Source organism: Bos grunniens, chromosome 23, assembly GCF_055505025.1.
Source record: "Bos grunniens cultivar Pamir isolate PY7600 chromosome 23, Bosgru_T2T1.0, whole genome shotgun sequence".
NCBI lineage: Eukaryota > Metazoa > Chordata > Mammalia > Artiodactyla > Bovidae > Bos > Bos grunniens.
The window spans coordinates 2,620,321-2,692,409 of record NC_141187.1 but is presented as its reverse complement, the minus strand read 5'-3'; the positions used below and the strand labels follow the sequence as shown (position 1 = coordinate 2,692,409).

Sequence of the window (72,089 nt, the reverse complement as noted above, 5' to 3'; positions counted from 1 at the left end):
TCCTTGGGAACTTTCCCCAACTGGGACTCCAGATGTGCTGCGACACGGGACTTCTGAGGACTGTTTAAGTCTGGATGTCGGTCAAAACCCAATTTGGTTATGTATCCCCTGCTCTTTCTATTTCTCTTTTCTTTTAATATTAGCATATTGAAAGCAAGCTAAATAATTCTCTAATAAATATTTGTATTATTTATTTGTATAGAATGAGTGACTTATTTTGTTATTAAATCCTTTGAACCTGAGATGAAAATAAAAACTTTTGGCAAAACACAAGTTAGCTAGAGGTCAAAAGAATTTCAATAGAATTTGTTTTAAATTAGGAAGTTTTGTCAATAAATGCCAAAATAATTTAAGACACTCAGTCAGATACTATCACAGGTCACCATGAAACTATAGTTATTCACTTAGGCAAAATAACAATAAGAGATTTCAAAGACACAGAACAGACCATTTAAGAAGTGAAGAAACTTAAAAGTCTATTATCAAAGGCAGTTCAACATCTGAAGAAAGACTGTCCTCTTAGAAAAGCCAAATTCAAGATTTTCACCAGTTTATTTTAAATTAATTTACTCAATTAAGTTTATTTTAAACTTAGTCAATCCTGACCATGTGCAAAACTCTTTTCACAGGGTCCACTTTTCACAAACATTAAAAAAAAAAAAATCACTTTCTGTATTCATAATTTTATTTTCCAATTCAGAAATAAACCCCTATAAGTCAGGTCTATCTTCTTTTCCTTTCAATCAGTCAGTCAGTTCAGTCGCTCAGTCGTGTCCAACTGTTTGTGACCCCATGAATTGCAGCATGCCAGGCCTCCCTGTCCATCAAAAACTCCCAGAGTTCACTCAAACTCATGTCCATTGAGTCAGTGATGCCATCCAGCCATCTCATCCTCTGTCGCCCCCTTCTCCTCCTGCCCCCAATCCCTCCCAGCATCAGAGTCTTTTCCAATGAGTCAACTCTTCGCATGAGGTGGCCAAAGTACTGGAGTTTCAGCTCTAGCATCATTCCTTCCAAAGAACACTCAGGGTTGATCTCCTTTAGAATGGACTGGTTGGATCTCCTTGAAGTCCAAGGGACTCTCAAGTCTTCTTCAACACCACAGTTCAAAGGCATCAATTTTTTGGCACTCAGCTTTCTTCACAGTCCAACTCTCACATCCATACATGACCACTGGAACAACCATAGCCTTGACTAGATGGACCTTTGTTGGCAAAGTAATGTCTCTGCTTTTGAATATGCTATCTAGGCTGGTCATAACCCTCCTTCCAAGGAGTAAGTGTCTTTTAATTTCATGGCCGCAATCACCATCTGCTGTGATTTTGGAGCCCACTCCCCCCACCACCAAAAAAAACCAAAAAAACAAAAAACAGTCTGACACTGTTTATACTGTTTCCCCATCTATTTCTCATGAAGTGATGGGACCAGATGCCATGATCTTCGTTTTCTGAATGTTGAGCTTTAAGTCAACTTTTGCACTTTTCCCTGTCCTCTTTCACCTTCATCAAGAGGCTTTTTAGTTCCTCTTCACTTTCTGCCATAAGGATGGTGTCATCTGCATATCTGAGCTTATTGATATTTCTCCTGGCAATCTTGATTCCAGCTTGTGCTTCTTCCAGCCCAGAGTTTCTCATGATGTACTCTGCATATAAGTTAAATAAGCAGGGTGACAATATATACCCTTGATGTACTTTTTCTACTAAAAACACACATCCTACTTTCCTTAAGCTGTCCTTTACACCAATTCTGTAGATTGGTCAACATAAATACCAGTGATAATTTCTAAAAACATTTGCTTTTTTATAGAGAACATCTCAGGATGGCACCAAATGTTATTCATTAATAGTCCAAAATCTCTTTAGTTTCTCTGTAAGAGGAAGTTAGTGTTAAGTAATTAATGTTTCAGAATCTTATTTTATTTGGAAATGACCTAGCTATTCAATAAACCTTCATTACTTAGTTTAGCACAACCCTAGATATTCTAAGTCACCCATATCTGGAAAGATTATTTTAGAAAGACATTCCTAAAGTTTAATTATTCTTAAAAGTTTATGTAAAAGCTGCTATTTCATTACATTTTATTTTCTTAAAAGTTTCTTCACTCGAGTTATTTTCCTGCTGACAAACCTGTAGCAGACATAGTAAAATTTTATTTAACTTATATTAAATTAGGCACAATGAAAATGCTATGCTTAATGTTAGTGACCTTTAGATATGTTTATATTATTAATAATTAGATTAACAAAAAAACATTAATATCAGGAATTTTATACTGAATGTTTCCCTGCTGCTGCTGCTAAGTCGCTTCAGTCATGTCCGACTCTGTGCGACCCCATAGATGGCAGCCCACCAGGCTCCTCTATCCCTGGGATTCTCCAGGCAAGAATACTGGAGTGGAATGTTTCCCAGTTCACATAAACCTGAAATTTATTTAGTTTAATTTCTCTTGTATTTAGAATTGTTTGATTTGTAAGTGCTTACTTTTCTTTAGGCCAATTAGATAAGGACTCATTTGCAAATGAACCCCAGCAATATTAATCCAAAGGCATACTGACACATACACATATCCAGACAGACACAGTGTATAGATCTAGCTTCATTTTCTAAACTTATTCATGAATTAGATATCACCAACTATAGCCAACAGTTGGAATAATAACATTTTAGAAAGTTTCATTCCTTTTTTTCTCAGCTTCAGGAATTAAAGAGATAGTCTAAATGAGTGATCCAGAGAACTCTGGTCTCAAGGCATAGGGAGTGAAAATCAGGTTCTCCTAGTAGGAGTATTCCCTCAGGGCAAGAATTCTAAAGATATATATATTTTTTTCTTTTTTTCCTTCTAACTTTCTCTACTGTTTGGGAATTAAACCGGTTGGGGGCAATTAACCTTCTACTGGTATTGTGTACTTAATTGGCACAATTGAAGTTTCATAACTTTCATAGATACCCCATTTACTTTCTTTTTAATGGTTTTGAAAAGTTGGTCAGACAGTATAACAAGGGTATTTTGTGTGTAACTCAGACAAACCTAGGTTATCTTTTTGACTAGAGTAATAAAATCCTCATCTAAGCCTCCTTTAAAAGTGAAGTTAAGCAAAGGATCATTTTAGTGGTTAGGGAAAAATTCAGGTGTCAAACAAGAATATTACTTAAAAGTTTTTTTTTTTTTCCCAGTCTCCCATAATAGTCCAGATTGACTCATCTGATCTTTGCTTGCATTGCTGAATCTTTGTCCAATTTACAGCTTTTAGAGAAAGTTTTGGAATAGGTTTGAGTAATTTCCAAGCTAATTGCTTGCATTCAGTGAAAGCCTCTGGACTATGTGATTCAAAGTCCATTAAGGGATATTTCCATCCTGTTTTCTCTATTCATTACCTTGCTTTACTTTCAGAAGCTAACAGCTGTATTAGTTGATATAGATCTGAAAACCCAGGTTCACAGGTTCAGATGGTTAATTCAGATTCCTTAGCAAATCCCAATGGATCCTCACTTGGATGGGAAAATTCCTTAGCTAGGGCTCTAAATTCTGCTTGGGTCCTGGGTGTATAGGTAAGCATTGAAGATGATTCAATTCTCCCTGTAGCAGGTTTCTCCTTAAGGGAGTTATGGTCCTTTCTGATTTTTTTTTTTTTTTAATCCTCCTTTGCTGAGGAAAGGAGAGCAGGAGGAGGAAGAAATTTTGGAAGAGAAAAAGCATCTGGGCCAGGTAGTTCAGATAGAAGAGGATACATGGGAGGAGCAGAGGGAGAGGCAGAGTCAGTACCGGGGTCTTTCTCAGTTCTGATACAGTATCAAGCAATTTCTTGTTGGTTCCCTGCGAAGAATTTACTTGATAATATCCTCTTTTAGAACCTTCTAGATACCAAAGTAAGCATTCCATTTAGTCTTCTTGATAATATAGCCACATTTTTCTAACTGTGCATGAAAAAATATCAATTTAAGAATATCAAAAGAACCCCAATTTGGTCATTTTATATTGAAATCTCCTATAGTATAATTTCCCCAATTAAGTAGGTACTTGCAAGTAAAAGTATTGTACATACAAACCTGGTTGGAGTGTTAGAGGCTGCTTTCTGATGCACCTTGTTTCTATGTTTGAGAGGCTATATTTCCCATTTTAAGTTGAAATTTTCATGGATAAAATTCAATAGTGAAATTGTGTGGTGGGCCAGTGTGCTGCCTGTGAGCCTAACTCCTCCAGGAGACACCCCAGAGTCTTTTGAGCTTATCTTACGTGTCTTAGTTTCTCCTTCTGGCCGCAAAAGACCACCGTGGGTGCTTGGATGGCTGAATGGCTAATTCTTATTGTGACCTTCAGGTGAGCTAGTGTTTTAAGTAATGAGTGTGTTTTCCCTGTGGGACCACTGCACAGTTCAGAACGCAACCTCTACCACTCCCGTAAGTATCCCAGTTTGTAGGGATCCGCGTTAGGCATTACTGACAAAATGGAGACATGGCCTCAACCCCCTCTCCTCATCTCGCAGGCATGGTCCTGGGATGAAGGGGTTAGCTCTTGTGATTCTGACTTATTCTTTCCTTTCTTCCGTTGAGTTGGATGGAAAGAATGTTAAGGTGCTTGAGAGAAGCATGAGAAAGCACAAAGCCTTCTACAGTTGTGCCCAGAAAATAGTCTATAAAATAACCACTGACATTTGTTCAAGGATCTTTACAAAGAATGTTCTAGGATAAGCACGTAGGCCATAGCTTGAGGCCATGGGAAGTATTGTTTTCTGAGACCTGTTTGTGAAGGAAATATTTATGGCAAAAGAAGTTTGCTGAGTTTAGGGTTTAGGAATAATAAAAAATAGCTAGAAGACTTTTTAGGAGATAGTGATCTTAAGATGCTAGGGGCAAACAGGATTTAGAAAGATAAATAAACTGAGGAATGTAGTATGAGTTACAATGTAATCACAAGTTAAGTATAGGACACATAAGAGAAAGTAGATAATAAATAGTAAAGCAGATTCTGAGAGAATCGCTGAAGCAGGAGCTCTGTTTGTAGGGAAACAATGATTTCAGGAGACAGTAAATCTGGGTGGGGGGAACTAAAAACGTCAAACTTCTGACCTAATGCTTTTGTCAAAATGTAAAAGAAAACCTGAAGTGAGAAATTCCGTACTATGAGTCAGAGGCTACATCATCATCCGCCGACACCGCTCATCCCTTCAGGCTGATTCCCTGGCTGTTGGAGCTGGACTCCAGCACCAGTTGCCTGAGAAAACCATAACAAACCAGGAAGAGTCTTATTACTTTTCCTTGGAACAAAGCTCTCACGTAATATCTTCAATTTTATCCTGACAAATTCCATTCTATTCTATTCCATTAAGAATTGAGGAAAAGCATCAGATCACCCTCTTAACTAACTACACAGCACAAACCACTCAGTCTACTAAAACTGAGAAACCTTGGTAGCTTTCAACTGAGCCCTGGATATTCCTCAGTATATTTTAACTGAGAGCCCCCCATACCTTTCCACTGGGTGGGTATTCCCTTGATATCTTTCAGCCAGATCCCTCCAGTATATTTCAGCTGGGTTGCCATTCCTTGGTATCTTTCAACCAAGCCCCATTCAGCATCTAGACACTGAATTGATATGCCCTGGTATATTCCAACTGTGCTCCCCAGTATCTTTCAACTGGGATGAGACAGGTAATCTCCTCTAGTGCCAAATAAAACTCAGGATCATCAACCAACACAGAAGATACAAGAACAAGGAGAGACTTATCTAAATTCATCTGGACTCTCTGAGGAGGTGGATGGACACAAGTGGCCACTGCAGGTAACAAAGCTCCAATTCCTCACAGAGTTCAGTGAAAAGAAGGAAGTCTACACAGGGTTGCTTCATTGGTTGCCATAATGGTTAAATAAATAAAGATGCACAAGGTGAAGTATGAGTTTTTTTTTTTTTTTTAACTTTCTACACATTTAATAATTTCCTCTTTGTCTCAGCTGGGTTGCAACAATTATTAGCTTCTTATTATTTGTTCTAACACGTTGGGTTTTTTGTTTGTTTATTTGTTCACTATTTTTAAAATAAGGAATAGAGTAATGCACAGATTACTTGAAAAGATAGGTATAACAATTATCCTGATGTAGAACTCTCAGCTATCTATCAAGAGAACGATAAAGACATTCAAAGCACTTGTCATCTCATACCTGAGAGCCCCAGGTAACATTGGGTTGAAGGTATCAGAATGTAGAATACAGTGTTCAACTATGAAAGGTATGAAGGCTGAGGAAATCCAATATGGAATTCTGGATAAGATCAAAATGTCATCTAATATCTGTCTTATTCAGTGAGTGATGTTTGAATAATGGATTGGCAATTAAGAAAAAAATAAAAGAAGTTATTAGGTTGATGAAAAAGCAATTGCAGTTTCAGACCATGAATTTTAAATCATTCTAACTAGGCTCAAACACATTTTTATTAATCAAAATAGGAACCATTACAATCAATGCACTTTTGCCAATGAGAAATAAGTTTGTTTGTTTCTGTAGTGTAAAAATCCATCCTTCGGGATTTGATGAGCACTTGGAAAGCATTTTCTACCTCCTGCTGATTGTAGATGTGCTTTCTCTGCAAAAAGTTGTCAATATGCTTTAAGAAGTGGTAGTCAGTTGGTAAGAGGCAGTTGAATATGGAGGATGAGGTAAAATTTTGCAGCCCAATTTGTTCAACTTTTGAAGCATTGGTTGTGAAACATGGTCAGGCATCATCATGGAGAATTGGGCCCATTCTGTTGACCAATGCTGGATGCAGCCATTGCAGTTTTCAGTGCGTTTTATTGATTACTTAGCATACTTCTCAGATGTAATGATTTGCTGGGACTCAGAAAACTGTAGTGGATTAAACAGGCAGAAGACCACCAAACAGTAACCACAATCTTTTTTTGGTGCAAGTTTCACTTTGGAAAGTGCTTTGGAGCTTCTTGGTACAACCACTGAACTGGTCATTGCCAGTTGTTATATAAAATCCACTTTTCATCACATATCTCAATCTATTTGAGAAATGGTTCATTGACGTTGCATAGAATAAGAGAAGACGACACTTCAAAAGGATGTTTTTTAAAATTTTTATTTTCATTCAGCTTATGAGGCACCCACTCATCAAGCTCTTTCACCTTTCTAAATTGCTTCAAAAGCCAAATGACTGTACAATGGTTAATGTTGAATTCTTCAGCAACATTTTTGTATAGTTATAAGGAGATAAGCTTTTTCTAATTTATTAACTTTTTTATTGAAGGATAATCACTTTACAGAATTTTGTTGTTTTCTGTCAAAACTCAACATGAATCAGGCATAGATATACATATATTCCCTTCTTTTTGAAACTTCCTCCCATCTCCCTTCCCATCCTACCTCTCTAGATTAATATAGAGTCCTTGTTTGAGTTTCCTGAGCCATACAGTAAATTCCTTTTGGCTATCTATTTTACATATGGTAATGTAAATTTCCATGTTACATTTTCGATACATCTCACCCTTTCCTCCCCTCTTCCCATGTCCATAAGTCTATCCTCTGTGTTTGTTTCTATGTTGCTGCCCTGTAAATTCTTCAGTATCATTTTTCTAGATTCCACACACATATATATATTAGAATATGATATTTAACTCTCTATTTCTGACTTACTTCACTCTGTATAATAGGTTCCAGGTTCATCCATCTCATTAGGACTGACTCAAAGATGTTCCTTTTTATGGCTGAGTAATAGTCCATTGTGTATATGTACCACTGCTTCTTTATCCTTTCATCTGTTGATGGACATCTAGGTTGCTTTCATGTTCTAGCTATTGTAAATAGTGTTGCAATGAACAATGGATACATGTGTCTTATTCAGTTTTGGTTTCCTCCGGGTATGTGCCTAGGAGTGGGATTGCAGCATCATATGGTGGTTTTATTCCTAGTTTTTTAAGGAGTCTCCATACCATCTTCCATAAGGGTTGTATCAATTTACATTCCCACCAACAGTGCAAGAGTGTTCCCTCTTCTCCACACCCTTTCTAGCATTTATTGTTTGTAGACATTTTGATAGTGGCCATTCTGACTGGTATGAGGTGATAACTCATTGTACTTTTGACTTGCATTTCTCTACTAACGAGCAACATTGAGCATTTTTTCATGTGTTTGTTAGTCATCTGTATGTCTTCTTTGGGGAAATGTCTGTTTAGGTCTTTTCCCCACTTTTTGATTGGATTGTTTGTTTTTCTGGTATTGAGTTGTATGAGCTTCTTATATGTTTTGGAAATTAATCCTTTGTCAGTTTCATTAATTGTTATTTTCTCCCATTCTGAGGGTTGTCTTTTCACCTTGCTTATTGTTTCCTTTGCTGTGTAAAAAATTTAAATTTAATCAGGTCCCACTTTTTTTACTTCTGTTTTTATTTCCGTTACTCTAGAAGCTGGATCATAGAGGATCTTGCTTTGATTTATGTCATCGAATGTTCTGCCTATGTTTTCCTCTAAGAATTTTGTACTTTCTGGTCTTACATTTAGGTTTTTAATCCATTTTGAGTTTATCTTTGTGTATGGTGTTAGGAAGTGTTTTAATTTCATTCTTTTACATGTAGCTGTCCAGTTTTCTTACCACCACTTATTGAAGAGGCTGTCTTTGCCTCATTGTATATTCTTGCCTCCTTTGTCAAAAATAAGGTACCCATGGGTGCACGGGTTTATTTCTGGGCTTTCTATCTCATTCCATTGGTCTATATTTCTGCTTTTGTACCAGTACCATACTGTCTTGATAACTGTAGTTTTGTAGTATAATCTGAAGCCAGGAAGGTTGATTCCTCCAGCTCCATTCTTCTTTCTCAAGACTGCTTTGGCTATTCAGGATCGTTGTGTTTCCATATGAATTGTGAAATTTTTTGTTCTAGTTCTGTAAAACAACAACAACAACAACAACAACAACAAAAAAACAAACAAACGCCATTGATAATTTGATAGGGATCACATTTAATCTGCAGATTCTGTTTGGTAGTATATTCATTTTCACAATATCAATTCTTCCTACCCAGGAACATCCCATGACATCTTTTTATGTCATCTTTGATTTCTGTCATTACTGTCTTATAATTTTGTGTGTACAAATCTTTTGTCTCATAAGGTAAGTTTATTCCTACATATTTAATTCTTTTTGTTTCAATGCTAAATGGGATTGATTCCTTAATTTCTCTTTCTGAATTTTCATTGTTAGAATAGAGAAATACAAGTGATTTCTGTGTATGGATTTTGTATCCTGCAACTTTGCTAAATTCACTGATTAGCTCTAGTAGTTTTCTGATAATGTCTTTAGGGTTTTCTATGTACAGTATCTTGTTATCTGCAAACAGTGAGAGGTTTACTTCTTCTTTTACAATTTGGATTCATTTTATTTCTTTTTCTTCTCTGATAGCTATAGCTAGGAATTCTGGAACTATTTTGAATAATACTGGTGAAAGTGGACACCCTTGTCTTGTTCCTGATTTTAGGGGGGGTGCTTTCAGTTTTTCACCATTGAGAATAATGTTTCCTATAGGCTTACTATATAAGGCCTTTACTATGTTGAGTTAAGTTTCTTCTATGCCCATTTTTGAAGAGTTTTAATCATAAATGGGCACTGAATTTTGTCAAAGGCTTTTTCTACACCTATTGCAATTATCATATGGATTTTATCTTTCAGTTTGTTAACATTGTGTATCATATTGAATAACTTGTGTATATTGAAGACTCCTTGCATTCCTGGGGTAAACCCAACTTCACATTTTGATGTGTTGCTGAATTCTGTTTGTTAAAATTTTGTCGAGGGTTTTCACATCTATTTTTATCAATGATATTGGCCTGTAGTTTTGTGTGTGTGTGTGTGTGTGTGTGTGTGTGTGTGTGTGTGTGTTGTCTTTGCCTGGTTTTGGTATCAGGGTGATGGTGGCCTCGTGGAATGAGTTTGGAAGTGTCCCTTCATCTGAAATTTTTTGAAAGAGTTTTAGAAGGATAGGCATTAGATCTTCTCTAAATGTTTGATGGAATTCTCCTGTGAAGCCATCTGGTCCTGGGCTTTTGTTTTTTGGGAGATTTTTGATCACAGCTTGTAATTTGGTTGTTCTTAATTTCTATTTCTTCCTGGTTCAGTCTTGGAAGACTGAACTTATCTAAGAATGAATCCATTTCTTTTAGGTTATCCTTTTCATTGTCATATTGTTGTTCATAATAGCCTCTTACAATCCTTCATATTTCTGCATTGTCTCTTGTAACCTCTCCTTTTTCATTTCTAATTTTGTTAATTTGATTCTTCTCTCTTTTTTTCATGATGAGTCTGGCTAAAGGCTTGTCAATTTTGTTTATCTTCTCAAAGAACCACCTTTTAGTTTTATTAATCTTTACTATTGTTTCTTTCATTTCTTTTTAAGTTATTTATGCTCTGATTTTTATTATTTTCTTCTATTAATTTTTTGTCGTTTTTCTTCTTTTTTCCAGTTGTTTTAGGTGTCAGGTTAGATTGTCTATTCTATGTTTTTCTTGTTTCTTGAGGTAGGATTGTATTGCTATACGATTTCCTCTTAGAACCGCTTTAGCTGCATTCCATAGGTTTTGTGTTGTTGTGTTCTCATTGTCATTTCTTTCTTGAATTTTTAAAATTTCTCTTTTGATTTCTTCAGTAACCTGTTGATTATTTAGAAATGTATTGTTTAATCTCCATGTGTTTATGTTTCTACCCCTCCCCCCCTTAGAATTAATATCTAATCTCATAGTACGTGGTCAGAGAAAATGCTTGATATGATTTAAATTTTCTTAAATTTACTGTGGTTTGATTTGAGACCCAAGATGTGGTCTATCATGGAGAATGTTCAATGTGCACTTGAGAAAGTGTATTCTTCTGCATTTGGGTGGAATGTCCTGAAGATGTCAATGAGATCCATTTCATCTAATGTGTTATTTAAGAGACTTGTGTTTCGTTATTAATTTTCTGTTTTGATGATCTGTCCATTGGTGTGAGTGGGGCGTTAAAATCTCTTACTACTATTGTGTCACTGTCAATTTCTCCTTTTATGTCTGTTAGTGTTTACCTTTTACTATGAGGTGCTCCTATGTTGGGTGCCTAGATATTTACAATTGTTATGTCTTTCTCTTGCATTGTTCCCTTGATCATTATTCAGTGTCCTTCCTTATCTCTGGTAATCTTTATTTTAAGGTCTATTTTGTCTGATATGTGGATTGCTACTCCTGCTTTCTTTTCCTTCCCATTTGTATGGAATATATTTTTCCATCCTCTCACTTTCACTCTATATGTATCTTTAGGTCTGAGGTGGGTTTCTTGTAGATAGCATGTATATGGGTCTTGTTTTGTAGGCATTCACCCAGTCTGTGTCTTTTGGTTGGAGCATTTAATCCATTTACATTTAAAGTAGTTATTGACATATATGTTCCTATTGCCATTTTCTTAATTGTTTGGGGTTTATTTTGTAGATCTTTTTTCTTCTCTTTATTTCTTGACCATATAAGTCCCTAACATTTGTTGTAAAGCTGGTTTGATGGTAGTGAATTCTTTGAACTTTTGCTTATCTGAAAACTTTTTTTATTTCTACATAAATTTTAAGTGAGGTCCTTGCCAGGTAGACTAATCTTGGTTGTATATTTTCTCCTTTCAATACTTTAAATATATCCTGGCATTCCCTTCTGGCCTGCAGAGTTTCTGCTGAAAGAGTAACTGTTAAATGAATGGGGTTTCCCTGGTATGTTACTTGTTCCTTTTCCCTTGTTGCTTTTAACATTCTTTCTTTGTGTTTAGCCTTTGTTAGTTTGATTAGTATGTGTCTTGGCATGTTTCTCCTTGGGTTTATCCTGTATGGGACTCTTTGCTCCAAATGGACATGATTAGGCTATTTCCTTTTCTATGATGGGGAAATTTTAAACTATAATTTCTTCAAAAATTTTCTCATACCCTTTCTTTTTTCTCTTCTTCTTCTTAGACCCTTATAACTCGAATGTTGTGTTTATATTGTCCCAAAGGTCTCTGAGACTATCCTCCCTTCTTTTCATTCTTTTTACTTTATTCTGCTCTTCAGAAGTTATTGCCATCATTTTATCCTCCAGCTCACTGATTCGTTCTTCTGCTTCAGATATTTTGGTACTGATTCTTTCCAGAGTATTTTTAATTTCAGTAATTGGGTTGTTTGTCTCTGTGTGTTTATTCTTTAATTCTTCTAGATCTTTGTTAATTGATTCTTGCTTTTTCTCCATTTTGTTTTCAAGGGTTTTGATCATCTTCATTATCATTATTCTGAATTCTTTTTCAGGTAGTTTGCCTATTTCCTCTTCATTTATTTGGACTTCTGTGTTTCTAATTTGTTCCTTAATTTGTGTAGTATTTCTCTGCCTTTTCGTTATTTTTTTTTTTAACTTATTGCATTTGCGGTCTCCTTTCCTCAGGGTTCACAATTGAATTCTTTTTTCCTTTTGGTTTTTGCCCTCCTAAGATTGGTCCAATGGTTTGTGTAAGTTTCATATAGGGTGAGATTTGTTACTAGTTTTTTGTTTGTTTTTCCTCTGATCAGCAAGGCTGAGTGAGGTGGTAATCATGTCTGCTGATGACTGGGTTTGTATTTTTGTTTTGTTTGTTGCTTAGATGAGGCATCCTGCACAGGGTGCTACTGGTGGTTGGGTGATGCCAGGTCTTGTATTCAAGTGGTTTTCCATGTGTGAGGTCTCATTATTTGATACTCCATGGAGTTAGTTCTCTGGTAGTCTAGGGTCTTGGGATCAATGCTCCCAGTCTAAAGGCTCAGGGTTTGATCTCTGGTTAGGAACAAAGATTCCACAAGTGGTTTGTTATGGTATTAAGTAAGATTAAAAATAATACCCCAAAATGAGAAAACAAAGATTAACCCCAGGAAAATGGCAGTTACAAAATCAGGCAAACAATACTTAAAATAATGGAATGTACACATATACGTACACAACCATAAACAAAGTCAAAAGAGTCCAACTAAAATAAAGTACAGTAGATTGACTTGGCAAACAAAGGAAATCAAAAATTAAATTTACCAGTTAAGAACAAAACTTACTAAAGCACAAACTGGAAAATAAAACTAAAGAAAGGTGCCAAGTGGGCTATAAAGCAATGAAAATAAAACTAGCAAATATGTTGAGAGGGAAGGAAAGAAAGACAGAATAGATATGCAAAGCTAAAAAGAGGTAGACAATAAGATTTATATACATAAAAGATTAGCTATACGGGGAAAAGAACAGTAGGAAAAGCAATGGAATAAATGTAGAAAAAATAATATTCGGTTTTAAAAGTTAAAATGAAAAAAGAAAAGGAAAACTCCACAGAACTGCAAAAGCCCAATGTAAAGGCATGCTGCTGCTGTTGCTGCTAAGTTGTTTCAGTCGTGTCTGACTCTGTGTGACCCCATAGATGGCAGCCCACCAGGCTCCGCCGTCCCTGGGATTCTCCAGGCAAGAACACTGGAGTGGGTTGCCATTTCCTTCTCCAATGCATGAAAGTGAAAGTGAAGTCGCTCAGTGGTGTCCGACTCTTAACCACCCCATGGACTGTAGCCCACAAGGCTCCTCCATCCATGGGATTTTCCAGCCAAGAGTACTGGAGTGGGGTGCCATAGGTTTATAACAACAATAGAAAAATGTGACTGAGAAAAAATAAAAAGCTCAAAAGCTTAATTAGATTTCATAGTGCCAATAAAATTGCCAACTACAACTGAGGGAGGAAAAAGGGGGTGGGGGGGAATCCAAAAGAACCTACAGAACTAGTCAAAACATAAGAATAATAAATATTTTTCTTGAGTCACTGATGTCAGAGTCCTTTCCCTCGTTGGGAGTCACAGTCCACCTCACCTTCCTAGGATGCCCTCTAACAATGTGCTGATCTCTAGACCTGCTGTGAGGGTTGCTCAGATTCTAATCTGGTCCTACACCTCTGTGTTCTTGCCTCCAATGTCCACACCTCTCAGAACTAGTGTGCTTTCTTTTGTGGGAGCTCTCAATGTCCTTTTATATATTCCATAGACACAGAGTCTGCCTAGTTGATCATGTGGATTTAATCTGCAGCTTGTATAGCTGTTAGGAAGGTTTTGGGTCTTCTTCCTTAGCCACACTGCCCCTGGCTTTCAATTGTGGTTTATTTCCACCTCTTCAAGTGGATTTTCCACTAGGGTTTGCTCCTGAGGCTGCCCTGGAGAACTTGGGCTTGCCTCTGTGAGGGCCAGGTGTGGAGGTGGTGCAGCTGCTTGGGTCTCAGGGTTTCTGGCAGTGCCAGGTACTCAGGGGGGTTGGCAGCGAGGGCAGCAGGAAATATAGTGCTCTAGAAGGGTATGGTAACCTGTATTAGCTAATATGCTCCATTATTCTTGCCTGAAGAACCCCCTTGAAAGAGAAGCCTGGCACACCACAGTCTACATGGCCACAAAGAGTTGGACACGACCGAAGCGACCCTGTACATATAGATGCAAGACGTTTTGTTGCTTGTGGCCACTCTGCCCCAGTGAGAGTTGAGAGTGAAGGTGGCGCAGCTGCTTGGCTCGTGGAGACCCTGGAGGTGCCAAGTGTGCAGGGACACGGACTGCCTCAGCCACAGGAGTTATGGCCCTATCAGAATCTTTTTCTGGGCCTCTTTTTGGTTATCAGAAGGCCTCTTAGGCCAGTCTTTCTCTGTAGCTCCATCCATTCAGATACTTAGAGGGCTCCCTTTCCTGGGGTTCTTCTCTGTTGTTTGGTGTGTCAGGCACATGGAGGGGCCCCTTTGGCTGGGGTCCTACTCTGTAGTTAGTACACATCAGTCACTTAAAGAAGCACCCTGTGTGTGGGCCTACTCTGTATTTCGGTGCATCAGACATTTGGTTGGCCAGCCTCTCTATTATTCAGCTACCAATGCTGGCATGTGGGGAAAGAGAGGCTCTGGTGGTGGCTCCACTTCCTACGTGTGACTCAGCAGTATCACCTTGCTTCCTTGGCTGCCTGGCTTTCCACCAAAGGCATTTTCCACCACAGTCTCCTCCCTCACATCTTCTCCATTGGTCTCTCCACAGTCAACAGCAGCCCTCACCTGGGGATTGCCCCACAATCCCTAAACTCCAGCTCCCAGCCACTGCACCTTCTAGGGGACCTGTGTCCCTGTCTGGGACACGTATGGCTGTGGCAAGGACGATCTGATTCTCATTCCATTTAGGCTGCCACAGATCAGCTGTTTCACTCTCAGCCTAAAACAATTGCCCTGATGTGGGGATCGGATCCTTAGTTCAGTTCCTCCAAGCTCCAAGGGCAGATCCAGTCCTACTAACACTCCTGTTTTCCCCCTAGTTCCTTCATCCTACCGAGTTTTGCATGGTTCTATATATTCTTTTCCACTGGGCAGGTACTCTTGTCTGCTCTCAGCTGGTGTTCTGCATGCACTTCTGTGTCTGAAGGTGTATTCCTGATGTATCTGTGGAGACAGATGTACTCCATTTCCACCTATCCCTCTGCCATCTTGTTCTCTGAGGGTCAGCTTTAATGATCCTCTTAGTTGGCCATTGTCAACTTCCAAAGGCCAGTCATTGCATTCGTCATCGTCAAGGCTCTTGTCTCCTTTGCAAAACTTCTTAAATCACCACTACTCTGTACATTCATTAGCAATTCCTGGACCAAATGAATTGTTGATGTTCTGAGTTGTCTCAGCTGCTTTACAACCCATTCTGAACTCAAATAAGCAAATAGCTCAAATTTGCCTTTTGTCTAAAATTATTTCTATCATCTAAAATAAATATAAGATAAACAGCAAGTAATAAGTCATTGGTGACTCAGGTGGTAAAATATCTGCCTGGAATGTAGGAGGCCCCGGTTTGATCTCTGGGTTGGGAAGACATCCTGGAGAATGAAATGGCTACCAACTCCAGTATTCTTTCTTTGAGAATTCCATGGAATTCTGGCTAGCTACAGGTCATGGGGTCGTGAAGCATTGTACAGGACTGAGGGACTGACACACTTTCAGTAAGTCATTAGCAAAAATACATAAAGTGAGAAATTGTGAGCTGTTTAATTTGGGGCAAAATGAGAATTGTAGCCTGGGAAACTGTAGTAGAAAGCACAGCATTGGAAAGAGACAAGCAGCACTTGAGGATGCAGAACAGCAGGGTTTATTCAGCACTGGTGAGGGCTCAGTGGAGTCTTCTCCAAAAGCTGAGCACCCAGGCTTTGGTCTGGGTATCTTTTATACACCATGAACTTCCTGCTCAAACAGCTCAGATCCCTCCCTTCCCCCAGGTAGCCCAAGTTCCTTCGGATGTAGATCACAGACGTAGAAGCAGTGATTGATGGGCAGTAGCTGTTAACACAAGATAAAGGAAGAGTAAGCAAAAGGTTGTTACTTTAACTGGGAGTTTTTATCTCACTCCTATCTTATTCCCCACTCTTGATGTTTAGGGTGCATCTGCAGCCTTCAGAGAACATTATCTTCTGGCAATTTCTGGTATCCCTTTAAAAGCAACACCTGGGTAGCCATTCTCCATTTGACATCTGTCTCTATGAACCCTGTTACAACTCTGATCAGGAGGGGTATGAGGCAGGAAATAAGCAGACATCCAGGGAGTATGACTATGACCATCCCAATCATTGTTTTAAACCCTCTAGCCAAGAGAACCGTCCTCCAAAGAGGTCATCTGTATCCCATCCCTTCCAGGTCTGAAACAGAACATGGACAATCTTCCTGATATTGTTAGCTATGTCTTCACAGCTTTTCAATTATCATCTATTTGGATATAACAGCCAGTTTGGTTGAATTTCCCACAAACTCCTCCTTCCTCTGCTAGGAGGTAGTCTAGTGCTAACCGATTTTGATAGATGGCAGTCCTCATCTGGGATTGTTGCCATGCCAATAGTTCCAGTTTCATTAGTTATATTCTCAAGTACTGCCTGCAGTTGGATTTTTCAGTTGAGCATGTTAATGGCGATCCTGTATACTCAACTCCCATCTTGTGCCCATGTGGCCAGACCATAATATTGGATTATCTGTTGGAGGGGGCACTCATCTTTGCCCCAGTTTTGTTTTCCCCTTAGTTTGAGAGATCATTTTTCTCTATGTCTGAGGTTGTTGTAGATTGGGATGCCCAGTGTGTCTCCTTGTGAGTGAGATAAGAGAAAAAAACCTGGCTGAATTACTGCTATGGTACAGGTCCTTTCCCATCTGGATGGGAGCCAAGAGTAGGTCTTTCTCCCACAAATCCAAAAAAGCCCCTCTTGGGCCTGCTGTATGTCTGGATTTGTGGAGTTAAGATGGTTCCAATATGGGCTAATGCCTGGGATTGCAAGAAAGGGGTTAATATCAGGTTGATTTCCTGTACAGTTCTGCACTAGAATCCTGGAGGTGGAGTTGAAGGGAATGCAAGTGTGATTTCCATTCCCTCCTTTTGGGGGAGCCCAATGCCAGATTGGGGCCCCTGTCCACCACAAAAGGCTCTTACTGGTATCATTATAGATCAGGGCTCTTCTGCATTTTATCTGTCCGGCCCAGGTATAACTTATCCATTCTCAGCTCAGACATTCTTTGCCTACTGTCTCCATGGACAGGGTCCAACTCTGAATAGGACCCTCTGCTTGCCTGCTAATTTTTAGATTCCACTGGAATAGCAGAAAGGTATCCCATCCAGTACCATTCTGGGGCCATGATTCCTTCATCAGGGTCTCTCCACAAACCCAGCAGCTAGTGACATTTAATTACTAGGCCATCTCCTCAGCTAGATGGATAAGAAGTTTATTTCCAATAGTGGGCATTTATAACTTTTTAAAAAAATAATTTATTTTTAATTGAATGATAATTGCTTTATGATATTAGCCATATATATACATATATGTACTCTCTGTCTTGAACCTTTTTCCCACGTCCCATCCTTTGTCACCCTGCTAGATTGTTACAAAACCCCAGTTTTTATTCCCTGAGGCATACAGAAAATTTCCATTGGCTATCTATTTTACACATGGTAGTGTATATGCTTCCATGCTCCTTTCTCCATTCATCTCATCTTCTCCTTCCTCCTCCTGCCCCTACTCATGTCCATAAGTCTGTTCTCTATGTCTGTGACTAGATTTATTTAGCTTGAAATCTTTATTTCTTCAGATGATTTGGGTCTTAATTGCAGCATGTAGGATCTTTGTAATATTCTACAGGATCTTTCATTACAGCATACCAAGACTGTAGTTGTGGAATGTGAGGTCAGCAGCTGCAACATCTGGGCTCCAGAGCAAAAGGCTTCAGTAGTTGTGGCACAAGGGCTCTTTGGTTGTGCTGTGTAGGCTTAGTTGCTCTGCGGCATGTGGGATCTTAGTTTCCTTTCAAGGGATTGAACTTGCATCCCCTGGATTGCATTTGGATTCCTAACCACTTGACCACCAAGGAAGAACCCTTGCAACTTTAAATTTTAAAGTTGTGCTAAATAAGTGAAATGATGAAAGTATACCTAGGTCATTGAATACCTAAGTCATTCCCTAATAAAATAAGATACTGAAACATTAATGATTATTGGCTTTCTTTAACAGAGGAACAAAACCAAATATTTGGTACCACATAAAGATATTTTCTATAAAAAGAACACAGTTCTTTATAAATTATTGCTGGTATTTATGTTTGTCAATTTACAGAATGAAAATGTAAATGACAGTTCATAATTGCCTAGTTCTTAGTCCTCACTAGGAAGTAAGGTTTTAACAGTTGTGGATTCTAACTTAAGTATGTAATCAAAGCTACTAGAAATAATAAATGAAACATTTCAGTATATATAGTAACAAAATAAGAAGTGTGTTTTCAGTAAAAGAAAGTATGAGGAATGGAGTTGCATTTTGTTAAGGGAAAAGAAACCTGAATATTCACTAGAAGGTCCAATGCTGAAGCTGAAGCCCCAATACCCCACCCACCCAATGTGAAGAGCCAGTTCACTGGAAAAGACCCTGATTCTGGGAAAGACCGAGGGCAGGAGAAGGGGGTGACAGAGGATGAGATGGCTGGATGGCACCACCAACCCAATGGACACAAGCCTGAGCAAACTCTTGGAGACAGTGAAAGACAAGAAGGTCTGGTGTGCTGCAGTTCATGGTGTTGCAGAGAAGGACACGACCTGGTGACCCAACAACAAAGGGAAAATAAAGTAATTTTTGTCTTGGAGCTGGTTGTTTCTGGGTAGGGAAAAAAATAAGGGGCAGGGCTTCAGTGGTGGTTGAGTGGTCAAGAATCTGCCCTGCAATGCCAGGGACTTGGGTTTGATCCCTCGTCTGGGAAGATCCCACATGCTACAGAGCAACCGAGCCTGTGTACCACTAACTTATCTTTGAGGGAGGCTCAAAGCTGATTGTATAGTCCAGTGGATCACAGCTTTGGAACTGATGCCAATGAGTCTGGCTTGGTTACTTGGGCCTTTGCCATTTGACCCCCTCTTGGACCACTTCTTTCCTGGTCCTGACCACCCCCTACCCCCACCCCTCTTTGCATCTGACATCTCAAAATGAGTCTGTCAAGTCCAGCAGGTCATCTATCTTGGGGTGCCATAGCACGTTAGACCATTCATACCATGGGCTCTAATTTTTCCCTTCCAGTAATGTTTCCCTTCCCTAGTGCATGGGGAAGCTGAACTATAACATGCAGCCAATTGATATGTATTGTAAGTGAATCCTCAGATCCATTTTCCCACATGGTAGAAATATTTCATACATTCAGAACAATCATCCTAACTCTTGGATGAGGAGGGGATTTTATAACTTAACAGAATTATAAGGCAAAAATACACTGTTTTTACATTTAAGCTGATCACAGTAGGAAGAGACTCCAAAAAACAAGAACTATGAAAAAGTAGACAAAGTAGAGGGAGAGTTTTGGGTACAAGTCAACTCCAGGGGAAACAGAGAGTAAAGCCCTATTCCTAATAAGATGAATAGGGGAGTCCCAGTACACTTACTAACCAGTACATTTGCCTTTTGTCTGTCTTGTTGGTTCCTCAAGCTTCAGCCGTGCATTGACTGACCAGCTTCCAGTGTGGCCAGAGCAGAGCTTTGGGGTGGTTGCTTCCTTCTTTGCAAAGTTAGGCACAGGGGTTCCTCTGGACTGAGGGCCATTTCCCATTTTCCTTAGCTATTGGTTGGACTTGCAGGTTTGACTCTGGAGTAATGGATCCAAGCGTCTATTTCTGTCAAGGGTTTTAAAGGCTCTTTTTTCCAACCTTTTACCCAAACCTGGTCCCCTGGTTAGTGGGGATGTACTGTTATGCCTACAGATATGGGTATTCTATCAATTGCCCATTTAAGTATCTGAGAGATTGTGTGTCCTAACCCTTGTAGCTGCCTATGTAAGTGCAAGTTTCCCAGTTCTCTGGTGTCTCCCTTCAAGTTGACTAGCAGGGGTGGTCGTCCATACAGGATTTCAAAGGGTGAAAACCCTATCCCTGCCCACAGTGAACACCTTACCTTTAAGTGGGCCAGAGGTAACATGTCTACCCAAGATAAGCTGATCTTCTGGTATAGTTTTGCTATGGTTTGTTTGAGGGTTCAATTCAAGAGTTTCACTTTGCCTGAGCTCTGGGGACAGTAGGCAGTATGCAATTTCTACCAGATCTTCAAAGCCCTTGCCACCTGTTGTACTGTCTTGGCTACAAATGCCAGTCCATTGTCCGACCTTGTGGTCAGAGGCATTCCGTATCTGGGAACAATGACTTTCAGGAGTGCCCTTTTCTTAGATACCTGGTACCCAGCTTCCATTAACAAGGAGAGAAGGGACTTTGTTCCTTCTAGGCATTGAGCCTGTGTTGTGCTGGCCAGCAGAAGTTCATTGATGTATTACAACAGGACACAGTCTAACTTATGTCCAGGAAATTTAGCCAAGTTGGCCAGTGCTCCATTGAAGAGAGTAGAGGAGTTCTTGAACCCCTGAGGAAGCCTTGTCCAAGTGAGCTGTTCCTTGTTTCCCATGTGTGGATTTTCCCATTCAAAGGCAAATAGTGGTTGACTGACTGGTGCAACCAAGAGTCAGAAGAAGACATCTTTCAAGTCCAAGCAAGTAAACCATTTGGCTGTGGAAGGCATCAGTCCTAGTAAGCTGTACAGATTAGGCACTGCTAGGTGCAGAGTAACTGTTGCCTCGTTTACAGCTCTTAAGTCCTGAACTGGACAGTAGTCATGTGTCCCTGGCTTCTTCACGGGTAGTGATGAGGTGTTCCAGGGTGACTGGCATTTCCTCAGAAGTTTATTTTGGAGTAGTCTGTCTAAATGAGCCTGGATTCCTATTTGGGCCTCCCAGGGAATCAGATACTGTTGTAATTTTACAAGCTGAGCTCCCAGATCAATCAGGATGGGAGCATGGTGTTTTGCCAGACCAGGAGGATTTTCCTTGGCCCAAACTAGTGGGTTCTCAGTCTCTAATTTAGGAGGAATGGTCCCTTATCTTGGAGGGGAGGAATACAGTCATTATTCTTCTTCTCTCCTTACAATGAGAGTCATAATCAAGCAGAATGGCGGTCCTGCTAGCTTTAGCTGATCCATCAGCAGAAAAGAAATTTGAGTCCCCATCTTAGCAAGCAGGTCACTTCCTATTAAAGGGACAGGACAGTCGGGCAGGTAGAGGAATCCATGCACTACCTCGTGCCCCCACCCCCGACACCAAGTCAGCATTGTTAAGGACCGCAAAATGGTCTGCGGCTCTCAGTGCCTGTGGCCCTGATGATGGTAGTTTCTTTTCCCAAGAGGGGGGCTATTTGTTGGGTGACCACTGAATGCTCAGGGCCTGTGATCACAATAAAGTCCATTGGATGGCCCCGTACTTGAATTCTGACCATGGGCTCTCAGGGGCCCAGTTTGAGACAGCCTTGTCCTCTCTAGTTGGATTCTGTTACAGTTAGCCTGATCAGATTAGCACTGGGTGGCTTGGGATGATATCAGCTCAGTGGGCCTGCCGCTTTGGTTTTCTTCTCAGGGAGACTGGGACACTAATTTTTCCAGTGTCCCCCTTCCTTTCAAAAGGCATACTAATCATGGCTGAGGGGAATTCTTTTCAGATCTGGGCCTCTTGCCTTACTAGGAGTGCAGGTTTTGAGAAGGCAGCTGCCAAGAGTGTGGCTTTTTGCTTCATCTCCTTTCCCGCTTCTTGGCATGCTGTTTGATCTTGATTGACAGACTTTATTGGTTATTTCTAGCAGTTCTATGGCATTTTTACCAGCAAACCCTTCTAACTTCTATAATTTCTTTGGATGTCTGATTGGGCCTGTCCTACAAAGGCTGCATTTATCATACATTGATTTTTCAGGAGCTCCAGGATCAAAAGAGGTGAAGACCTGGAAGGCCTCACATAGCTTTTCGTAGAAATTGGCTGGGCTTTTATCTGGTTTTTGTAGCACCTCAGTGGTCTTAGCCATGTTAGTAAGCTTCTTAGCCTTGACTTTTACCCCTTGTAAGAGGGCCTGTTGATACCTATCCAACTGGTTTCTTCCCCCCTAGGTATTGGGGTCCAGTGAGGCTCTTTCTTCAGGAAGTTCTCCTGAGCCCAGTTCTCTGCATCTAATTGACCCCCTGAGGCATTGGTCTGGAGCCATTTTTAAGCCTCTGTTGTGACTCATTTGAACTCCTCTGTATTGAATAGGGTGAGAAGAAGCTGCCTACCCAGTGGCAGTCTACTCAGGTGGAGCAGTGGGTCTGGAAGATGGATTCTAAGAGATCAACTTGCGTTTGGGGCTTTTCAGAGTATGAGGGGGTGTGATGTTTCCAGTTAAGGAGATAAGTCATGGAGAAAGGCTGGTAGTAAAAAATGGGTTCCCCATCTTGTAGGAGCCCATTGGTAGCAACACTGTGGCCCTTGAGTCTTTCATAAGCACATTTGTAGTGCTCAGGCAACTGCTGCTTAAGCCAACTGGAAGCATCTACCCGTCAGTTCTGGGATGGCTGGCCATGGGGGCACAATAGCTTCGGGAGCATCAAGAGGAGGAAGTGAAATGGAAGGCAGTGGACTGTATGATAAATGTGGATCTGCTGCTATCAGTAGAGGAGTCATGGGGATATAAGGTAGGGGCTTTGGAGGCATTTCTTCAGCCTCACCCTGGAAGATAGGTGGTTCCTTCTCTTGGCACAAGGTCCTTTCCTTCACTTGAGCTACTAAGACCTTACACTGTCCCTGATTTGTGGCAAAGAATCAAAGCCAAAGGGGTCTTAACTGGGCAATTTCCAAACATTGATTGATACATGAGACTTGGTGTGGGTGGCTGGGGTCTCCCATTATAACTCTGCACTGTTCATACAGTGGGCACATCTAAGGTTCCTTCTGGGGGCCATCTGTCCCCAAAGGAGGGCCACTCCAGGGTACAAAGAATGTGCAGTTTTTCAGGACTCAATTTTACACCATAATCCCCAGAAAATCCTTTATTAAAATTCTTAACCATACACTCTAAGACAGTGGACTTAGAAGTCCAATTGCCCATTATGTGAAAGTTCCCACCCTGAGGGAGTGTCACACAATGAAACAAAGGGAGGCACTCACTGCCTGGCCACTCCCCTTATGGAGATTTAGACACCTCTTAGCATTGGCTGGTCAGTACAAACCACAGACCAGGACCAGACTTGCAGGGAGGGATTAAATCCCCTAGAGGCTGGTGCTGCCCTGAGCCATATGAGGTTGTCATGGAACTTTAGGTTAGGACCTACTCAAGCTTCAAAGTCTGAAGATGGTGGAGCATGGGCTCTCCCTGCTCAGTCACTCTTTCACATACACACCAGAATTGACAGACCACCTGAGAGAACAAACCCTATTTTGAGTGACTCTCCAGTCACTGGGAGGTGATCAGGCTCCCCTTCCATCATATGGCAGGTCCTGACTTGAGCAAATGTCCCTTGGGCACTCACCTGTCTGACGTCCTGTGTCTTGCTTCTGCTGTCCTGAGTCCATTCAGAGAGCCATATGGGCTGAGGCCAGTGCAGCTCGAGTGAGAGTTGGGATCCAGCAAATGTCCAGGTGCCACCTCTCTGTCACCATGTCAGTGGCCATGGCTTTCTCTGGTACTCCGACAATTGTAGCACAAGGGGCCAGCTTGGTTGTTGACTTGACTTTCTGGCCAATACACCAGAAACCGTGGTGTGGGAAAGAGATAAGTGGCACTCAAAGATTTAGAACAACAGGGTTTATTCAGCACCAGCGCGGGCTCAGAGGAATTGCCTCCAGAGGTTGAGTGCCCTGGCTTTGTTCTGGATATCTTTTATATGCCATAAACTTCCCACTCAAACAGCTCAGATCCCTCCCCTTCCCAGGTAGCCCAAGTTCCTTAGTTGTAAGAGTAACCAAGATCACAGACACAGAAGCAGTAATTGATGAGCAGAAGCTGTTAACACAAGATAAAGGAAGGGAAAGCAAAAGTTGTTAATGTTAATTGGGGGCTTTGATCTCACTCTTACCTCAAAACAACACCTCAGATAGTTCTGAGAAACGGCTCCAAAAAGATAGTGGCAGAAGGTCAATATATGTGATTTTGGTAAAGGGAGAATTTACACAATCAAGCACTTATCTTACAAAAGGTTTTCTGCTAGTCATGAGTTGATGTCACTATGAGGGGATTTAGTGCTTTTCTAGATATGAGGGGAGATACAAAGATTGGGATCATGAAGTCAGTTCCTGAAAATATCTAACTATCTAAAGACCCATTCCACCAATTTTCCTGGAGCACAAAGTGCCTTATTCTCAACCCTGAAGTCCCTTCAGGGCATATCACAGGTCAACAGCTGCAGAGGTAGATGACAAATGCCCTTGGCAAGTACCAATTTGTAGTTGACACCCATTAAGCCCCTCAACATCTTAATCATAATTGTCCTAAATCCCTAGCCTGATAATTTCAATATTCCTGCCATATGTGAATTTTGTCCTGATGTTTGTTCTGTCTTTTGAAACTGTGTGTGTGTGTGCTTCTTAAGTATGTCTTGAAGTTTTTTTTTTTTTTTTGATAACTGGATGTAATGTACTGGGTGAAAGAAACTGATATAATTGGCCTTTATTAGTAATGTGGTGATAAGGTGTAGGGGGAGGGGTATTGTTCTATATTTTGTGAGTAGCTCTCAGTCTTTAGTGAGCTGTGAACTGTGAACTTTTCACACATACTCCTCATTCTTGTTCTTGGTTCTCTCCCCCTCACATCCCTCTTTGATGGAACAAGAGAGTTAGAGGGACTGGAGTTGGGTTTTCTTCTTTCCCTTAGTTCTGTGAGGCTCTGCTAAACCTTCAGCAAGCTAGGCTCTGGTTTAATAGTGTCACGTGAGTGTATGTTCCTCGGTTCTTTGTTTCGTCACAACAAAGATTTGGAGCAATGGACATTAAAGCCCTCAGCGTGTCACAGCTCTCAGGTCTTGGACAAACCGTGCTATAGCTCTTAGGCAAATCAGTGTTACAGCTCTATTTTATTTAGAAAATAGCAGGAGAGTGAGAGAGAGAGAGAGAGAGAGAGAGAGAAGAGCGCATGCACGCGGGAGAGAGAGTCCGAGAGAAAGCGCTTTGGCTCCTCCTTTTATATGTTTTTTCCTCCACCTGGGCCTGCCCTATGCAAATTGGGCTTAGCCAGGAGTGCTGTTTGTTCTGTTTGTTCTGCCTGAAGTCTTCACTCTGGTCCTCGGACCTTCCTTGTCTTTTAGCCACCGCCAGTTTGGACTCCTTTTCCCTATTCTACCTACCTAACATTCCCCCTTCAAGAGATGGGAGGCCCAATTCTTTGGGAATAGGGGCGTCGAGGTCTTTCTGGCTACTTCCTGCTGAACTGGGGTGGCGAGAGGTATTGGGCCTCCCCCTCTTGCTAGTCTCAATCCTCAGAGTCCTTATAGTGGTGTCCAAGGGTGTGTGATATTTTCTGTGGTCAGCTGTAGTTTTATATCTTTGTTGAACTGGCACTGCATGTTGTAGCTGGTTGACCTGGGCAGAGACAAAACAGGTTAGACAATTGACAGTACATGGAATAATCATAGGCATCATCAATATAGCATAACGAGGACTAGTAGGGACATTGGTCAATTTTAAATTCACATCGCCAAGATAGCTCAAGTCCCTCTTTGTTCAGGAATCAGAAGAGCTATCTCCTGTCTGTTTTGGAGTACAGTCTCTGTCAAGCTGTGTTGGCTCCTTAGAGTTATCCTGAGAAATCTTATCCCCAGAAACCAGATTTTGGGGGTCTTCATTAGAATGGCACTCATTGGTAGTTCTGAATAGGTATTTGAGATCTCCCAGGGGCTCAGGTGTATCGAGTGACCTCTTCTGTTTTCTTCTACAGATTGACTCGTGAGTAGTGAATCCAGGAGTCATGTCCTGGTACCTTGACTGCTATGGGGGTAGAAAGTATTACAGGGTAGGGGCCCTTCCATGTGGGCTGGAGTTGAGCCTTTGGGGACCCATGTTTCCAGACTTTAATTAGGACTTGAGGTCCTGGAGCATATAGTGGTGACTCTTTAGAATCTTTTGAGTCCTGGTTCATACCCCACAAGCGTATATCCTGTTGGAATTGCTCAATGGCCATGGTATAAGACTGGAGGGTCTGAACCTCTGGATCTAGAAAGAGGTCATTGACATAAAAAAAAGGTCTCCCATATAGCATCTCATAAGGACTAAGACCAACCTGTTCTTTAGGGGAAATGTGGGTGCGGAGGAGAGCTATTGGTAAAGCCTCCTTCCATCACAGGGAGGTCTCCTGGGTTATCTCTTTTTATTTTTTTATTTTTATTTTATTTTTGAACTTTACATAATTGTATTAGTTTTGCCAAATATCAAAATGAATCCACCACAGGTATACATGTGTTCCCCATCCTGAAACCTCCTCCCTCCTCCCTCCCCATACCATCCCTCTGGGTAGTCCCAGTGCACTAGCCCCAAGCATCCAGTACCGTGCATCGAACCTGGACTGGCAACTCGTTTCATACATGATATTTTACATGTTTCAATGCCATTCTCCCAAATCTTCCCACCCTCTCCCTCTCCCGCTCCCACAGAGTCCATAAGACTGTTCTATACATCAGTGTCTCTTTTGCTGTCTCGTACACAGGGTTATTGTTACCATCTTTCTAAATTCCATATATATGCGTTAGTATACTGTATTGGTGTTTTTCCTTCTGGCTTACTTCACTCTGTATAATAGGCTCCAGTTTCATCCACCTCATTAGAACTGATTCAAATGTATTCTTTTTAATGGCTGAGTAATACTCCATTGTGTATATGTACTACAGCTTTCTTATCCATTCATCTGCTGATGGACATCTAGGTTGCTTCCATGTCCTGGCTATTATAAACAGTGCTGCGATGAACACTGGGGTACACGTGCCTCTTTCCCTTCTGGTTTCCTCAGTGTGTATGCCCAGCAGTGGGATTGCTGGATCATAAGGCAGTTCTATTTCCAGTTTTTTAAGGAATCTCCACACTCTTCTCCATAGTGGCTGTACTAGTTTGCATTCCCACCAACAGTGTAAGAGGGTTCCCTTTTCTCCACACGCTCTCTAGCATTTATTATTTGTAGACTTTTGGATTGCAGACATTCTGACTGGTGTGAAATGGTACCTCATGGTGGTTTTGATTTGCATTTCTCTGATAATGAGTGATGTTGAGCATCTTTTCATGTGTTTGTTAGCCATCTGTATGTCTTCGTTGGAGAAATGTCTATTTAGTTCTTTGGCCCATTTTTTGATTGGGTCATTTATTTTTCTGGAGTTGAGCTGTAGGAGTTGCTTGTATATTTTTGAGATTAGTTGTTTGTCAGTTGCTCATTTGCTATTATTTTCTCCCATTCTGAAGGCTGTCTTTTCACATTGCTAATAGTTTCCTTTGATGTGCAGAAGCTTTTAGGGTTAATTAGGTCCCATTTGTTTATTTTTGCTTTTATTTCCAATATTCTGGGAGGTGGGTCATAGAGGATCCTGCTGTGATGTATGTCAGAGAGTGTTTTGCCTATGTTCTCCTCTAGGAGTTTTATAGTTTCTGGTCTTATGTTTAGATCTTTAATCCATTTTGAGTTTATTTTTGTGTATGGTGTTAGAAAGTGTTCTAGTTTCATTCTTTTACAAGTGGTTGACCAGATTTCCCAGCACCACTTGTTAAAGAGATTGTCTTTAATCCATTGTATATTCTTGCCTCCTTTGTCAAAGATAAAGTGTCCATATGTGCGTGGATTTATCTCTGGGCTTTCTATTTTTTTCCATTGATCTATATTTCTGTCTTTGTGCCAGTACCATATTGTCTTGATAACTGTGGCTTTGTAGTAGAGCCTGAAGTCAGGTAGGTTGATTCCTCCAGTTCCATTCTTCTTTCTCAAGATCGCTTTGGCTATTCGAGGTTTTTTGTTTTTCCATATAAATTGTGAAATTATTTGTTCTAGCTCTGTGAAGAATACTGTTGGTAGCTTGATAGGGATTGCATTGAATCTATAGATTGCTTTGAGTAGTATACTCATTTTCACTATATTGATTCTTCCGATCCATGAACACGGTATATTTCTCCATCTATTAGTTTCCTCTTTGATTTCTTTCACCAGTGTTTTATAGTTTTCTATATATAGGTCTTTCATTTCCTTAAGTAGATATATTCCTAAGTATTTTATTCTTTCCATTGCAATGGTGAATGGAATTGTTTCCTTAATTTCTCTTTCTGTTTTCTCATTATTAGTGTATAAGAATGCAAGGGATTTCTGTGTGTTGATTTTATATCCTGCAACTTTACTATAGTCATTGATTAGTTCTAGTAATTTTCTGGTGGAGTCTTTAGGGTTTTCTATGTAGAGGATCATGTGATCTGCAAATAGTGAGAGTTTTACTTCTTCTTTTCCAATTTGGATTCCTTTTATTTCTTTTTCTGCTCTGATTGCTGTGGCCAAAACTTCCAAAACTATGTTGAATAGTAATGGTGAAAGTGGGCACCCTTGTCTTGTTCCTGACTTTAGAGGAAATGCTTTCAATTTTTCACCATTGAGGATAATGTTTGCTGTGGGTTTGTCATATATAGCTTTTATTATGTTGAGGTATGTTCCTTCTATTCCTGCTTTCTGGAGAGTTCTTATCATAAATGGATGTTGAATTTTGACAAAGGCTCTCTCTGCATCTATTGAGATAATCATATGGTTTTTGTTTTTCAATTTGTTAATGTGGTGTATTACATTGATTTGCAGATATTGAAGAATCCTTGCATCCCTGGGATAAAGCCCACTTGGTCATGGTGTATGATCTTTTTAATGTGTTTTTGGATTCTGATTACTAGAATTTTGTTAAGGATTTTTGCATCTATGTTCATCAGTGATATTGGCCTGTAGTTTTCTGTTTTTGTGGCGTCTTTGTCAGGTTTTGGTGTTAGGGTGATGGCAGCCTCATAGAATGAGTTTGGAGGTTTTCCTTCCTCTGCAATTTTCTGGAAGAGTTTGAGCAGGATAGGTTTTAACTCTTCTCTAAATTTTTGGTAGAATTCAGCTGTGAAGCCGTCTGGACCTGGGCTTTTGTTTGCTGGAAGATTTCTGATTACAGTTTCAATTTCTGTGCTTGTGATGGGTCTGTTAAGATTTTCTATTTCTTCCTGGTCCAGTTTTGGAAAGTTGTACTTTTCTAAGAATTTGTCCATTTCTTCCACGTTGTCCATTTTATTGGCATATAATTGTTGATAGTAGTCTCTTATGATCCTTTGTATTTCTGTGTTGTCTGTTGTGATCTCTCCATTTTCATTTCTAATTTTATTGATTTGATTTTTCTCCCTTTGTTTCTTGATGAGTCTGGCTAATGGTTTGTCAGTTTTATTTATCCTTTCAAAGAACCAGCTTTTGGTTTTGTTGATTTTTGCTATGGTCTCCTTTGTTTCTTTTGCATTTATTTCTGCCCTAATTTTTAAGATTTCTTTCCTTCTACTAACCCTGGGGTTCTTCATTTCTTCCTTTTCTAGTTGCTTTAGGTGTATAGTTAGGTTATTTATTTGACTTTTTTCTTGTTTCTTGAGGTGTGCCTGTATTGCTATGAACTTTCCCCTTAGGACTGCTTTTACCGTGTCCCACAGGTTTTGGGTTGTGTTTTCATTTTCATTCGTTGCTATGCAAATTTTGATATCTTTTTTTTATTTCTTCTGTGATTTGTTGGTTATTCAGCAGCGTGTTGTTCAGCCTCCATATGTTGGAATTTTTAATAGTTTTTCTCCTCTAATTGAGATCTAATCTTACTGCATTGTGGTCAGAAAAGATGGTTGGAATGATTTCTATTTTTTTGAATTTACCAAGGCTAGCTTTATGGCCCAGGATGTGATTTATCCTGGAGAAGGTTCCATGTGCACTTGAGAAAAAGGTGAAATTCATTGTTTTGGGATGAAATGTCCTATAGATATCAATTAGGTCTAACTGGTCTATTATATCATTTAAAGTTTGTGTTTTCTTGTTAATTTTCTGTTTAGTTGGTCTATCCATAGGTTTAAGTGGGGTATTAAAGTCTCCCACTATTTTTGTGTTATTGTTAATTTCCCCTTTCATACTTGTTAGCATTTGTGTTACATACTGTGGTGCTCCCATGTTGGGTGCATATATATTTATAATTGTTATATCTTCTTCTTGGATTGATCCTTTGATCATTATGTAGTGACCTTCTTTGTCTCTTTTCACAGCCTTTGTTTTAAAGTCTATTTTATCTGATATGAGTATTGCTACTCCTGCTTTCTTTTGGTCCCTATTTGCATGGAAAATCTTTTTCCAGCCCTTCACTTTCAGTCTGTATGTGTCCCCTGATTTGAGGTGGGTCTCTTGTAGATAACATATGTAGGGGTCTTTTTTTTGTATCCATTCAGCCAGTCTTTGTCTTTTGGTTGGGGCATTCAACCCATTTATGTTTAAGGTAATTACTCATAAGTATGATCCCATTTCCATTTACTTTATTGTTTTGGGTTCGAATTTATACACCGTTTTTGTGTTTCCTGTCTAGAGAATATCTTTTAGTATTTGTTGGAGAGCTGGTTTGGTGGTGCAGAATTCTCTCATCTTTTGCTTGTCTGAAAAGCTTTTGATTTCTCCTTCATACTTGAATGAGATCCTTGCTGGGTACAATAATCTGGGCTGTAGGTTATTTTCTTTCATCATTTTAAGTATGTCTTGCCATTCCCTCCTGGCTTGAAGAGTTTCTATTGAAAGATCAGCTGTTATCCTTATGGGAATTCCCTTGTGTGTTATTTGTTGTTTTCCCTTGCTGCTTTTAATATTTGTTCTTTGTGTTTGATCTTTGTTAATTTGATTAATATGTGTTTTGGGGTGTTTCGCCTTGGGTTTATCCTGTTTGGGACTCTCTGGGTTTCTTGGACTTGGGTGATTATTTCCTTCCTCATTTTAGGGAAGTTTTCAAGTATTATGTCCTCAAGTATTTTCTCATGGTCTTTCTTTTTGTCTTCTTCTTCTGGGACCCCTATGATTCGAATGTTGTAGCATTTAATATTGTCCTGGAGGTCTCTGAGATTGTCCTCATTTCTTTTAATTCGTTTTTCTTTTATCCTCTCTGATTCATTTATTTCTACCATTCTATCTTCTAATTCACTAATCCTATCTTCTGCCTCTGTTATTCTACTACTTGTTGCCTCCAGAGTGTTTTTAATTTCATTTATTACATTATTCATTATATATTGACTCTTTTTTATTTCTTCAAGGTCCTTGTTAAACCTTTCTTGCATCTTCTCAATCCTTGTCTCCAGGCTATTTATCTGTGATTCCATTTTAATTTCAAGATTTTGGATCAATTTCACTATCATTATTTGGAATTCTTTATCAGGTAGATTCCCTATCTCTTCCTCTTTTGTTTGGTTTGGTGGGCATTTATCCTGTTCCTTTATCTGCTGGGTATTCCTCTGTCTCTTCATCTTGTTTAAATTGCTGAGTTTGGGGTGTCCTTTCTGTATTCTGTCAGTTTGTGGAGTTCTCTTTATTGTGGTGTTTCCTCACTGTGTGTGGGTTTGTGCAGGTGGCTTGTCAAGGTTTCCTGGTTAGGGAAGCTTGTGTCGGTGTTCTGGTGGGTGGAGCTGTATTTCTTCTCTCTGGAGTGCAATGAAATGTCCAGTAATGAGTTATGAGATGTCTATGGTTTTGGGGTGACTTTGGGCAGCCTGTATCTTGAAGCTCAGGGCTGTGTTCCTTTGTTGCTGGAGAACTTGCTTGGTATGTCTTGCCCTGGAACTTGTTGGCCCTTGTGTGGTGCTTGGTTTCAGTGTCAATATGGAGGTGTTTGATGATCTCCTGTCAATTAATGTTCCTTGGAGTCAGGAGTTCCCTGGCGTCAGGGTTTGGACTTAAGCCTCCTGCTTCCAGTTATCGGTCTTATTTTTACAGTAGTTTCAAAACTTCTCCTTCTATACAGCACCACTGATAAAACATCTACATTAAAGATGAAAAGTTTCTCTACTGTGAGGGTCACTCAGAGAGGTTCACAGCATTACATGGAGAAGAGAAGAGGGAGAAGGGAGTTAGAGGTGACCCAAATGAGATGAGGTGGAATCAATAGTGGAGAGAGTGGGCTTGCCAGTAGTCACTTCCTTATGTGCACTCCACAACTGGACCACTCAGAGATGTTCACGGAGTTATACAGGGAAGAGAAGAAGGAGGAAGGTGACAGAGGTGGCCAGAAGGATAAAAGGGGGGAATGAAAAGGAGGGAGACAGATCCAGCCAGTAATAAGTTCCCTAAGTGTTCTCTACCGTCTGGAACACACAGAAATTCACAGAGTTGGGTAGAGTAGAGAGGGGTTAGGAAGGAGACACAGGCGACCTGGTGGAGAAAAAGGAGAGTTCAAAGGGAGAGAGAGCAGTCAAGCCAGTAATCTCACTCCCTAGTGAAAAATGGGTCCTGAAGATTGGGTTCTTAAAGGTGCAAAATTGGTAACAAATACATAAAAGCAAAAATTAAAAATCTAGAGTAGAGATTGGAATTTCAAAAATACGATGTTAAAGAAAAGAATAAGGAAGAGAAGGAGAGAAAAAACAACAAACAAAAACAAACAAGGTCGTGAAAATTATAAAGAAAATACAGGTACAAAATTGATAACTAATACCAAAAAGCAACAATTAAAAATCTAGAGTAGAGTTTGGAATTTCAAAAATACAATGTTAAAATAAAGAAGAAGAAAAATAAAGAGAAAAGAAACAAACAAACAAAAACAAACAGTGTCACAAAAATTATAAAGAAAATACAGGTACAAAATTGATATCAAATACCAAAAAGCATAAATTAAAAATCTAGAGTAGAGTTTGGAATTTCAGATATACAATGTTATATAAAAGAAGAAGAGACAAAAACAGAGAAAAAAAAAAGTCACAGAAATTATAAAAAAAAACTATAGGTACAAAATTGATAACATATACCAAAAAGCTAAAATTAAAAATCTAGAGTAGATTTTGGAATATCAAAAATACAATGTTAAAGAAAAGAAAAGAAAAGAAAAGAAAAAAACAAGGTCAAAAAATTATAAAATATATATATATGAAGTTTACTGAAGAAGAAAAAAATAGGGTCTTTTTTCTTTTTTTGCAAAGTATTAGGTTATAAAAGTGAACATTAAAGGAACAATAGAGGACTTAAAATTTAAAAAAAATAAAAATTAAAAAAAAAAAGACCGAATTATCGTAAAAATAGTAAAAATATATCTAGGACTTTCTTTGGTTTTGTTGTGAGTATTGTGGGTTCAGTTCATTTTTGGCTAGTTCCTTGGTCTGACTTATATTTCTCAAGATCTATAGGCCCCTTCCTATGTAGTCTGTAGTAACCACAGGGTTTAATCTATTGCCTGTAGCTTCCAAGGCGTTTCCCCCTGTTACAACTTCTTCTGTTTGCTGGTCTTGAAAGGTTGTTGTTGAATCACGCGAATACACCAGGATTCTTGGCCCCCGGAGGAGAAGAATTCAATCCAGGGCCAGAGACGAGGCTTGATCGCTCAGAGCTTTTGTGTAATAAAGTTTTATTAAAGTATAAAGGAGATAGAGAAAGCTTCTGACATAGGCATCAGAAGGGGGCAGAAAGAGTACCCCCCTGCTAGTCTTTAGCTGGATGTTATATAGTCACTGGCAGTCTGTTAATGAAAGAAAGGAGTGTCTTAAAATTCAGAATGGCACAGGCCCCTCACCCATAAGATGCATTTTGGGATAATCTTGGCACCAAATGGTTTATCCTGGGCCATAAAATGATTAACTTGAATCTTGAAGAAGGGCAGACCACCATACAAATAGTTTCATTTACATAGATTAAGGTATCCATACTGGTTTGTCAAGTAGGTTCTGGGCCAAGAGGCAGAACCGACTTGGAGACAGTTTGGGGTAAAGGCATAGTACATTAGCATAGCTTAAGACAAACATTTCCATAAGAAAAAGGCATTGGTTATCTCTAGGCTTGAGAATAGCTAACTTCAGGTGAAACCGGGTGTCATTATGGCAACACAGTATTTTAAGAGAAACCTCCCTTTAAATTTGTATAGAGAAGGAAAAAATATTGCTAGTTTGTTTCCTCCTGCCGCTTAAGAGAGATAAAAATGTCTGACACTTGCAGGCTATTTCCTCTATTTGGAGACCCCTGGCCTTTCTGCCTGTTACCCCCTCAGTCTCTTCAGTGTCTGGTTTCCACCCTGACACAAAGGGGACGGTGGAGGACACTTTTTTTTTTTTTTTTAGGCTCACTTGTTCAGTCACGCTGTGGGGAGGAAGGGAGGGATGCTGCAAACAAATAACACTGGCGTGCGCTCGCAGTGCCTCGGCCACACCGGGTCTGCCCCCGCTCATGGAGCATGTAGCCTCCCTGCCCACACTGCTCGGGCTCTAGGTTGTGCCGCCGGGAACAATCCGAGGCCGGCCCTGGGCTGCATGTACCTCCCAGGTCCAAGCCGCTCAGGTTCAGGCACTCGGGTAGCCCTCAGAGGCTCAGACTCAGTTGGGCCTGCGTTTTGTGCTCTTCCCAGGTCCGAGCAGCTCAGGTGATGAGGTGTTTGGTGAGCACCAATGCTGCGACTTATCGCCTCCCCCCCACTCGGTTATCTGGGCGTAAAACCGGCGCACCTTCTCAGGCAGATGTTGACCGTCCAGACCCCCAATAAGTTTTAGTTAGCAAAGAAGCCTGCTTACAGTTTTATAGATAATGTCTCTCTGGGGTTGCAACTGCCCCCTTCCGGCTCTGGTTGCCTGTCACCAGAGGGGGACGGTCTGTAGCCGGCTATCTCTGTTCAGTCCTTTGTTCCATGCGTGGGCCTGGCGGTGTCTTAGGTTAGGGCTGGCTTTTCGCGTGGTAGATATCCCACAGTCTGGTTTGCTGGCCCAAATTATTTCGCTCAGATAGCGCTCAGAGTATTCAGGCCAGATTCTTACTCTCAGCGATGCAGCCCGTGCAGAGCCTCCCTGCCCAGCCCCCGCTTGCTAATGGCGTGTGCAGGCGTCTGTGCTACTTCTCCACTGGGGGAGTTACCGTAGGGCTCACAATCTGCGAGTTTTAATTGTTTATTTATTTTTTCTCCCTGTTATGTTGCTCTCTGTGCTTCCAAAGCTCGGCACAGATTCAGCAGTGAGAAGGTTTCCTGGGGTTTGGAAACTTCTCTCTTTTTAAGACTCCCTTCCTGGGATGGAACTCCGTCCCTCCCTCTTTTGTCTCTCTTTTTGTCTTTTATATTTTTTCCTACCTCCTTTAGAAGAGTTGGGTTGCTTTTCTGGGTGCCTGATGTCCTCTGCCGGCATTCAGAAGTTGTTCTGTGGAATTTACTCGACGTTTAAATGCTCTTTTGATGAATTTGTGGGGGAGAAAGTGTTCTCCCCATCCTACTCCTCCGCCATCTTCTGGGTTATCTTTTTTTATCGCTGATTTTAAGAATTGATTGGCTCTTTCTACTTTTCCTGAAGATTGAGGCCTCCAGGCACAATGGAGATAATAAGTAATGCCCAATGCTTTCGAGACCCCCTGGGTAACCTTAGAAGTAAATGATGTCCCATTGTCACTTTGTAATGACCTGGGCAGACCAAATCTTGGAATGATTTCATGGAGCAGTGTTTTTACCACCTCCTTAGCCTCTCAGTCCAGTTGGGAAAGCCTTCAATCCATCCTGTGAATGTATCTATCATGACTAATAGGTATTTATACCCTTGAGAAACTGGCATCTGGGTGAAGTCCATCTGCCAGTCCTCTCCTGGGTAGGCCCCATGTCGTTGGATGGGCTGGGCCAGCTGGGGTCTTCGAGCTCCTTGGGGGTTGTTTATTTGGCAAATGGGACAAGAGGAGACCACCTGTCTTATAGTTGTTTGGAGGCCTGTTCCTCTGAAGGACCTTTCTAGTAATATTTGGAGGGCCTTTTCTCCTAAATGAGTAGTGGCATGTAAGGAGGTAACCAACTTCCATTGGAGGTTTCCAGGCAGAAAAAGGAGTCCCTCCTTTTGGAACCACCCCATATGATCTTGAAAGCCCTTGCTCTTAGCTTTAAGTCTCACCTTCAGTATATGAAGGAGTTTCTGGTAAATTAGTCTGTGGAACTAAGGTGGCAATCCCTATTAGGTCATGGTTGTGTAATGTTGCTCTCCTAGCTGCCTGATCAACTGCTTGGTTCCCTCATGCCACTTTCGTGTTCCCTTTTTGGTGTCCTTTACAGTGGGAGACTGAAACCTCAGTGGGCAGATGGACTGCCTCCAAGAGTCGAAGAATCTGATCACCATATTTGACTGGGGGACCCTCGGGTGGTCAAGTGGCCCCTTTCTTTCCAAACAGCCGCAGGTGCATGTAGCACCAGAAAGGCATACTTGGAGTCAGTGTAAATGGCTATTCTTTTTCCTTTTTCCAGCTCTAAAGCTCGAGTCAGGGCTATGAGCTCAGCTAATTGGGTTGAAGTACCTGGTGGCAGAGGCTTAGCCTCTATGGTCTCAAAATTGGAGACTACTGCATACCCGGCTCTTCTCTTTCCATCCAAGACAAAGCTGCTTCCATCAGTGTACCAGATTTCCTCAGGATTGGTCAGAGGATCTGACAATCCCTCTCGGGGTTTTGTCCAGTGGTCCAAGGTTTCTAGACAAGAGTGAAAGGGGAGAGAGCCCTCGGGGGTGGGTAGGAGGGTGGCTGGGTTAAGAACCTCACAAAGGGAAATAGTGAGGCTTGGATTTCCCATCAGCATTACTTGATATCTGAGGATTCTTTGATCAGACATCCATAAATGGCCTCTCCCATTTAGGAGTTGTTTTACTTGGTGGCTGGTAAAAATAGTTAGTTTGCCCTGAAAGGAGAGTTTTAAAGCATCTTCTATCATGATTGCAATAGCTGCAAGATTTCGAAGGCAGGGGGGCCAGCCTCGGGAAGTTGGATCGAGCCTCTTGGATAAGTAAGCTACAGGCTGGGGCTCAGATCCCAACCTTTGAGTTAACACTCCCAAGGCTATTCCCTCTCTTTCATGGACATAAAGTTGGAATGCTTTTTCTGGGTCTGGCAACCTCAAGGCAGGTGCCTGAGTTAAGGCCTGTTTTAGTGTAGCCTCTGCCTCCTTTTGAGGAGTTCCCCACATCAGTGGGATTGAATCATCTCGTCCCTTTAAGCTTTCATATAAGGGCTGGGCAATTAGACCATAATTGGGTATCCAGATTCTACAATAACCAGTTAGCCCCAGGAAAGCTCGCAATTGTTTTTGAGTTGTGGGGGAGGGCAACTGGAGAATTCCTTGTATCCGATCAGAGGACAGCCTCCTGGACCCGTGTGTAATCTGAACTCCCAGGTAAGTGACCTTTGTCTCGACCATCTGTGCCTTAGCACGGGAGACTTTATATCCCCTTTCTGCCAAGAAGTTTAGAACCTGAATTGCATGTTGTTGGGCACTTTTCTCATCTGGAGAGCAGATTAGTAGGTCATCTACATATTGTAATATTTTCCCATTAGGTCTCAGGTCCAGATCTAGGAGATCCCGACTAAGGGCTTGTCCAAACAGGTGGGGGCTATCTCTGAACCCCTGAGGTAATACTGTCCAAGTTATCTGTTGGTGTTTTTCTCCTGGGGCCTCCCACTCAAAGGCAAAAAGGTATTGGGATTCTTTAGCCAGTGGTATGCAAAAAAATGCATTTTTGAGATCCAAGACAGTAAACCATTTGGCACTGGGTGGGATTTCTCCCAAGATTACATAGGGATTGGGTACTGTGGGATGGAGGGGGACTACAGCTTCATTTATGATCCGGAGATCTTGAACCATTCGCCAGGTTCCATCTTTTTTCTTTACTGAAAGGATTGCGGTGTTACATGGCGAACTGGTAGGGACCAGTAGCCCACAAGCAAGGAATTTATTTATTAAAGGCTGTAGTCCCTCCTGAGCCTTTCTTTTGAGAGGATATTGTTTCCAGTTAGGAAACCGAATGGGATCTCAGAGGACAATGATGACCGGTTCAGCTTGGTGGGCTTGTCCAGGAATCCCCTGGTCCCACACCTGGGGGTTAATTTTGTCTTCCCATAGTTTTTGGTCCCTCTCTATTGAAGGCGTAATGGGTTCTTCAGTAGTAACCAGGAGCTGTAGAGCTCTAGGGGCTGAAAAACTTCCCATCACAAGGGTGGTCCCCGGTTTAGTGAGTATATCTCTTCCCAATAAGGGGGTAGGACACTCAGGGACCACCAGAAACTGGTGGGAAAATATTTGTCCATCCCAGCAACAAAGAAGTGCTCGGGCGAATCTTTTAGTAGTTGCTTTTCCTGTAGCACCCAAAATGGTACAGGTTTGGGAGGACAAGGCTCCGGAGTAGGAGATCAAGACAGAGTAGGTAGCCCCTCTGTCAATCAAGAAATTCTCAGACCTACCTGCCATATCCAGTTGCACCCTTGGCTCCAGCCCCATGATGGTTATCTGTGACAGGCGGGCTGGCTGGAGCGGGCCGCTTCAGTCCTCTTGAACCATCGTGAGGGTAGGTTTGGCACTTGACCTTGAGGCTCTTGGGTCCCGAGGGCAGAGTGCCGCCCAATGTCCCAGTTGATGGCATTTGTGGCAAGCCGTTCTAGGAGACTTGTCGCGGTTTGAACACTCTTTGGCCCAATGCCCCACTTGTCTACAGATCAGGCATCTGTCTCGTGCCTTGTCCCTCAAGGACTCGGGGTTTGCCATAGGGCTTCTCTGGAGGGCAGCCAACATCTGGGCATGCCTTGTCTCTTTCTTTCTCTCCTTCTCCTGGGCCTTGGCCTCCTTCCCCTGTTCTCTGTTATAAAAGGTATTGGTGGCTGTCTGGATCATCTCATCTAAAGAGGCAGCAGGGCCCTGCTGTTGTAGCTGCTGTAACTTAATTCTGATATCTGATGCACATTGGGACAGGAATTTGTCCTTCAAAATCACCCATCCCTCGTAAGAGTTTAAGTCCAGGTTGGTAAACTTTTGGAGTGCCTCTTTTAGCCTCTCCAGAAAGGCAATGGGGTTCTTATTGGGCTCCTGAGTTATTGCTGAGACTGGGCACAGTCCCACAAGTAATAGGCTTATGTTTCCATAGGTAGACTTCCTTAGGGGTGAGTCTTTCTGAAGCTTATCCTACCCAGAACGGTTGCAACCTGAGAGCCAGGCGTCCCTGGGTCAGGGTGCAGATCCCCAGGCAGGCTGAGGCGTGACAGCCTCCTAGAGATCAAATCCCCGGGCAGGTCGAGGTGTGACGGCCTCCCAAGAATTGGGTCCCTGGGCAGGTCGAGGCGTGATGACCTCCTGGGACCCCTGGGACTAGAGGATCCCCAAGCAGGTTGAGGCGTGACAACCTCTCAAAGACCAATCCCTAGGCAGGTCAAGGCGTGATGACCTCCTGACACCCCCGGACTGGAGTTTGGGCGTCCCCAAGATCTCCAGTGTGACCAATGCTGGGTAGATTTAAGAGATTTGTAACTCATTGCTAGTTTGCCCACCGTGGACGGGAATAGATATGATCTAAGTTCATCTTACCCAGAACTGTTGCAACCTGAGAGCCAGGCATCCCCGGGTCAGGGTGCAGATCCCCAGGCAGGCTGAGGCGTGACAGCCTCCTAGAGATCGAATCCCCGGGCAGGTCGAGGTGTGACGGCCTCCCAAGAATTGGGTCCCTGGGCAGGTCGAGGCGTGATGACCTCCTGGGACCCCTGGGACTAGAGGATCCCCAAGCAGGTTGAGGCATGACAACCTCTCGAAGACCAATCCCTAGGCAGGTCAAGGCGTGATGACCTCCTGGGATCCCCTGGACTGGAGTTTGGGCGTCCCCAAGATCTCCAGTTTGACCAATATTGGGTAGGATTAGGGGATTGGATATTATAGAGTATTTCCCTCCCAAGGCCAGCTATTTTCTGGTTGTCTCTCCAGAAGATTGTAGAGGCAGTCTTGTGGGTCTGGATGGGGCTCAGGAAAAGAGCATGAAACAGGAGGGAAGGGGGCAGAGCACAACCTTTGAAAGAATGACATAGCACAAGGGTGTAATGTAAACCAATTAAAATCCATTGGGTCCAAGATGACAAGTCAATTCAAGTAAACCTTAATCCCCAATCTATAAACCAGCAGACACACCCAGAGGTGGCAAGACAGCTCCAAGGCACAAGGTCAGAAGAGGGAGGAATGGGTGGTTCCCCAATGGCTGGGATGATCCTCTCACTCATTAGCATATGAATTCCATCCCCTCACAAAACCTAGCCAGGCCTAATTCCATTGCCGCAGCCCTTGCCCTTGGCAATCGTTCACACCCTGAAGGGTGGCTTCTCTCTGGATCCTAACAAATCTACCTCTTATCGCTTTGTCTCTCAATGAATTTTTGCAATGAGACATCAGAGCCTGAATTTCACTAGTTTTGGCTGGGCTTGAGTCCCAGAGAGCTGAAGGACAGGAGGAAAAAGCAGTGGGAAAAACATACCAAGGAATCCCCTTCATAGCCCGCCAGAAAATTTGCTAAATATCTGACCGGTGCTCACAGTTTCATTGGTCTAATCTTTGGCACAGAGAAGAGAAAGGACAGAAGAACCCCCACTGGCTTGTGTAACAGCTACTGGGGCTCAGCAGATAGCGCCTTTGGGACACGCTGAGGAGTAGCCTCTCCAGAGTCCCTCAACTGTGCCCCTTGCCACCCACCTGTTTGCGGGAGGTTCGAGGAAACAAGAAATGAGAGATTGTAAGGGTCCCTCCAGCCATAGGAGCGAGGACCTCTTACCTTAACTGGAGGTCTTCTGGAATCTGAGACTGGGTCGCGTGAACTTTCTGCTGAGTTCGTTTTTCGCTGTCCCGGTTTCCAGCACGATGGGCCTTCCCCTGCTCTGGGTTTCTTCGCCTTCCACTTCTAGCGCGGGAGCTTTGCTGAGTTGGGCTCCTGTTGTGCTTGTCCACGTAGAGGTTGTTTCAGCCAGTTTAAACCCAAGTCACGGCACCATAAATGTCACACGAGTATATGTTCCTCGGTTCTTTGTCTCGTCACAACAAAGATTTGGAGCAACGGACATTAAAGCCCTCGGCGCATCACAGCTCTCAGGTCTTGGACAAACCGTGTTACAGTTCTTAGGCAAATCAGTGTTACAGCTCTATTTTATTTAGAAGATAGCAGGAGAGTGAGAGAAGAGAGAGAGAGAGAGAGAGAGAGAGAGAGAGAGAGAGAGAGTCCGAAGAGAAAGTGCTTTGGCTCCTCCTTTTATATGTTTTTTCCTCCACCTGGGCCTGCCCTATGCAAATTGGGCTTAGCCAGGAGTGCTGTTTGTTCTGTTTGTTCTGCCTGAAGTCTTCACTCTGGTCCTCAGACCTTCCTTGTCTTTTAGCCACCGCCATTTTGGACTCCTTTTCCCTATTCTACCTATCTAACAATAGTTTCTATTATGGGCAGGAATTTAGAACAGATTACTCTAGTTTATTTCAGAATGGTTCCACTCCCCCTCTCTTTCCAGAAACACAAAGGGATTTTTATCCAGGATTCACTGTGAGAACCTGCTCAAGTTCCTACAGGTAAAACAACAAAAGTGTGGAAGCCTCCAATGACAGGTAATCTGAAGTTTTATGTCTCAGACTTCTGCATGCTAAGCTTACAGCAGAGTGTCAGTTATAGCTATTTCCCTACCAAGGTGATGGGTCCTGTGGAGATTTAATGCTTTGGTTAAGTCACCATTCTTCTAATTGACCTGTTTGTCTCTAACTTGCAGAACTGTGGTTTACCCATAACTCAGCATCTCTATGGGTTTGATAGAAATTGATTTTTTTTTTTTTTTCAGTTTGTTTAGCTTTTTACTTGTTAGTGTAACATGGTAATATACATCTTCTTACACACTAGGTTGGAAACTGGAAGTTTCAGACACATTTTAAGAGTAGTAATATGTATACATTTTTCTTCAATATTTTAAGTAATCAATCTCTCCTTTTGCAGCTCAGTTCAGTGCTCAGTTGTGTCCAATTCTTTGCAACCCCATGGACTGCGGTATGCAGGCTTCCCTGTCCATCACCAAATCCTGGAGCTTGCTCAAACTCATGTCCATTGAGTCAGTGATGCCATCCAACCATCTCATCCTCTTTCATCCCCTTCTACTCCTGCCTTCAATCTTTCCCAGCATCAGGGTTTTTTTCAATGAGTCAGTTATTTGCTGATGTTTTTCTGGAAATACAAACTTTTTCTGGAGTTCTCTTGCTTTTTCTATGATCCAGTAGATTGTTGGCAATTTGAGCTCTGATTCCTCTGCCTTTTCTAAATCCAGCTTGAACATCTGGAAATTCTGTTTACATACTGTTTAAGAATAACTTGGAGAATTTTGAGCATTACTTTGCTATCATGTGAGATGAGTGCAATTGTGCGGTAGTTTGAACATTCTTTGGCATTGCCTTTCTTTGGGATTGAAATGAAAACTGACGTTTTCCTGTCTGGTGACCACTGCTGAGTTTTCCAACTTTGCTGACATATTGAGTGTGGCACTTTCAGAGCATCATCTTTTAGGATTTGAAATAACTCACCTGGAATTCCATCACCTAGACTAGCTTTGTTCATACTGATGCTTCCTAAGGCCCACTTGACTTTGCATTCCAGGACATTTGGCACTAGGTGAGTGATCACACCATCGTGGTTATCTGGGTCATGAAAATCTTTTTTGTACAGTTCTTCTGTGTATTCTTGACACCTCTTCTTAATATTTTCTACTTCTGTTAAGTCTATACTGTTTCTATCCTTTATTTTTCCCATCTTTACATTAAATGTTCCTTTGGTATCTCTAAATTTGATGAAATCTTCAAGAAATTTCTAATCTTTCTCATTCTATTGCTTTCCTCTATTTCTTTGCATTAATTAGTGAGGAAGGCTTTCCTATCTTTCCTGCTATTCTTTGGAACTCTGTATTCAGATGGATATATCTTTCCTTTTCTCCTTTGCCTTTCACTTCTCTTCTTTTCTCAACTATTTGTAAGCCCACCTCAGACACCATTTTGCCTTTTTGCATTTCTTTTTCCTGGGGGTGGTTTTGATCACTGCTTCCTGTACAATGTTACAAACCTCTGTCCATAGTTCTTTAGGCACTCAGTCTATTAGATCTAATGCCTTGAACCTATTTCTCACTTCCACTGTATAAGCGTAAGGGATTTGATTTAGGTCATACCTGAATGGTCTAGTGGTTTTCCCACTTTCTTCAATTTAAGTCTGAATTTAGCAATAAGGAGTTCATGATCTGAGCCACAGTTCTCTCCCTGTCTTGTTTTTGCTGACTGTATAGTTTCTCCATCTTTGGCTGCAAAAACTATAATGATTTCATTATTCACCATCTGGTGATGTCCATGTGTAGAGTCTTCTCTTGTGTGGTTGGAAGAGGGCGTTTGCTATGATCAATGCATTTTCTTGGCAAAACTCTGTTACCCTTTGCCCTGCTTCATTTTGTACTATAAGGACAAACTTGCCTGTTACTCCAGGTATCTCCTCACTTCCTACTTTTGCATTCCAGTCCTCTATGATGAAAAGGACATCTTTTTCTGGTGTTAGTTCTAGAAGGTCTTGTAGGTCTTCAGAGAACCATTCAACTTCAGCTTCTTCAGCATTACTGGCTGGGGCATAGACTTGGATTACTGTAATATTGAATGACTTGCCTTGGAAACAAATAGAGATCATTCTGTTGTTTTTGAGATTGCATCCAAGTACTGCATTTCAGACTTTTTGTTGACTATGAGGTGTACTTCATTTCTTTTAAGGGATTCTTGCCCAGAGTAGTATATATAATGGTCATCTGAATCAAATTCACCCATTCTGTTCCGTTGTAGTTTGCTGATTCTTAAAATGTTGATGTTCACTCTTGCCATTTCCTGTTTGACCCCTTTCAGTTTACCTTGATTCATGGACCTAACATTCCAGGTTCCTAAGCAATATTGTTCTTTAGAGCATTGGGCTATGCTTTCATCACCAGTTACATCCATAGCTGGGCAATGTTTTTGCTTTGGCTCGGTCTCTTCATTCTTTCTGGAGCTATTTCTCCACTCTTCTCCAGTAGTATATTGGACACCGATAGCCCTGGCGAGTTCATCTTTCAATGTAATATCTTTTTGTCTTTTCATACTATTCATACTACTCCCTTTTTCAGTGGACCACGTTTTTTCAGAACTCTCCACCGTGACCCACCCATCTTGGGTGGCCCTACACAGCATGGCTCATAGTTTCATTGAATTAGACAAAGCTGTGATCCATGTGAACAGTTTGGCTAGTTTTCTGTGATTGTGGTTTTCATTCTGTGTGACCTCTGAGGGATAAGGATGAGGTTTGTGTAAACTCTCTGATGAGAGAGACTGACTGTGGGAGAATCTGGGTCTTGTTCTGATGGCCATGCTCAGTACATCTTTAGTCCAATTTTCTGTTGATGGGTGGAGCTGTGGGCCCTCCCTGCTTTTTGGCCTGAGACCAAACTATGGTAGAGACAATGGTGGTAATGGAGATCTCCTTCAAAAAAACTTATGATAGCACTATTTTATTCAGTGCTCCCGACCCTGCTGCAGGCCACTCTCAACCCATGCCTCCAATGGAGACTCCTGGACACTTACAGGCAAGTCTGGGTCAGTCTACTGTGGGTCACTACTCCTTTCTCTTGGGTCTTGCTGCTCACAAGGTTCCGTTTGTGCCCTCCAAGAGTCTGTATCCCCATCCTGTGGAAGTTCTCTAATCAAATCCCACCGGCTTCCAGTCACATTCCCTGGGGCTTCTCAGCACTTTGCTGGATCTCCAGGTTGAGAAATCTGTTGTGAGTCTTAGAACTTTCATAAGAGTGTGAGAACTTGTTTGATATAATTGTTCTCCAGTTTGTGGGTTGTCCACTCGGTGACTCTGGGGTGGGGCTAATGAAGACCTCCTCCAAAGGATTTATGCCACATGGTGTGCCTCTTAGGTGTGCTACAGCCAGAGCTCCTGTCCCTGTGGCAGGCCACCGCTGACCCATGCTTCCACAGGAGACATGCAAACACTCAAAGGCAGCTCTGCCTTATCTCTGTGGGATCTCTGGGTCTTGATGCATGAAAGGCTTTATTTGAGCCCTAGTGGATATGGGGTTTTGATTCTAAAAGCAATTTCACCCCCCCACCACCATCTTGTTGGGGCTTATCCTTTGGCCTTGGACATGGGGTATCTTTTATTTGTAGGATCCAACATTCTCCTCTCAATGGTTCTTCAGCAGGGACTTGCAATTTTGGAGTTCTCACAGAAGATGAGTGCACATCTTTCTACTCTGCTATCTTGGACTTTTGCTGCTATATATATTTAAACTAAATAATCTTTTTTAAATTTCTGTACTAGCCTACAAATCATCTTTTAATTTTATATAGAGGTATAATTTACACACTTAAAATCCTGAGATCTTACCTGTTCTCTTTTGATGAATTGTAACATTTTTATTCACCCATGTAACCCATGAAAGTGAAAGTGAAGTTGCTCAGTCATGTCCAACTCTTTGCAACCCCATGGACTGCAGCCTACCAGGCTCCTCCCTCCATGGGATTCTCCAGGCAAGAGTTCTGGAGTGGGTTGCCATTTCCTTCCCCAGGGGATCTTCCCGACCCAGGGATTGAATCCGGGTCTCCCGCATTCCAGGCAGACGCTTTAATCTCTGAGCCACCAGGGAAGCCCCATGTAACCCATACCCATAAGCAAAAAATATGTCCACTCCTCATAAAATTTCCCTGTGTCCCCTGCCAGGCAATTTTCCCAGCCCTAAAAGCAACAGTATTTATATGTATTTATAGAGAAGTATGAATGAAAGCTAATGAAAGTGCTAGTTACTCAGTCATGTCTGACTCTTGCGGACCCATGGACCCACCAGGTTCCTTTCTGTCCATGGAATTCTCCAGGCAAGAATACTGGAGTTGGTAGCCATTCCTTTCTCCAAGGGAGTATATATAATATTTATTGAGGTATTAGTTTTGCCTCTTTATGGAAATCATCTAAATGTGATGATTTAATATGTACATATAGAAACTGGGCTCACTCGATAAAGAATCTGCCTGCAGTGCAGGAGACCAGGGTACGATCCCTGGGTTGGGAAGATGCCCTGGAGAAGGAAGTGGCAATCCACTCCAATATCATTGCCTGGAAAATCTCATGGACAGAGGAACCTGGTGGGCTGCAGTCCATGGGGTCACAAAGAGTCGGACACGACTGAGTGACTAACACTATAGAAACTGGGTTTTAATATCAAGACACTTATGAGATTAATCATGTTTAATTTTTCATAATTAATCAATTTTTGCTGCTGAGTATTATTCAGTTGTATCACAGTTTATCTCTATAAACAAATTTATTCATTTATTAATGAACCTTTGGTTTCTTCCTAGTTATTATGGGTAAGGCAACCATGACTATGCCTATACAGGTCTTTTTGTGGATAAGTTCAGTTCAGTTCAGTTGCTCAGTTGTGTCCAACTCTTTGCGACACCATGGACTGCAGCATGCCAGGCCTCCCTGCTCATCACCAACTCCCAGAGTTTACCTAAACTCATGTCCATCGAGTCATTGAGGCCATCCAACCATGTCATCCCCTTCGCCTCCCTCCTTCAATCTTTCCAGGCACCAGGGTCTTTTCAAATGGGTCAGTTTTTCGCATCAGGTAGCCAAAGTATATGTTTTTATTTATTTAAGTATCCACAAACAGTGTTACTCATCCCAGGGGAGTATCTGGGTATCTTTCTTTCTCCTTATAATCTTTTTTTGCAATCATCTCTTGAGTAACTTCTGTTCATTCTGCTTCTAAACTTTTTCTCCACTATGGAATAGTCCTTCTGAGTGTGTCTTTGCTACCTTGAATTGATTGAAGACAATATCATTATTATTTATTTGGTAATGCCATTCTTTAACCTCCACACAGCAACCAGCACAGTGCTAGACATCATCAGAGGTGAAATGTACATAAAATTTTAAAATCATAGACTATTTGAGATAAAGGAGACATCTTGTCAATGATTTGCTTTACAGCTACTGTAAAGTATTCAGATTTTATCTGTACAATGCCATGGCCATGCTCAAATTTCATGGTAACTGAGTTCATGTGAAAAAGCAGATCTTCTAACTTGTGATGTGGAACATTGTATACTATATCAAGATGCTTCTCTTAATAGATTGACAAGTAAGGTTTTTTTTTTTTTTTTTTTTAACTCTAACAGTTTTGAGAGTTAAAAAACTGAGGACATTCTGATTAAAGAGTCCCTAAATGAGAACATGTATATCCTCAGGGATGCTGGCCATCATGTGGCATTCATTGTGTATTCCTAACTTGGTACTCATAACTGCCCCCCTGTTCTGGGAAGGCAATCTCAAGCTTGATTATTTTTCCTGGTTAAACAACCTGTAAGTTTTATTTAGAGAGTCACTAAGAAAATAAGGGATTGTTTTGGAGTTCTCAGAAACTACATTATTTTAGTTAATATCCAAACACTATATTTAAGGGGCTCTTCATTTATCATTTTACTGTATGTATTATTGTATCTTCATTGCAATAGGGCCCTGAGCAAAAAAGAAAGAAAGAAAGCCCAACTCACTCCTTGGTGATTGTAGCAATTGCTAGATTAGCTCATAATGTGAGGCACATCTTGCAACATAAGGGTCTTTACAAGTTTTACAAGTACCTGGAAAATTTGGACAAATAAGGGATGGACCAAATCTTCATGTATTTTAGAGTTTTTTTTCTTTTTACCACTTAGGCAGTTCTTTAGTTTTTAATACTATTCATCTTCAAAGAAGGCATGAATAAGGTTTTACAACATTGGGGTGGTTTTTGCCATACATCAACATGAATCAGCAATGGGTGTACATATGTCCCACCATCCTGAACCCCCTTCTCACCTCCTTCCCCATTCCATCCCTCTGGGTTGTCACAGAGCACCAGCTTTGAATGCCCTGCTTCATGCATTGAACTTGCACTGGTCGTCTATTTTGCATATGGTAATATACATGTTTCAATGCTATTCTCTCATATCGTCCCACCCTCACCTTCTCCCACATAGTTCAAAAGTCTGTTCTTTACATTTGTGTCTCTTTTGCTGTCTTGCATATAGGGTTGTTGTTACCATCTTTCTAAAGTCCATACATATGCATTAATGTACTGTATTGGTGTTTCTCTTTCTGACTTACTTCACTCTGTATAATAGGCTCCAGCTTCATTCACCTCATTAGAACTGACTCAGATGTGTTCTTTTTTTTACAGCTGAGTAATATTCCATTGCGTACATATACCAGAAATTATTTATCCATTGGTAGGCTGATGGACATCTAGGTTGCTTACATGTCCTAGCTATTTTAAACAGTGCTGCAATGAACATTGGAGTATATGTGTCTATTTCAATTCTGGTGTGTATGGTCAACAGTGGGATTGCTGGGTCTCATGGCAGTTCTATCTCCAGGTTTTTAAGCAATCTCCACACCTTTCTCCATAGTGGCTGTACTAGTTTCCATTTCCACCAGCAGTGTAGGAGAGTTCCCTTTTCTCCATGCCCTCTCCAACATTTATTGTTTGTAGACTTTTTGGTGGCAGCCATTCTGACTGGTGTGAGATGGTGCTCATTGTGGTTCCACATCACAAGTTAGAAGATCTGCTTTTTCACATGAACTCAGTCACCATGAAATTTGAGCATGGCCATGGCATTGTACAGATAAAATCTGAATACTTTACAGTAGCTGTAAAGCAAATCATTGACAAGATAATGTCTCCTTTATCTCAAATAGTCTATGATTTTAAAATTTTATGTATATTTCACCCCTGATGATGTCTAGCACTGTGCTGGTTGCTGTGTGGAGGTTAAAGAATGGCATTACCAAATAAATAATAATTTGCATTTCTCTGATAATGAGTGATGTTGATCATCTTTTCATGCGTTTGTTAGCCATCTGTATATCTTTTCTGGAGAAATGTTTTTTTAGTTCTTTGGCCCATTTTTTTTATTGGGTCGTTTATATTTCTGCTATTGAGCTGCATGAGCTGGTTGTATATTTTGGAGATGAATTCTTTGTCAGTTGTTTCATTTATCATTTAAGTTTAATTAGGTCCAATGTTTTTACTTTTGTTTTTATTTCCATTACCCTGGTAGGTGGGTCATAGAAGATCTTGCCATGATATATGTCAGAGAGTGTTCTGCCTATGCTTTCCAGTAAGAGTTTTATAGTTTCTGGTCTTATATTTAGGTTTTTAATCAATTTTGAGTTTATTCTTGTGTGTGGCGTTAGAAAGTGTTCTAGTTTCTTTTTACAGATGGTTGACCAGTTTTCCCAGCACTAATTGTTAAAGAGATTGTCTTTTCTTCATTGTATATTCTTACCTTGTTTGTCAAAGATAAGGTATCTATAGGTACGTGGATTTATCTCTGGGCTTTCTATTTTGTTTCATTGATCTATATTTCTGTCTTTGTGCCCATACCATACTGTCTTGATCATAGCTTTGTAGTATAGTCTGAAGTCAGGCAGGTTGAGTCCTCCAATTTCATTCTTCTTTCTCAAGACTGCTTTGGCTATTCAAGGTTTTTTGTGTTTCTATACAAATTGTGAAATCATTTGTTCTACTTTTTGAAAATGCCATTGGTAGTGTAGCTTGATAGGGATTACATTGAATTTATAAATTGCTTTGGGTAGTATACTCATTTTCACTATATTGATTCTTCCAATCCATGAACATGGTGCATTTCTCCACCTATTTGTGTCATTATTTCAGAGTCTTAAGGGACCAGATCTGTATATATTGCTGCTCTCACCTTTTCTAAGTGCAATTCATACATTTTCCCTTATGATAAATGATGTATAAATTATTGACAAAATAAATTTTTAAAAAATGCATTTAAAGTTGAGAGAGTGTCTCTATATATCTGTGAATTTTCTTCCTTTAAATATAATTATTATGATTAATTACAGGCATGCCAGAAATTATGACAATGATGATCAAAAGCTTGGAATATGTTTAATGTAGTTTATAGGTACTTTTTCCCTTGAAAATCTATTTATTACTATCTTGACTTATCTGTTCCATAAATCTTGGATAAAGTACCTTTGTAAACATATTTTTCATAATGAGTTGAGTGTTTTAAGACACATTTTGAAGTTTGGCAGAATATCTCATAGCACTTAGGCTCAGGTTTATAACTCTATTTTTTCATAATTTATGGGCTGGGACCTGGCTGCTCTTAAACACTGACAACTGTTTCATTGTTCTGCATCTCAATACCACTGATGCAGTCGACATGGAATCCTGCTATGTAGCTATCAAATCACATAAGTGCTGATCCCCTGAAACAATGCAAAGGTGTTACAGACTACTCTGTTGGAAACATATTTCTACCTTGAGATTTTATTGCAGTTCTTTCTAGGAGATTCTGAAAGGCAGAATATGCTTTCTCTTTGGATTCCAACTTTGTTTTTCATAATATCTGGTAGCAATAAATAATTTATAGGATTTAATACCCAGTTACCATCCATACCATGATATTCTGGAGGAATTATAGATGATCTTGCTTATACTGTAAATAGGAATTTATTATTTTATATCTTACAAAGGATTATTATGTTTTTCTACATGATGTAATATATTATTAAAAATCATGATATGCTGGGTTCATCACAAAACATTTAGATTTCAGGGGCTCAGGATGGACAGGGGTAGTATATTTCTAGTGTTTTGCAACTAATTACTAATGCAGATGTTTATTGATATGTAGATGTAAAATAATTACACTTGCAACCTATGAGAAGTATTTTCCAGGATATATGAAAAAAAATACTTTGTTTAAAAATGTCAGTGTCATATACATGTGTACTTAAAATTCTTTATAATAAAAGTCATTCAAAGACTTCATATATACTTTTTAAAATTTTTTTATTGAAGTGAAACATAGATAAAGTGTACAAACCTTAAATGTGAAAGTCAACGAACTTTTACATGTATATAGTACATCTATTAGAGAAGACAATTGCACCCCACTCCAGTACTCTTGTCTGGAAAATCCCATGGACGGAGGAGCCTGGAAGGCTGCAGGCCATGGGGTCACTGAGGGTCGGACACGACTGAGCGACTTCACTTTTACTTTTCACTTTCGTGCATTGGAGAAGGAAATGGCAACCCACTCCAGTGTTCTTGCCTGGAGAATCGCAGGGACAGGGGAGCCTTGTGGGCTGCTGTCTATGGGGTTGCACAGAGTTGGACATGACTGAAGTGACTTAGCAGTAGCGGTACATCTATATGGCATCTAAAGTACACTTAATAGAATACTAAATTTTTAGCACCTAGTTATATAACAAAAGAATCTATCTCTTCTTTTGTGAGCAGGAGAAGTGGGTTTAGTGTAACAAATCTCTTGCTTTTAGGTGGCATAGAAGCCAGGGGTGACAGCTATTTCATGTGTCAACTTGGTAAGGCTACAGCACCCAGTTACACACCCAACACTAATCCAAGTACTGCAGACATGACCAACATCTACAATCAGTCAACTTTAAATAAAGGAGATTAATCTTAGTAATCTCAGTGGGCCTTATCAAGGCATGTTGTTATGCTATGAAAGAAGAACTGAAGTTTCTCTGAAGAAGAAATGTGGCCTATGATCTGAAGTGCCTGGGAACAAAATTAAGAATTTTACAGGAGACACATTTCAATCAAATATAAATGGTGGTGCCTTACCACCACAGTGACTTTATTTCAGATGTGTCTGATGCAGTGGTGAGGTCTTGGTTGACCATGAGTCTCCTTGATTTACTCCACTCTGAACTGACACAGTTCAGTTCAGTTCAGCCAGTCATCCATATCCAACTATGGGAACCTGATGGACTGCAGCACGCAGTTGACCATGAGTCCCCTTGATTTACTCCACTCTGAACTGACACAGTTCAGTTCAGTTCAGCCAGTCAGCCATGTCCAACTATGGGAACCTGTAGGACTGCAGCATGCCAGGCTTCCCTGTCCATCACCAAATCCTGGAGCATGCTCAGACTCATGTCCATTGAGTCAGTGATGCCATCCAATCATCTCATCCTCTGTCATCCTCTTCTCCTCCTGCCTTCAATCTTTCCCAGCATCAGGATCTTTTCAAATGAGTCAGTTCTTTGCATCAGGTGGCCAAAGTACTGAAGTTTCAGCTTCAGCATCAGTCCTTCCAATGAATATTCAAGACTGATCTCCTTTAGGGTGGACTGGTTGTATCTCCTTGCAGTCCAAGGGATGCTCAAGAGTCTTCTCCAACACCACAGTTCAAAAGCATCAATTCTTCAGTGCTCAGTTTTCTTTATAGTTCAACTCTCACATCCATACACGACTACAGGAAAAACCATAGCTTTGACTAGACAGACCTTTATTGGTTAAGTAATGTCTCTGCTTTTTAATATGCTCTCTAGGTTGGTCATAGCTTTTCTTCCAAGGAGCAAGTATCTTTTAATTTCATGGCTGCAGTCACCATCTACAGTGATTTTGGAGCCAAAGAAAGTGAAGTCTCTCACTGTTTCCATGTTTCACCATGTATTTGCTGTTAAGTGATGGGACTGGATGCCATGATCTTAGTTTTCTGAATGTTGAACTTTAAGCCAATTTTTTCACTCTCCTCTTTCACTTTCATCAAGAAGCTCTTTAGTCTTTCTTCACTTTCTGGCATAAAGGTGATGTCATCTGCATATCTGAGGTAATTGATAGTTCTCTCAGCAATCTTGATTCTGACTTGTGCTTCATTCAGCCCAGCATTTTGCATGATGTACTCTGCATATAAGTTAAATAAGCAGGGTGACAATACACAACCTTGACATACTCCTTTCCCAATTTGGAACCATTCTGTTGTTCCATGTCCAGTTCTAACTGTTGCATCTTGACCTGCATACAGATTTCTCAGAATGCAGGTAAGGTGGTCTGGTATTTCCATTTATTGAAGAATTTTTCACAGTTTGTTGTGATCCACACAGTCAAAGGCTTTGGTGTAGTCAATAAAGCACAAGTAGATGTTTTTCTGGAACTCTCATGCTTTTTCAATGATCCCATGGATGTTGGCAATTTTATCTCTGGTTCCTCTCCCTTTTCTAAATCCATCTTGTACATCTGGAAGTTCACGGTTCACGTATTGTTGAAGCCTGGCTTGGATAATTTTGAGCATTACTTTACTAATGTGTGGGATGAGTGCAATTATGCAGTACTATGAGCATTCTTTGGCATTGCCTTTCTTTGGGATTGGAATGAAAACTGACCTTTTCCAGTCATGTGGGCACTGTTGACTTTTCCAAATTTGCTAGCATATTGAATGCAGCACTTTCAGAGCATCATCTTTTAGGATTTGAAATAGCTCAGCTGGAATTCCATTGCCTCCACTAGCTTTGTTCATAGTGATGTTTCCTAAGGCCCACCTGACTTCACATTTCAGGATGTCTGGCTCTAGGTGAGTGATCACACCACAGAGAATCTTTGACACAGAGAATCTTAAGCCACATTGTCCTCTCTGTGCACTCTTCCTGGGCATTTATCCATCATGGAGATGCAGTTGTCAACATAGGTGGATGATTTCCAAGTTTAGTTTCTCAGCCTAGATCCCTTTTCTGAAATGTGGATACACAAACTTCAGTCACTAACTGACATTTTGGCTTTACTGTCTCCAAGTGGCATGAAAAGTTATCACACTCAACCTTTCACACTAGCTCTAGGTCCTTTATGGTCCAGGAGGATTCAGACTTCAGAGAAAATGTGCAGAAACAGTTTAGCCAGTAGAGTTAACAACAATCACCTTCAACCATCTAGGTTTTATTTTTTAATATAAATTTATTTATTTTAATTGGAAGCTGATTAGTTTACAATTAACCTTTCACTCTAAAAACCAGCTTTGTCATCTTCGTCATAGATAATGCAGTGTTTTTATTTTCAAATCCCGGGATAAATTTTGTGTATCAGTATGTATCATATGGCAAAGAAAAGAGGTCTGAATAAAGAATCTTTTCAAACATTTTACTTAATTCTCATAAAAGTTCCTGAAACTGGTACTATTACTCCTGTTTTACAGATAGGAAAATGCATGAATGGAGAGAGAGTATTTTCTCCAAATTATACAAGATAGCAGTGTAGTTAAGATTTAAATATAAATGTATCTGACTCAAAAGACCATGAACTTTCAACTCCAGAAATCCAGGAATTGACACTCCCTTTGCAAAACCATAATTTACCACTTATGAATTAAAGAATGGCTTAACCAATTGCAATTTTGGAAAAAAATGAATCCAGTGCTCACTTTACATATTCCTAGAGATTGTAATGTTATCTTCTCATGTGACATAAAATGGCATTGAGATGTGGATTTATTTTAGCAAAAAAAGTATTGTACTTGAATGTACAATACTCTCACACTTTCCTTTTTTTATGGTGGAAAATTTTGTTTTTATATTTTCCCTTTTCATTTGAAATAATTGCAGACCTCCTTCTCACTGACCTTGTGGCTCAGCTGGTAAAGAATCCACCTGCAATGCAGGAGACATGGGTTCGATCCCTGGGTTGGGAAGATCCCTTGGAGAAGGGAAAGGCTACCCACTCCAGTATTCTGACCTGGACTATACAGTCCATGGAGTTGCAAAGAGTTGGATATGACTGAGCGACTTTCACTTTCTCACTGACTCCCCCCACCCCATCAATTACATAAATAGTAGATAGATACATAGACTTCATCCACCTTCCTCAGATATTATTATCTGATAAGCCATTGTAGAGACATGAAAACTACAATGCTATCAGCTCTTTTGAGATGCACTGGTCAAACTTTTTCTGTTGTCTCACTATTGTCTTTTTTTTTTTCAGTTCCAGAGTCCAATTTGGCATCCAGCCCAGGATCACACTCTTCCTTAGTATCTTCTGGTTTGTGGCCATTCCTCAGTCTGTGGTCATTTCTCTCACAATCTTAACACTTTTGAAGAACACTGGCCAGTTATTTTGTAGTTCCTCAAAATGAGTGTGTTTGATGTTTCCTCATGAATGAACTTAAGCTATACATCTTTGACAAAAATACCACAGGGAAGTTATGTCTGTCTCAGTTCATCCTATGAGGAGGAATGTGATACTGATAGGTTTCATTGCTGCTGTTGTTAACTTTGGTCATTTGGGTGAGGTGCTCTCTGTAAGCATTCTTCACTAAAAAGTTATTGTTTCCCCCTTTGCAGTTAATAAACATCTTGTCAGGAAATGCTTTAAGATTATATAAATATCATGCTTCTCATCATACTTTCAAATCCCTTAATAATTCTTGCCTGTGATGATCAAATGGTAATTTTCTATTTCTGTCATACCATATACATTTATTCTTTGGAATTCTATTGTAAGAAAAAGTTTCTCCCATCATTTTTAATTAAAAAAGTTAATTTAGAAGATAATTGCTTAACAATATTGTGACTTTTGCCATTCATCAACTGAATCGGCCATAGGTATACATATATCCCCTCCTTCTTGAGCCCCACTCCCACCTCCTTCATCCCATTCCTCTAGGTTGTCAGAGAGCACTGGCTTTGGATTCCCTGCATCATATATCAAACTCCCACTGTCTATCTATTTTATATATAGTAATGTATATGTTTCAATGCTATTATCTCAAAGCATCCCATCCTTCCCTTCTCCCACTGTGTCCATTCTTTATTTCACTGCCTGCCTCCTTTGCTGACCAACAAATAGGATCCTCAGTACTATCTTTCTGTATTCTGTATATATACATTAATATTTGAAATGTATCTTTCGCTATCTGAGTTACTTCACTCTGTATATGCAGGTCAGGAAGCAACAGATAGAACTGGACATGGAACAACAGACTGGTTCCAAATAGGAAAAGGAGTACGTCAAGGCTGTATATTGTCACCCTGCTTATTTATTTTATATGCAGAGCACATCATGAGAAACGCTGGGCTGGAAGAAACTCAAGCTGGAATCAAGATTGCCAGGAGAAATATCAATAACCTCAGATATGTAGATGACACCACCCTTATGGCAGAAAGTGAAGAGGAACTAAAAAGACTCAATGAAAGTGAAGGAGGAGAGTGAAAAAGTTGGCTTAAAGTTCAACATTCAGAAAATGAAGATCATGGCATCTGGTCGATCACTTTATGGGAAATAGATGGGGAAACAGTGGAAACGGTGTCAGACTTTATTTTTTTGGGGCTCCAAAATCACTGTAGATGGTGACTGCAGCCATGAAATTAAAAGATGCTTATTCCTTGGAAGAAAAGTTATGACCAACCTAGATAGCATATTGAAAAGCAGAGACATTATTTTGCCAACAAAGGTCCGTCTAGTCAAGGCTATGGTTTTTCCAATGGTCATGTATGGATGTGAGAGTTAGACTGTGAAGAAAGCTGAGCGCCAAAGAAATGATGCTTTTGAACTGTGGTGTTGGAAAAGACTCTTGAGAGTCCCTTGGACTGCAAGGAGATACAACCAGTCCATTCTGAAGACCAGCCCTGGGATTTCTTTGGAAGGAACAACGCTAAAGCTGAAACTCCATACTTTGGCCACCTCATGCGAAGAGTTGACTCATTGGAAAAGACTCTGATGCTGGGAGGGATTGGGGGCAGGAGGAGAAGGGGACGACAGAGGATGAGATGGCTGGATGGCATCACTGACTCGATGGACGTGAGTCTGAGTGAACTCCAGGAGTTGGTGATGGACATGGAGGCCTGGTGTGCTGTGATTCATGGGGTGGCAAAGAGTCAGACATGACTGAGTGACTGAACTGAACTGAACTGAATAGGCTCTAGCTTCATGTACTTCATTAGAGCTGACAAAAGTTCATTCATTTTTATAGCTAAGTATTCCATTGTGTATATATACCACAACTTCCAACTTCCTTATCCATTCATCTGGTGTTGGATATCTAGCTTGCTTCCATGTCCTAGCTATTGTAAATATTGCTACTATGAACTTTGTGGTACATGTGTCTTTTTTCATTATAATTTTCTCAGGGTATATACCTAATAGTGCAATTACTTGTCATGTGGCAGTTTTATTCCCAATTTTTTTTTTTTTTAAAGGAATCTCAACACTATTCTCCACAGTGGCCTTAGGAGAGTTCCCTTTTCTCCACATCCTCTCCAGAATTTATTGTTTGTAGACCTTTTGATGATGATCATTCTGGCTGATGTAAGATGATACATCATTTCGGTTTTGATTTGCATTTCTCTAATGCTAAATCTGAAACTCCAGTACTTTGGCCACGTCATGTGAAGAGTTGACTCATTGGAAAAGACTCTGATGCTGGGAGGGATTGGGGGCAGGAGGAGAAGGGGACGACAGAGGATGAGATGGCTGGATGGTGTCACTGACTCGATGGACGTGAGTCTGAGTGAACTCCGGGAGTTGGTGATGGACAGTGAGGCCTGGCGTCCTGTGATTCATGGGGTGGCAAAGAGTCGGACATGACTGAGTGACTGAACTGAACTGAACTGAATAGGCTCTAGCTTCATGTACTTCATTAGAGCTGACAAAAGTTCATTCATTTTTATAGCTAAGTATTCCATTGTGTATATATACCACAACTTCCAACTTCCTTATCCATTCATCTGGTGTTGGATATCTAGCTTGCTTCCATGTCCTAGCTATTGTAAATATTGCTACAATGAACTTTGGGATACATGTGTCTTTTTCAATTATAATTTCCTCAGGATATATACCTAATAGTGGAATTACTTGTCATGTGGCAGTTTTATTCCCAATTTTTTTTTTTTTTTTTTAAGGAATCTCAACACTGTTCTCCACAGTGGCTTTAGGAGAGTTCCCTTTTCTCCACATCCTCTCCAGAATTTATTGTTTGTAGACTTTTTGATGATGATCATTCTGGCTGATGTAAGATGATACATCATTTCAGTTTTGATTTGCATTTCTCTAATGCTAAATCTGAAACTCCAGTACTTTGGCCACGTCATGTGAAGAGTTGACTCATTGGAAAAGACTCTGGTGCTGGGAGGGATTGAGGGCAGGAGGAGAAGGGGACGACAGAGGATGAGATGGTTGGATGGCGTCACTGACTCGATGGACATGAGTCTGAGTGAACTCCGGGAGTTGGTGATGGACAGGGAGGCCTGGCGTGCTGCGATTCATGGGATCGCAAAGAGTCGGACACGACTGAGTGATTGAACTGAACTGAACTGAATGATGAGCAATATTGAGCAACTTTTCATGCATTTATTAGCCATCTGTACATCTTCTTTGGAGAAATGTCTGTTTAGGTTATCTGCCCACTTTTTGATTGGATTATTTGTTTTTCTGGTATTGAGTTGTGTGAGTTGCTTTTATACTTTGAAAACGTATTCTTTGTCAGCTGTTTCATTTACTATTATTTTCTCCCATTTTGAGGGCTGTTTTTTCACCTTCCTTAGAGTTTCCTTCATTATGCAAAAGCTTTTAAGTTTAATTAGGTCCTTTTTTTTTTTTTTTAAATTTCCAGTATTCTACAAGATGAGTAATAGAGGATCTTGCTGTAATTTATGTCAGAGAGTGTTCTTAAAGTGTTTTCCTTTAAGAATTTTATAGTTTCTTTTAGAACAATAAAATTCTGTAAGAATTTTACAGTTTCTTTTAGAACAATAAAATTCTGTAAAAATTTTATAGTTTTAGGTCTTTAATCCATTTTAAGCTTATCTTTGTGTATGGTGTTAGGAAGTGTTCTACTTTCATTCTTTTACATGTAGCTGCCCAGTTTTCCCAGCACCATTTGTTGAAGAGGCTGTTTGTTCCATTGTATATTCTTGCCTCCTTTGTAAAATATAAGGTACCCATAGATTCATGGGTTTATTTCTGGGCTTTCTATCCTGTTCCATTTGTCTATATTTCTGGTTTTGTGCCAGTATCATACCATATTGATGACTGTAGATTTGTAGCATAATCTAAAGACAGGAAGGTTGATTCCTCTAGCTCCATTCTTCCATCTCAAGACTGCTTTGGCTATTCAGGATCTTTTGTTTTCATATGAATTGTGAATTTTTTTTTGTTTTACTTCTGTGAAAAATGCCATTGGTAGTTTAATAGGGATCCATCCTAAAGGAAATCAGTCCTGAATATTCATTGGAAGGACTGATGCTGAAGCAGAAACTCTAATACTTTGGCCACCTGATGCAAAGAGCTGACTCATTTGAAAAGACCCTGATACTGGGAAAGATTGAGGGCAGGAGGAGAAGGGATGACAGAGGATGAGATGGTTGGATGGCATTAATGAACATGGCTTTGGGTAGACTCCAGGAGTTGGTAATGGACATGGAGGCCTGGCGTGCTGAGTTTCATGAGGTCGCAAAGAGTCAGCCACTACTGAGTGACTGAACTGAACTGAACATTGAAATGTAGATTGCATTTGGTAGTATAATCATTTTCACAATATTGGTTCATCCTACCCAGGAACATGGAATATTTTTTCATCTGTTTATGTCATCTTTGATTTCTTTCATCAATGTCTTATATTTTTCTGTATACAGTTTTTTTGTCTTTTAAGGTAAGTTTATTCCTAGATATTTTATTCTTTCTGTTGTAATGGTGAATGGGATTGATTTCTTAATTTCTCTTTCTGATTTTTCATTGTTGTTATACAGGAATGCAAATGATTTCTGTGTATTGATTTTGTATCCTGAGACTTTGGTAAATTCACTGATTAGCTCTAGTAGTTTTCTGATAGTAACTTAAGGGTTTTCTATGTATAGTATCATGTCATCTGCCAACAGTGAGAATTTTACTTCTTCTTTTCCAATCTGGGTTCCTTTTATTTCTTTTTCTTCTCTGATTGCTGTAGCCAGGACTTCTGAAACTACGCTGAATAATAGTGGTGAAAATGGACACCCTTGTCTTGTTCCTGATCTTAGGGGAAATGCTTTCAGTTTTTCACCATTGAGAATAATGTTTGCTGTGAAATTATCATATATGACCTTTACTTTGTTTATGTAGGTTCCTTCTATGTGCATTTTTGAAAGGTTTTAATCATAAATGAGTGCTGGATTTTGTCAAAGGCTTTTTCTGCATCTTTTGATATTATCATATAGTTTTTATCTTTCAATTTGCTAATATGCTGTGTTGATTGATTTGCATATATTGAAGAATCCTTGCATCCCTGGAATAAACCCAACTTAAACATGTTGCATGAGCTTCTTTAATGTGTTGTTTAATTCTGTTTACTAAAATGCTGTTGAGGATGTTTGCATCTATGTTCATCAGTTATATTGGCCTGTGGTTTTCTTTTTTGTGTGTTGTCTTTGTCTGGTTTTGGTATCAGGGTGATGGTCGTCTCATAGAATGAGTTTGGAAGTGTGCCTTCCTCTGCAATTTTTTGAAAGAGTTTTAGAAGGATAGGCATTAGCTCTTCTCTAGATGTTTGACAGAATTCACTTATGAAGCCATCTGGTCCTGGGCTTTTGTTTTGGGGGAGATTTTTGATCACAACTTCAATTTCAGTGCTTGTAATTGGGTTGTTCATAATTTCTATTTCTTCCTGGTTCAATCTTGGAAGATTGGACTTTTCTTAGAATCTGTCCATTTTTTTCAGGTTATCTATTTTATTGCCATAGAGTTGCTCATAATAGTCTCTTATAATCCTTTGTATTTCTGCATTGTTTCTTGTAATCTCTCCTTTTTCATTCTTAATTTTGTTGATTTGATTTTTCTCTCCTTTTTCTTGATGAGTTTGGCTAAATATTTGTTGATTTTATTTATCTTCTCAAAAAAAAAAAGGTGTTTACCTTTTAGTTTTATTAATCTTTACTATTGTTTCTTTCATTACTTTTTTAGTTATTTCTGCTCAGATCTTTATGATTTCTTTCCTTCTGCTAATTTTGGGAGTTTTTTTTTTTGTTCTTTTTCAGTTGTTTTAGACATAAATTTAGGTTGTCTACTTGATATTTTTCTTGTTTCTTGAGGTAGGATTTTATTGCTATAAACTTCCCTCTTAGAACTGCTTTTGCTACACCCCACAGGTAGGTTTTGAGTTGTTGTGTTATTGTCATTTGTTTCGAGGAATTTTTTTTATCTCTTTTGATTTCTTCAGTAACCTGTTGGTTATTTAGAAATGTTTTGTTTAATCTACATTTGTTTGTACTTTTTACAGTTTTTTTTTTCTTCTTGTAATTGATGTCTAGTTTCATAGCATTATGATCAGAAAAGATGCTTAATAGGATTTCAATCTTCTTAAATTTACTGAAGTTTGATTTGTGACCCAAGATGTCATCTATCCTGGAGAATATTGCATGTGCACTTGAGAAGAATGTGTAGTCTTCTGCATTTGGATGGAATGTCATGAAGATATCAATGAGATCCATCTCATCTAATGTATCATTTAAGATATGTTTCTTTATTAATTTTCTGCTTTAATGATGTGTCCATTGGTATAAGTGGAGTGTTAAAATCTTCTACTATTATTGTGTTACTGTCCATTTCTCCTTTTATGTCTGTTAGTGTTTGTCTTATGTCTTGAGGTGCTACTATGTTGTGTGCACAGATATTTGCAATTGTTATATTTTCCTCTTGGATTGATCCCTTGATCATTATATAGTGTCCTTTCTTAACTCTAATAATATTCTTTATTTTAACGTCTACATTGTCTAAGACAAGGTTTGCTACCTCAGCTTTCTTTTGCTTCCATTTGCATGGAATATATATTTCCATCCTTTCACTTTCATTTTATGTGTATGTTTAGGTCTGAAGTGGATTTCTTGTAGACAACATATATATGGGTCTTGATTTGTATCCATTCAGCAAGTCTGTGTGTTTTGGTTGTAGCATTTAACCGTTTACATTTAAAGTAACTATGGATATATATGTTCCTATTGTTATTTTCTTAATTGTTTGGGGTTTGTTTTTGTAGATCTTTTTCTTCTTTTGTATTTCCTGACTATATAAGTCCTTAACATTTGTTGTAAAGGTGGTTTTATGGTACTGAATTTGCATAATTTTTGCTTGTCTGAAAGCTTTTGATGTCGCCATTAATTTTGAATGAGATCCTTGCCAGGTAGAGTAATCTTGGTTGTAGATTTTTTTCCTTTTCTCTACTTTAAATATATTCTGCCATTCCCTTCTGAACTTCAGCGTTTCTACTGGAAGAGCAGCTATTAAACGTTTGGGGTTTCCCTTGTATTTGTTGTTTTTCCCTTCCTGCTCTTAATATTCTTTCTGTTTAATCTTTGTTAGTTTGATTAGTATGTGTCTTGGTGTGTTTCTCCTTGTGCTTAGCTTGTATAGATTCTTTGCATCTCTTGGACTTGATTGATTATCTCCTTTTCAATGTTGGGGAAATTTTCAACTATAATCTCTTGATAAATGTTCTCATAACCTTTTTCTCTTTTCCTTCTGGGACCCCTATAATTCGAATGTTGGTGCATTTGATATCATACCAGAAGTCTCTGAGACTATCCTCAATTCTTTTCATTCTTTTTACTTCATTCTGCTCTTAAGCATTTATTTCTACCTTTTTATCTTCCAGGTCACTGATCCATTCTTCTGCTTCAGATACTCTGCTATTGATTCCTTCTACAGTATTTTTAAATTCAGTAATTTGTTTGTCTCTGTATGCTTATTCTTAAATTCTTCTAGGTCTTTGTTAGTTGATTCTTGCATTTTCTCCATTTTCATTTTATGATTTTGATCATCTTTATTTTTCTGGGCTCCAAAATCACTGCAGATGGTGATTGCAACCATAAAATTAAAAGATGCTTACTCCTCAGAAGGAAAGTTATGACCAACTTAGACAGCATATTTAAAAGCAGAGACATTACTTTGTCATCAAAGGTCTGTCTAGTCAAGGCTATGTTTTTCCAGTGGTCATGTATGAATGTGAGAGTTGGACAATAAAGAAAGCTGAGTGCCAAAGAATTGATACTTTTGAACTGTGGTGTTGGAAAAGATTCTTGAGAATCCCTTGGACTGCAAGGAGATCCAACCAGTCCATCCTAAAGGAGATCAGTCCTGGGTGTTCATTGGTGGGACTGATGTTGAAGCTGAAACTCCAATACTTTGGCCAACTGATGCGAAGAGCTGACTCATTTGAAAAGACCCTGATGCTGGGAAAGACTGAAGGCAGGAGGAGAAGGGGACGACAGAGGATGAGATGGTTGGATGGCATCACTGACTCGATGGACATGGGTTTGGGTGAACTCTGGGAGTTGGTGATGGACAGGGAGGTCTGGTGTTCTGCGATTCATGGGGTCGCAAAGAGTCGGACGCGACTGAGCAACTGAACTGAACTGATCATCTTTACTATCATTATTACGAATTATTTTTCAAGTAGTTTGCCTATTTCCTCTTCATTTATTTCTATTTCTGTGTTTCTAGTTTGTTCCTTCGTTTATGCAGTATTTCTCTGCCTTTTCTTTTCTCTCTCTTTTTTTTTTTTTTTTAAACACTGTGCTTGAGGTCTCCTTTTCTGAGGGTTCAAGGTTGAATTCTTTCTTCCTTTTGGTTTCTGCCCTCCTAACTTTGGTCCAGTGGTTTCTGTGAGCTTCATATAGGGTGATATTTGTGCTGAGTTTTTTATTTCCCCTCTGATGGACAGGGATGAGTGAGGTGCTAATCCTGTCTGCTGATGATTGAATTCGTATTTTTGTCTTGTTTGTTGTTTGGATGAGGAGTCCTGCACAGGATGCTACTGGTGGTTGGGTGATGCCAGGTCATGCATTCATGTGGTTTCCTTGGTGGGAGTTCTCACTATTTGATACTCCCTAGGGTTAAGAGATCTCTGGTAGTCTGCAGTCTTGGAATCTATGCTCCCACTCCAAAGGCTCAAGGCTTGATCTCTGAAAGAAGGTCCTGGAGTGACATGCCACTATGTGGCAGAAGACAGTCAGGATGTGGTGACAGTCTCCTCTCCTGACTCCTGTCTGTGAGTTGACTAGTGAAATGCTTCAGCAGAGCTGGACTCTGTTGGCCTGACCTCAGCTAAGCTCACTCGTGTATCTGAAGTTAGCTGACAGGTGAAGCAGAGACATTACTTTGCCAAAAAGTTTCGTCTAGTCAAGGCTATGGTTTTTCCTGTGGTCATGTATGGATGTGAGAGTTGGACTGTGAAGAAGGCTGAGCACCGAAGAATTGATGTTTTTGAACTGTGGTGTTGGAGAAGACTCTTGAGAGTCCCTTGGACTGCAAGGAGATCCAACCAGTCCATTCTGAAGGAGATCAGCCCTGGGATTTCTTTGGAATGAATGATGCTTAAAGCTGAAGCTCCAGTACTTTGGCCACCTCATGCGAAGAGTTGACACATTGGAAAAGACTCTGATGCTGGGAGGGATTGGGGGCAGGAGGAGAAGGGGACGACAGAGGATGAGATGGCTGGATGGCATCACTGACTCGATGGACGTGAGTCTGAGTGAACTCCAGGAGTTGGTGATGGACAGGGAGGCCTGGCGTGCTGTGATTCATGGGGTCACAAAGAGTCGGACATGACGGAGCGACTGATCTGATCTGATCTGATCTGAAGTAGGTGCTGGCTTCCCTGAATGGTCCTGGTTTGGGATGACAGCACTCCTCCAAGTGGTGTTCATTTCTAGCCAACTCACACAGGCTTGTTCTCACAGCATACTGTACCCAGGGTGGCCAGACAGCTACTCTTGCGATGAAATGTAAGCAGAAGCAATGTCCACCAAACACGGGCTGATAGTTTTAAGAAGTTAAATGCACCCTCTTCCCTGAGTATCTATTGACTTCCTACTTTTGCATTCCAATCCCCTATCATGCTTTTTTTTTTTTTTTTTTTGGTGTTAGTTCTAGAAGGTCTTGTAGGTCTTTATCGAATCTGTCAATTTCAGTTTCCTCAGCATCAGTGGTTGGGATACAGACTTGAATTACTGTGAGGTTGAATGCTTTGCCTTGGAAACAAACCAAGATCACTTTGTCTTTTTTGAGGTGGCACACAAGAATATTTCAGGTTCTTCTGTTAACTACTAGAGCTACTCCATTTCTCCTAAGGGATTCTTGCCTACAGTAGTAGAAATAACAGTCATTTGAATTAAATTCAACCATTTCCATCCATTTTATTTCACTGATTCCTAAGATGTCAATGTTAGGTCTTACCATCCTTCTGCTTGACCATATCCAATTTACATAGATTCGTGGGCCTAACATCCCAGGTTCATTTACAATATTGTTCTTTAGAGCTTCAAACTTTACTTTCATCACCAGACATATCCACAGCTGAATTTCATTTTGGCCTTGGCCCAGCTACTTATTTCATTCTTACTGAAGCTATTAGTAAGACTAACTAATATAGAAATATTTTTCTTTTTCTTTTTTTTTTACTTAACTATGAAAATTTCAAGAAGTGGTAAATTATAGCTTATTATATTCATTATAATGGTTGGATTAGATTATGACCAAATCATGACATGAGAAAATATTTTTGTGTTGTTTTCAACTTAGAAAATAATATTAATGTAGCAATGGCCATACCAGGAAGACTATAAAAATTTACTAAACTAAAATTTTTATATATACCTCACCTTTATTTGTACTTCTCTTGTTCTGTGAATTATAGCATTGAAAATATATTTTTATCCTTGATATTTTTCATTCTTTCATTAAAAAATTAAAGTTTTTATATAGATTTCATTACCTCTTGAATCATTTTCTAGATATGCTACATATTTTAAATGCTTTTTAATATGCAAATGTATAGATCATTGACTATGTGAAATCTTTGACTGTGTGGATCACAAGAAACTGTGGAAAATTCTCAAAGAGTTGAAAATACCAGACCACCTTTCGTTCCTCCTGAGAAACCTGCATGCAGGTCAAGAGGCAAGAGTAAGAACCAGACATGGAAAAATGGACTGGTTCAAAATTGGGAACAGAGCATATCAAGGCTGTATTTTTGTCACTCTGGTTATTTAACTTATATGCAAAGTACCTCATGTGAAATCCTGGGCTGGATGAGATACAAGCTGGTATCAAGATTGCTGAGATAAATACCAACAACCACAGATATGCAGATACCATTCTAATGGCAGAAAGCGAAGAGGAACTAAAGAGTCTCTTGATGAAGGTGAAATAAGAGAGTGAAAAAGCTGGCTTAAAACTCAGCATTCAAAAAACTAAGATTATCCATCCAGTCCCAACACTTCGTGGGCAAACAGATGGGGATAAAATGGAAACAGTGACAGACTTTATTTTCTTGGGCTCCAAAATCACTACAGGTGAGGAATGCAGCCATGAAATTAAGACATTTGCTTTTGGAAGAAAAGCTATAGACAGAATATTAAAAAGCAGAGACATCAGTTTGCTGACAAAGGTCTGTATAGTCAAAACCATGGTTTTTCCAGTAGTCATGCAAACGTGAGCTTTGGAGCATAAAGGAGGCTGAGTACCAAATGATGCTTTCAAATTGTGGTGCTGGAGAAGACTCTTGAGAGTCCCTTGGGCAGCAAGGAGCCCAAGCCAGTTGATCCCAAAGGAAATTCACTCTGAATATTCATTGAAAGCTTCCTGAAAGTGAAGCTCCAAAACTTTGGCCACCTGATGTGAAGAGCCAACTCATTGGAAAAGACCCTGATACTGGGAAAGATTGAGGGCAACAGTAGAAGTGGGTAACAGAGGATGAGATGATTGGATGCCATCATCAACTCAATGGACAAGAATTTGTGCAAACTTTGGTAGAAGTGAAGGACAGGGAAGACTTGTGTGCTGCAGTCCATGAGGTCACAGAGTTGGACATGACTTAGCAACTGAACAACAACAATCTGTCAATATATAGTCAATCAGTCACAATAATTTTCTACAACACTCACTCTGTTCAAGCATTGTTAAACTGCTCCTCTGGGTAATGACATATTCAGGATATCTCATAATTTACTTCCAGTAAAATAATTTTCTGTGTATGATATAAAGAATGAATAAGTAGTGATAGTAAATATAGTATAGAATTCTTAGACTATTTCACATGTTGGAGGCTTTGTGGCCTCCTCACTTAACTTCAGAAAGAATTGATCAACGTGAATTATTCAGATTGCGTATTTCCTTGGCATGGATAATTTGGTAGTCTTTACCAAATTTTTTATACTTTATATGTCTGTTACTTTATATACTAAATTTTTTATACTTTATATGTCTGTTACTTTATATACCAAATTTTTAATACTTATATGTCTGTTAGTTCAACTAGACATGTGGGACTTTGGATCAACCATGTAGACCACATTCCAAATGAAAATCTTTTTGTGCATATTCAATTTTTACGACTCTCCAGGCCCCATCTTTGTCCTGTGTTTTATAGCCTGAATAATAGCAACACCACTGACTTCCTCTGGAGAAGGTGTCTTAATGGCTGTGAAATACTTTCTTATTTTTAAATGCATAATTATAAGTTTTGTATTTGAAGAGTTTAATAATTTAAAAGATGCTTTTCTAGTAATCAAAAGGAAATAATTTTTCCTGATAATTACTTTCAAGGAGTCAGTGATGAACATATTCATGCTGTGATTTATAAAAAGCTGATTAAGTAGAATTCAACATTGGATTTTTTTTTTTTTCTCTCACCCATCTATTGAAATCACTATTAAAATTTAGTACTTACTTTTCTTAATGGAGTATAGTTAATGGCATCTTTTTTATGTCAGGACAGTTTTTTGTTTTTGTTTTTGTTTTTTTTTCATCCTTTTACAATAAGCATGTGAGGGAGCTGGAAGTAGGCCTGTGCAGAAGTGTGGGTCCAGACAACAGACTCTCTTCAAAGATGAGACCCAGAGTGGCTGCAAAGGCTAGACTCTATCACTAAAGAGGTCTTAATTTGAGGGTGGTCTGAGATACGAAAAATTTAATATGAGCAGAGCATAGTATCAGGGAAACCCCACCATAGTTAATACATAAGGCTTCATGAAGTGGAGCTTGAGTTTATTCTCATCTTCAACCTTGGGCTAAGATGCATAGCCTGGTTCTGTTCTCAGAGAGAAGAAGGTAAAAATCAGCTTGGATAAAGTTCCTCAAACCACAGCCTGGTGTTTTCACACATCCAGGTTAGAAGTGGGGAACAGGATAGATGAAGAAGTAAAAAAGTGTTTCATCTTTGGTTCTTTAAACTGAGCCAGTGAGAAGGTGTGTGTTTGGAGGCAAGACTTGGCAGAGGAGGTTTGGAGGATGAGTGATTGGGAGGGTAAATATGACTCTGTAAGTAACACAACACCCACACCCAAAGTGTTTGCCTTGAACTATTGGCTTCAGGGTCTTGACTGTAAAAACCTACGTGTTATCACTTCAGAGCTTGGTCACCATAAGCATCCAGTTCTCAAACATCTAAATCTGGGCTGCTTAATTCTAGATTGATTTGGCAATAGAGCAGGCCTGGGCTCTGAGCAGGCCAGATGTTGCTACAGAAACTCAAGGAAGAAAGTATTAGGGGGTTCAAGCAAGAAATGGAGGGAAGTTCTGCACATTGATAGAAAAACATCTGACCTCCTAGAAAGAGATTTCTCAAATAACTTCTTCCACTGGGAACAGTTCTAGCTCATCCATAGAACCATTAACTCTGCTTCATAAGATAGATTGTCAGTGAATGTAAATTTCCTTTTCTAACAACTTCTAGGATCCAATACTTCAACTTCAAACATCAACTAGATGGTGTTGATTATGCAAAATATAGTAGATGAATCAAGGAACTATTACAATCCTAGAAATAATGGTCTAAATGCTCACTTTTTCTTGAAAGAGGCTGGTGTCTCTTAATTCATGGAATTTGGAAGTGGAGGCACTTTTAAAATGCTCATTGTATCACTTATCCTGTTCCTGATGCCAAATGTCTTACTATTCACACTATTCATACTCATCATTGAACCCAAGGTAGGCAAAGCATGGACAATAGACTAGAAGAAGACTCAAATAGCTGCAGGAACTGCAGACATGTTTATTCTCTCCTGGCTGACACAGCAGCCATAGCATAACCTAACACAACACAACTTCTCCCCTGGCTGGCACAGCAGCCATAACAGTATTCTCTCCTGACTGACCAGTAGACATAGCAGTAGACACTATATTCTCCCCTCTCATGGCTGACCCAACAGAAACTGCCATGATGCAGCAGTAAATAACCCTGCTTTCTAGGTGGAGCTTACACATCAATACAGCACAAAGTAGCATGAGAGCACCTCAAGACACACATATGTGGTACTCAGTGATTTCAGTGGTTGCATAGTCATTATGTACAAAACATGGAATAACAGAGCCTGAACACACAATCTTGGCTAATAAGCTCTCCCCACACTCATAGTTGAGAAAATTATGGTTAAATTATGATTTCTGTCTTTCTAATCAATATTCTCAATATCAAGATTTACTGAGCATGGCCCTGCCCATGAGAACAAGACCACTTTCCCCCTCAGTCAGTCTCTCCCATCAGGAAGCTTCCATAAGCCTCTTATCCTTCTACATCAGAGGGAAGACTGACTGAAAATCATAATCACAGAAAACTAATCAATCTGATCACATGAACCACAGCCTTGTCTAACTAAAAGAAACTATGAGCCATGCCATGTAGGACCACCCAAGATGGACTGGTGATGGTGGAGAGTTCTGACAAAATGTGGTCCAATGGAAAAGGGAATGGAAAATCACTTCAGTATTCTTGCCTTGAAAACCCCATGAACAGTATGAAAAGATGAAAAGATAGGACACTGAAAGATTAACTCTCCAAGTTGGTAGGTGCCCAATATCCTGCTGGAGATTAATGGAGAAATAACTCCATAAAGAATGAAGAGATGGAGTCAAAACAACAACACCCAATTGTGGATGCGATGGGTGATAGAAGCAAAGTTCAAAGCTATAAAGAGCACTATTGCATAGGAACCTGGAATGTTAGGTCAGTGAATCAAGGCAATTTGGAAGTGCTCAAACAGGAGATGGCAAGAGTGAACACTGACATTGTTGGAATCAGTGAACTAAAATGAACTGGAATGGGTGAATTTAACTCAGATGATCATTATATCTACTACTGTGGGCAATAATCCCTTAGAAGAAATGGAGTAGTCAACATAGTCAACAAAGGAGTCCAAAATACAGTACTTGGATGCAATCTCAAAAACAACAAAATGATCTCTGTTCATTTCCAAGGCAAACCATTCAATATCACAATAATCCAAATCTATGCCCCAGCCAGTAATGCTGAAGAAGCTGAAGTCAAACAGTTCTATGAAGACCTACAGGACCTTCTAGAACTAACACCCAAAAAAGATGTCCTTTTCATTATAGGGGACTGGAATGCAAAAGTAGGATGTCAAGAAACACCTGGAGTAACAGGCAACTTTGGCCTCGGAGTACAGAATGAAGTAGGGCAAAGACTAATAGAGTTTTGCCAACAAAATACACTGGTCACAGCAAACACACTCTTCCAACCACACAAGAGAAGACTCTACACATGGACACCACCAGATGGTCAACACTAAAATCAGATTGATTATATTCTTTGCAGCCAAAGATGGAGAAGCTCTATACAGTCAGCAAAAACAAAGCCGGGAGTTGACTGTGACTCAGATCATGAACTCTTTATTGCCAAATTCAGAGTTAAACTGAAGAAAGTGGGGAAAACCACCAGACCATTCAGGTATGACCTAAATCAACCCCTTACTTTTATACAGAGGAAGTAGAGATACATTTAAGGGATTAGATCTGATAGAAAGAGTGTGTGAAGAACTATGGCTTGAGGTTCATGATATTGTACAGGAGACTGAGCTCAAGACCATCCGCAAAATAAAGAAATGTAAAAAAGCAAAATGGCTGTCTAAGGAGGCCTTACAAATAGCTGAGAAAAGAAGAGATGCTAACAGGAAAGAAGAAAAGGAAAGAGATATCCATCTGAATGCAGAGTTGCAAAGAATAGCAAGGAGAGATAAGAAAGCCTTCCTCAGGGATCAGTTCAAAGAAACAGAGGGAAACAATCAAATGAGAAAGACTAGAGATCTCATCAAGAAAATTAGAGATACGAAGGGAATATTTCATACAAAGATAGGCACAATAAAGGACAGAAGTGGTATGGACCTAACAGAAGCAGAAGCTATTACCAAAGGTGGCAAAAAAACATAGAAGAACTATATAAAAAAGATCTTCACAACCTAGATAATCACGATGGTGTGATCACTCATCTAGAGCCAAACATCCTGGAATGAAAAGTCAAGTAGGCCTTAGGAAGCATCACTATGAGCAAAGCTAGTGGAGGTTATGGAATTCCAGTTGAGCTATTTCAAATTTGAAAAGATGATGCTGTGAAAGTGCTGCACTCAATATGCCAGCAAATTTGGAAAACTCAGCAGTGGCCACAGGACTGGAAAAGGTCAGTTTTCATTCCAATCCCAAAGAAAGGCAATGCCAAAGAATGCTCAAACTACTGCACAATTGCACTCATCTCACACACTAGTAAAGTAATGCTCAAAATTCTTCAAGCCAGGCTTCAACAGTACATGAACTGTGAACTTCCAGATGTTCAAGTTGGTTTTAGAAAAGGCAGAGGAACCAGAAATCAAATTGCCAATATTCATTGGATCATTGAAAAATCAAGAGAGTTCCAGAAAAACATCTACTTCTGTTTTGTTGACTATGCAAACTTTTGACTGTGTGACCCACAATGAACTGTGGAATATTCTGAAAGAGTTGGGAGTACCAAACCACCTGACCTGCCTCTTGAGAAACCTGTATGCAAGTCAGGAAGCAACAGTTAGAACTGGACATGGAACAACAGACTGGTTCCAAATTGGAAAGGATTACATCAAAGCTGTATATGTCACCCTGCTTATTTAACTTATATGCAGAGCAACTCATGAGAAATGCTGGGCTGGAGGAAGCACAAGCTGGAATCAAGATG

General features: G+C 40.1%; 1 long non-coding RNA gene across 2 annotated transcripts; it reads right to left on the bottom strand.

The window, feature by feature from the left end:
- Positions 1-24,908: 24,908 nt before the first annotated feature.
- LOC147346504 (uncharacterized) lies at positions 24,909-44,160 on the bottom strand. 2 transcript variants are annotated; one of them, XR_015152677.1, is made up of 3 exons: positions 41,056-44,160; positions 36,785-36,983; positions 24,909-25,872 (listed from the first exon to the last, which is right to left on the bottom strand). It is a non-coding gene; the product is annotated as an uncharacterized LOC147346504 (long non-coding RNA). The 2 variants fall into 2 exon arrangements; XR_015152678.1 differs by having other exon boundaries at positions 36,838-36,983.
- Positions 44,161-72,089: the final 27,929 nt, after the last annotated feature.